This window comes from Apium graveolens, chromosome 6 (genome assembly GCF_009905375.1).
Source record: "Apium graveolens cultivar Ventura chromosome 6, ASM990537v1, whole genome shotgun sequence".
NCBI lineage: Eukaryota > Viridiplantae > Streptophyta > Magnoliopsida > Apiales > Apiaceae > Apium > Apium graveolens.
This window is the reverse complement of record NC_133652.1, coordinates 10,033,383-10,105,471: the sequence shown is the minus strand read 5'-3', so window position 1 is coordinate 10,105,471 and position 72,089 is coordinate 10,033,383. Positions and strand designations below refer to the sequence as shown.

Below are 72,089 nucleotides of genomic sequence, written 5' to 3'. Positions count from 1 at the left end.
TTTTATCATAAATATAAAAAGCTGTTATATTTTATTACTTGTTCGAAATATTTATACAATTGTATCCAAACCCCCCCCCCTTGAACAATTGTATCTTTACTGGGAAACAATTGGTATCAGAGCACACTGATAAATTTATAATCAGAAACAATCTAAACATGTCTCTGAACAAGTATGAAAGTATTAAAATTCCCATTCTGAAAAAGACTGAATATCCAACATGGAAGGTGAAGATGCTCTTGTACCTGGAAGCTACAGATCCAGATTATCTAGACATAATCAATGATGGACCCTTCATACCAACAAAACTGGTGCCTGCAACTCCTTCGGTTGCTGAACACTATCAACTGAAGGAGAAGACAGAATGGACACCATAAGAGAAAGTAGTTGTGCTGAAAGATGCAAAGGTAAGAAACATTTTGCATAACAGTCTTAATTCTGTTATGTCAAATAGGGTCATAGCCTAAAGACTGCCAAAGAAATATGGGATGCTCTTGAAACTCAATGTCAAGGAACCATGGCCATCAAGAAGAACAAAAGGGATGTTCTGATTCAAGAATATGAACACTTTGAGGCCAAGCCTGATGAAAGTCTCACTGATATCTATGACAGATTTCTGACTCTACTCAACAATCTGTCTTTGGTAGGAAAGGTGTATGATCGAGAGGATTCAAACACCAAGTTTTTAAGAGCATTAAGTGAAGAATGGGAGACTCAGACTTCAATCATACGATATCAGTATGATTTGGACGTAATTACTCTGGATGAAGTCTATGGCATGCTAAGAACTCATAATTTGGAGGTTCAGCAAAGGAGAGAGAGGAAAAGCAGCAAAGGGAAATCTGTTGCTTTGAAAGTTAATGATAAAGCTTCAAAAGAAAAGTCTGTTGGAGCTGTACGAAAGAAGAACAAATTGCCAGAATTAGATACTGATGATTCATCATCATATCCTGATGATGATACTGATTCTGAAACTGATGAGAATATGACAAATTCTGATGCCATGCAAATGGCTGCATTACTGGTTAAGGGCTTGAGGAGAATGCAATTCAGGAAGTCTAGGAACAACAGAAGCTTCAGGAAGAAGTTCATTAGAGGTGAAAAGAAGTCAATTGGGAGAAAAGATGGAAAGGACTCTAAAGCTGGGAAGCTAGACAGGACAAAGATCAAGTGCTACAACTGTGATGAACCTGGTCACTTTGCCTTAGAGTGCAAGAAAACAAAGCATGATCATGGGAAGAGCAAAGCCCTGATCACTTCAAGCAAGAATTGGGTGGACTCCTCTGACTCTGAAGATGAAAATACATGATATGCACTGATGGACAGTCTTGATGATCCTGCTGCTTCTGAGCCTAAGGTATAAACTCCTTTCTTCACTTTTGATACTGAAAATATATCTGAATTGAAATCTATTCTTAAATCTTTGCATGGTAGTTTTAAGAATAAGACTTTAGAAAATGATAGACTTATAACTGAAATTAAGACATTGAAATCTAGGAATGATCAGTTAGAGTCTGACTTGATACATCAGATAGATTTGAAGAAAGAATGTAAGAGAGCTAAACATACAGTTAAGATTCTTGAGGCTAGATACAGTATGTTAGAAAAGAATCTAGAGAATGAGAGAAAAACCCTTAAAGCCTGGACTGATTCAGGAAAAAAGGTTCATGAGATGATCTCAAAGAAAAACTGGAAAGGATGCCTAGGCTATAAAGATGGAATTAAGGATGTTGACACTGAAAATAAAATTTCCCTTAAAACTCCTGTTAAGTTTATTTCATCAGAAGCTGATGAACCCAAATCTACTTTTGAAAAGGGTTCAACATCAGTATCACAAGAAGAGAACTGGTAAATGATAAAACTCAAAGAAAGAAAAGCAAGGAAACCATTAAGTCTGTTAAGAAAAAAAAGAACATAGGACTTTTATCAGCAAATTAATTGAAAAAGAAAATATCTGAGGTTATTGACATAGGACATTTTTACATCAATAATAAATTGAATTTAAAGTGCTTATGTTTATGTATTATCTAAGATTTAAAATCTTATATCACTCGGTACCCTTTCTCCTAGTACAAAATTTGTGCAACAATTAAAAAATATTGACTAACTAAAATTTATTAAAATTAACAATATTTTTTAAGATAGAAAAACTGGTAAAAAATAACTATCCACACATGTTTTATTTTAAATTTATCCATATTAAACATGTACACGACCAAGCACATTTAAAAGTCCAGTAACTATATGTATGTAAATTTGGCATCAAGTATATAACCGTTTGTGAAATTTTGTATTTTTATATGATTATAATTAAAATTTCACTGCTCACTGGTATTGGTAAGTGGTTGATTGTTAAGTAAACATTTAGGTGTGGAAGACAGTTCACCATAATTCATAAATACATAACTGATATTGTATAAATATGGTCTTAGTGATCCTCTGTAGTCCATCACTTTACTCTGAACACCAAGTCCGTTAAAAATAATCAAAGATGGTTAAGAATTCTGGGAACAAAAAGGTGTATGGCCGAGAACCCAGAGTCAGACTTCCAATAATAACAGCTGCAAGAATTTTTCAATTGACACAGGAACTAGGTAACAACAATGATGGGCAAACCATTGAATGGCTTCTCCGTGAAGCTGAGCCTGCTATCAGGCGTTATACAGGTACCGGATCAATGCCTGATGTCCCTGAATCAACTCGGTCCCTGAGTCTCCCCATGTCTCCACCATCCTCCTTTGCACCTGTAAGTGCTACTTCAACCATGAGTATCCCCCTGTCTCCGTTGTCCTCCTTTGCTACTTCAACCATGAGTCTCCCCCTATCTCCCCTGTGCTCCTTTGATACTTCGACCATGAATCTCCCCATGTCTCCACCATCCTCCTTTGCACCCGTATATGCTACTTGGAAGCCGAGTCTCCCCGTGTCTCTACCATCCTCCTTTTCAACTATGAGTCTACCCATGTCTTCACCATCCTCCTTTGCATCCAATAAGTGCTACTTCAACCCTCACTGTGACACCTCCTGGTCCTGTCTTGGTGCAAACATTAATGTGTGGCTTGGCATCTTCACATGAATCTTTTGTGGGACCTGCACTGAACCGTCCTATACCTACCATGCTAACGGGGTCAACAATGCGGGTTCCGTCCACAAGGGGAATGGTTGCTCCTACAATGGTTGATCTTGTGCCAGCATATGGATCATACATGGTGCCTCAGCAAAATATTGGAATGGCTCAGTCTGGCATGGGGGTAGTACCCACAACTGTTGTTCCTGAATCTTATATAATGCCACAAGAAAATGCTGGGCTTCCTGAGCTACCTGGCATTGAGTTTGATAATTCAGAGTTCTTTATGTCACTGCTGCAGGGAAATGACGTAGCAAATGAGGGTGGATGGTTCAATGATCAGAATGATCTTCATAATCATTAGATAAGTGAACCTTGAGATGTTATAATTATTTATCTCCTAAAAAGATGGTTATGTCACATGTAGAATTTAATCTCTTTTAATTTTTTTTCATTTTTAGTTATCACCCACAAAGGTGATTATGTCATATCTTAAATTTAGTCTTTTACATTTTATTTTATTTTCTCTTTCTTATTTAAGATAATTAATTAAACAACTTTTCAAATTTAATCTTTTAAGATCGGGATAATGATGATCTTGACTTAGGATTTGTTATCATTTCAAACGAGAAAGTTTGTAGCTAATTTTTACAATATTCATGCTTCTTACGTTCTATCTTAATAATCTTGTTAACTTTGCATCTAAATTAATGAGATAATTTGACTTTAGAATTACAAGAAGTAAAGGTAATTCTATTTCTCTGAAAGTGAACTTTAGCATAAAAAAAATTAATTTTGGGCATTGTCCAAGTAGTAATTTTAGGTATTTAACTATAAATTTATAATGTATGTTACCAAAGTCATTGTTAGAGTAATTTAACAATTAAATCCAAAATTTTATTAAATGGGTTATTATTGGGGTAAAAAAATAAAGGGATTCAATATATTACAAATTAAATATAATGTAAAAATATTTTCTCTTAGAGTATAGAAAAATGTTCCAACCTATACCAAAAGTTCACCTACAAGCAAATTGTTAGATGGGAAAAATCTTATAGAACATATGGTTAAATTAAATTTGAGTATCTTGTTTACTTATTTTGAAACAATAGACATTTTATTATTGATATTTGATAAGAAAAGATGCAATATATTTTATTTAAAGTTCTATTTAAAGTGAATTACAATTTAATTATCAAAAAATTATTGGAATGTGAAATATGAAATAAGAAAGTATATAATATATTAAATTAAATTTACTAAAATAATATATATCAATAAGTATGGTCAATGCCTTCCTCGGTCCAAAAAAAAATATCAGTTCCAATAAATAATTTAATTTGTTAAATTTTCAAACCAAAAAAATAGAAATAATTTAAATTTAGTTACTTGTGATTTGTAAAAATCGGGAATTGGGGAAGATCGGTGGTGCTACCAATTTGGGATTAATTGAAACAGGAGATTAATCGTAGTAAAAAACGGATGTATTATAATATTAAATTATATTTAATATATTATTATGATTATATTAGTTATTTATTAACAAATATATATTTATTATATCTTAATTTTTATATTTATTCATATTTAAAGGAATATAATAATTTTAATTTTATTAAATAATTATATATACTCCAATACAGAAAAATTCCTAAGGACTAATCGGATTTCAAAAATTAAGGACTAATCGGATTTCAAAAATTGAATCTGTTGGATACCTTGCGGGGGATTAATCGCGAATTAATTGGTTAAATTGGAGATTTTTAGAACACTTCTTGTGATTATTATTTGCTTTTAGTTGAAGAATACTTGAAATATACCTTACACATTATTACACTTTAGTTGTCTTTATAATTATTTACATTTTAACATAAATAAAAAAAATTGTAACATATGATCTCATCAAGAAATAGTGATTGTAATTTTATTACAAAAACAATTAATTTAATGCTTGAGTTTGAAACCTAGCAACCATATGATCTGATTTTATGGGAAAAATTATAAGAGAAGAAATGATAACCAAAATATATAATTAATTTTGGTAACCTTATATACAAAAGGAACCACGTTTAAGGTTTGATGAAGTCAGTGGTCTCTATTTAAGGAATAGTACATAGATAGATATAACAAAAGTAAAGTGTTCACTAATAACTGCTATGAAATCTGACAAATGAGATTAGATAGTAGAAACCACAACTACATAGTGCACAGCACTCAAATTTCCGAGCCCCTAAAAATTAATGAGAGCCATTAATTGGAACATTAATCGAACTGATTAATCGGACTGATTAATCGGAACATTAATAGGGAGAATATAAATATTATTTTTAACTTTTATTATTATAAAATGATAAATATGTCAGATATTTATTTGACAAAAGAAATTAGAATGGTATTAAACAATATCTACACATTTGACATTCGTTATTTACTAATTATTGAGTTTACAATATTAACTAATATTTTAATTCACACTTCTAAACTAATTACAATATCTCATTTTATATTTCAAGTGGGAAATAAATATGTTAGATTACTTATTACTTTTTACCAATACTTTATATTAGAAATTGGCATGATATTGTGTAAAATTATCAAATTAATGAATTAAAATCATAAAAAGGTAAAAAACAATGATTTTTAATTATTTTTCGACCATATCGCCTATGACCGCTTAGCCCGCCTAATTCTGATTTTGACCCGATTTTCAGCAAAAAGGCATAAATCACCACCTAGGTCCGAGTCAGGGCGTTTTACCACCGCCTATGGCATAAGAACAGCCTAGACGGTCACCTAGACCGATTTTTAGAACATTGGAAGAGACTATCAAACTCCTAAAGCATGATTAAAATTTACATACAATAAAAGCAGATTTAACTTTCAATAAACAAAATGAATTAAGAATAAAATCCAAATTATTATTATTTTTGTAGCAATTAATTATACATAATCATAACAAAATTCTTATAGTAATGACTATAACTAAAAAAATAACATGACAGTATTAGTTTTTATTTTTATTTGTCACCACTATTTAGAAACTTTTATGTTAAATCATTAAATTGTATTTTAGAAAACTAGATTTTTTAAAAAATACTTTATATTTTTAATCCTCTAAATATTTTTGAAATATTAGCCGGGTGAAAAACCAAAATACCCACCATTTGGGGGCTTAGTACCCAAAATACCATTTGGCGGGACGGAGTGTCCAAATTACCTGTTGAATACGCATGTCCAAATGCGAATTTCGTTTTTTTAAAATTTATAAAGGATACACATATGTGAAATGCGTATTCATTTTTTTGTTTTTAGGGAATACGCATGTGTGAAATGTGTATTTCTTATTTTTCAAAAAAGTGAGTACGCATGGCCCACATGCGTGTCCTTTACAAAAAAACTGAAGGTTGTATACGCAGTAATGTAAAGCGTAATCTGTCGGTATTTTGGGCAGTCCGCGCGCATCTGGGTATTTTTGGCAGTTGGGGCTGGAAAATGGGGTATTTTGGACATTCTTTCAAATTAGCCTACAAGCATAAATAATATTGAATTAATTAAACCTAATATGTTACATTTGTAGCCAAGGCCCTGAGAAACTTCTCTAACATTTGTTGCCAATGGCTAACTAATGTTGTGCTTATCTTGGAGCAGAAAAATGACTAGTAATCCTATAATATATGAAGTTTAGAATTAAGTAAACTTCCACTATTATTATTATTATTATTATTATTATAATTATTATCATTATCATTATCATTATAATTCTTGTTGTTGTTGTTGTTTTTATTATTGTTGTTATTATTAATAAATTTTATTATTATTATTATTATTATTATTATTATTATTATTATTATTGTTATTCTTATATGAGTATATGTGATTAATTTCAAACTTATATTGATCTTAAATGTACATTGTATTTTTTTATCATGTTCGTATTTATAAAATAAAAATATCAACATAAGTTAATTAAAAAATAAGTGAAAAAATAATTCATATATATAATCATGTGAAATAAGAAGTAAAAATTCATATTTACGCACAATTTTATAGAAATCTGTATATATATTATGCTTTTTGTACATATATATTCGAATTCACACACATACACTAAATACAATATTTACCCATAAATATATTATTCTATACATTTTGTATGGTGTAATCAAAGTGAAAAGAGCAATATTCAGCTAAATTTTCATATTTCCTATATTAACACTCAAGAAAAGTTATCAATTAATCATATAGTGTCATTAAGATAAAAATAAAAAGTACTACTATTTTTAAATAGGCTTAATAAAGCTAAAATAATAGCGTTGTATCTTTAAACTTCCTTTAACTTTTATATTGTTACGGAGAAACATTGGCTAAATTTGATCAAAATGTTTTGGTCATATTTAAGCAAAAATGACCGTCAATGGTCAAATTAAGTTAAATATGACTGAATTGCATCGGTCATTATTAGGATGGTCAAATTTAGCTAAAAATGTCAAATTTAATTAAATTTGACGTACTAGGCCGGTCAAATTTAGCTAAATAGGTCAAATTTAGTTAAATTTGACGGACTAAATATGATTGCTCAATTTTTCAATTTTGATAGACTAAAATTGACTTCGAACAGTCAATTTTATATTTTGACTTTTGTCATCAAAAATTTCGATAAAAATTGAATTTCCCGCCTGTTGTTACAAATGTGTCGGCTAACGAGTTAAAATCAATCAATTTTATAAATTTGACTAGGTTACTTTTGGTCAAAATTATAAATATGACTCCATTTGAGTTGGTCGAGTTTATAAAAGCGACAAATTTTGATCAAATTTAAAGTACGAAATATGATTACTATTAAAAAAATAAAAAGTTCCTTGCTTCTGAAAAATGTGCAAGTACTTTTTTTTAAATTCACTAAAAAAATTTCATACATAGTAGACACAAAGGTTCTCTAGCATATTGTAAAATTTTACTCTTAACTAATTATTTGTTTATCAGGTGTTCTACAAAGATAAACCATAGTAAATTTTTATTGAATAATTATTTGTGTTAAATTTGTGACGTAGCTTTGAAGCTAATTTACTAAGTCTATATCTTCAAGGCAATAAACAACTTTCCTAGTGTTCTATTAGGTGTTTTACAGAGATAGACATATAAATGTGTCACACCATAGTTCTTCCATTTTCTTTGAGACCTCTTTCCTGAAGGAGGAAACTGCATATCCTCACAAAGACTCCATACTAGCGATCCTAAATAACAACATGTAACTGAATATGCTTCAGTTCTTCCAAACTTTATAATCATTCTCAACGGTTTATCTGGTTCCAAGAAATACCGATAAGTGCCATAAAAACTAGTTTTACCACCATGCTTTAGTTGATTGGCTTTTTACTTGTCCCATACAAATATGACATTCATCAAACTAAGTCATCACAGCTCTCACAAGTCGCATATATATGGCCATGGTCTCATCTCTCGCCTCAAATTCTCCGTTGACCTGGGACACCATAAGTTTCGAGTCTCCACAGACCTTCAAGTTTTTAACCCTCAAGGTTCCAGCTAAGCCAAGTCCTGTAATGTGGACTTCATATTCCGCCTCATTATTTGTGGAAGGAAAATCTTACTTTATATTATACTCAATCAAGACACCATCGAGGCTTTGTAAAATCATCCCAGCTCCACTTGAATTTTTTCAATGCCCCATTAAATAGAGCACTCAGAACTCTTTGTTCTCAACTATCTTTTCTCCATCTTGGCCATCCATGCCTTGAGTTATATCTTCTTGCCCCCGACTTCTTGGTTGTCGATAGTACATTCAACCACGAAGTCAGTCAAGACCTGAGCTATGATCGATGTTCTAGGCTTATACTTAATGTCAAATTCTTCAAGCTCTATGGCCCATTTGATCAGCCTTCCACTGACCTTAGAACTATGGATGATGTTTCTCAAAGGCTTATTTTTTAACACTTCAATTTTATGTGCTTGGAAGTAGGGACGTAACTTTCTTAAAGTCATGACCAAGGCCAAAGCAAACTTTACTATAGTTAAATAGTTCAACTCAGCTGCGTGTAGAATCTTATTGACATAATAGATATGTTTATGGGTTTTGGCTTCCTTTTTTACCAATACAACGCTCAAGGCTCTTTCAAAAACAACCAAGTACAAATACAGAGTTTCATTCTGAACTGGTTTGGCCAACAACGGGGCTTGAACCTTGTATTTCTTTAATTCCTTAAACGACATCTGACATTCATCGGTCCAGGAAAAATCTTTTACTTTCTTTAAAGATTTGAAGAATGGCTGGCACTTGTCTCCGGACTTGGAGATGAACCGTCCCAAAGCAGTAATCATTTCATTGTGTTTCTGAATGTCCTTTACAGAGCGTGGATGTTCCATATCCAGGATGGCCTTTATCATGTTAGGATTGGCCTCAATTCCCCTCTGGGAGACCATTAATCCTAAAAACTTTCCAGATCCTACACCAAAAGGACACCTGGCGAAATTCAACATCATCTTGTGATATCTCAAAACCTCAAAAGTTTTCCTCAAATGGGCTATATGATCAACCTTTAGAAGGCTCTTGACTAACATGTCATCTTCGTAGACCTCCATGATCTTTCCAATAAGATCCTTAAAAATCTTATTCACCAACCATTGGTAAGTGGCTCCTGCATTCTTGAGACCAAATGTCATAATCAAGATAATAAAAAAATACCAAAGTTGGTGATGAATAATACCTTTTGGATTGTCATTTTTATGCATTTTGATTTGATTATAGCCGCTCAATCCATCCATGAAACTCAGCATCTCATGCCCTCCAGTGGAATCTATCAAAGTGTCTATCTGTGGGAAAGGAAAATTATCCTTTGGACATGCATCGTTCAGGTTAGTGAAGTCAACATACATCCTCCACTTTCCATTAGCTTTTTTCACCATCACCAGATTAGCCAATCATTCCATGAATTGTATTTCCTCATTGAACCCAACCTCTAAGAGCTTTTTTACCTTATGTTTTATGGCCTCTTTTCTTTTCAAAGCAAAACTCATTTTCTTTTGCTTTACTGTATTTCGGTTAGGGTCGATATTTAGCTTATGAGTTATCAATTCAAAACAATACTCGGCATATCAACTGCTGACCACGCAAAAATGTCATTGTTCTCTTGTCAGAACTTTATCAACGTCAGGGGTTCCTTTAAAGAAGCTCCAATAAAAGTCATCTTTTTTGGGTCGCTGGGAGTCAATGGAATTGGGATTAAATCTTTTGTTGGCTTTGTTATATATTGAATTCTCAATGATTAGAAGAAGCTCAGGATCTGGCTGTTCAGATGTCATCGGGATCTGATGTACCGTCAGGATTTGGTATGTCATCAGGATTTGTATGACATCAGTATTTGAAGACAGTCGGCATTAGAGGATTTGTTTTGTTCCTTATAATGGGGAGCAGATATCTGTTACGTCTGAGAGATAGGACTTTATCTGTTTAGTTTAAGATATGTATCAGTTTCGGTTAGTTTTTGATAATGTATATCTTAGATTAATCTGTTGTAGCTGTGTAGTATATAAACACGGTTTAGGTCATCACATAGTGAACAACACTCGAGGATCATTCGACCTAGCAGCTCTCAAGAACATCGGTATTTCTTGAGAGAATTTTGTAACAGTTTTTATCATAAATATAAAAAGCTGTTATATTTTATTACTTGTTCGAAATATTTATACAATTGTATCCAACCCCCCTGAACAATTGTATCTTTACTGAGAAACAATTGGTATCAGAGCACACTGATAAATTTATAATCAGAAACGATCTAAATATGTCTCTGAACAAGTATGAAAGTATTAAAATTCCCATTCTGAAAAAGACTGAATATCCAACATGGAAGGTGAAGATGCTCATGTACCTGGAAGCTACAGATCCAGATTATCTAGACGTAATCAATGATTGACCCTTCATGCCAACAAAACTGGTGCTTGCAACTCCTTCGGTTGCTGAACACTATCAACTGAAGGAGAAGATAGAATGGACACCAGAAGAGAAAGTAGTTGTGTTGAAAGATGCAAAGGTAATAAACATTTTGCATAACAGTTTTAATTCTGTGATGTCAAATAGGATCATAGCCTACAAGACTGCCAAAGAAATATGGGATGCTTTTGAAACTCAATGTCAAGGAACCATGGCCATCAAGAAGAACAGAAGGGATATTCTGATTCAAGAATATGAACACTTTGAGGCCAAGCCTGATGAAAGTCTCACTGATATCTATGACAGATTTCTGACTCTACTCAATAATCTGTCTTTGGTAGGAAAGGTGTATGATCGAGAGGATTTAAACACCAATTTTTTAAGAGCATTAAGTGAAGAATGGGAGACTCAGACTTCAATCATACGATATCAGTATGATTTGGACGTAATTACTCTGGATGAAGTCTATGGCATGGTAAGAACTCATAATTTGGAGGTTCGGCAAAGGATAGAGAGGAAAAGCAGCAAAGGGAAATCTGTTGCTTTGAAAGTTAATGATAAAGCTTCAAAAGAAAAGTCTGTTGGAGCTGTACGAAAGAAGAACAAATTGCCAGAATTAGATACTGATGATTCATCATCATTTCCAGATGATGATACTGATTTTGAAACTGATGAGAACATGACAAATTCTGATGTCATGCAAATGGCTGCATTACTGGTTAAGGGCTTCAGGAGAATGCAATTCAGGAAGTCTAGGAACAACAGAAGCTTCAGGAAGAAGTTCATTGGAGGTGAAAAGAAGTCAATTGGGAGAAAAGATGGAAAGGACTCTAAAGCTGGGAAGCTAGACAGGACAAAGATCAAGTGTTACAACTGTGCTGAACCTGGTCACTTTGCCTCAGAGTGCAAGAAAATAAAAAATGATCAAGGGAAGAGCAAAGCCCTGATCACTTCAAGCAAGAATTGGGTGGACTCCTCTGACTCTGAAGATGAAAATACATGATATGCACTGATGGACAGTCTTGATGATCCTGCTGCTTCTGAGCCTAAGGTACAAACTCCTTTCTTCACTTTTGATACTGAAAATATATCTGAATTGAAATCTATTCTTAAATCTTTGCATGGTAGTTTTAAGAATAAGACTTTAGAAAATGATAGACTTATAACTGAAATTAAGACATTGAAATCTAGGAATGATCAGTTAGAGTCTGACTTGATACATACAGTTAAGATTCTTGAGGCTAGATACAGTATGTTAGAAAAGAATCTGGAGAATGAGAGAAAAACCCTTAAAGCCTGGACTGATTCAGGAAAAAAGGTTCATGAGATGATCTCAAAGAAAAACTGGAAAGGATGCCTAGGCTATAAAGATGGAATTAAGGATGTTGACACTGAAAATAAAATTTCCCTTAAAACTCCTGTTAAGTTTATTTAATCAGAAGCTGATGAACCCAAATCTACTTTTGAAAAGGGTTCAACATCAGTATCACAAGAAGAACTGGTAAATGATAAAACTCAAAGAAAGAAAAGCAAGGAAACCATTAAGTCTGTTAAGAAAAAAAAGAACATAGGACTTTTGTCAGCAAATTAATTGAAAAAAAGAACAAACCTCAAGCAAAAAGTCCTAAGAGAAACAGGAATGGTAAGCAAGGTATTTCTAAGGATTCAATTTACAAGGTTGTTCCCAATACTCCTAGGAAAACTTGTTTTAACTGTGGAGATACTAATTATCTTGCTATTGATTACAGGAGGAATAAGAAAAGGAAAACTGCTATTCCTGAGTCTGATGTTAGGGGTAGATCAGTATTTTATAAACCACAAAATCCTTGTTTTCATTGTGGTAGTAGTTGGCATTTGATTTATACTTGTAGTTCTTATCACAAGTTCTATCACAATTACTATGAACATTTGCCTAAGTTTAATAAAGTTGCTTGTGTGATTAATTCTGTTGGTTTTACTAAACTTGCTTCTGACAAGACAAATCCTGACAAAGGAAAGACTGTCAAAAGTACTCCTGACACACAAAGGCTTAAGTTGTCCAAAAAGAGGGCCCAACAAGTGTGGGTCCTTAAAAGTCCTTCTAATTGATTATTCTTTTGATTACAGGGTAACAAGAAAAATACACTTATCTTGGATAGTGGATTTTCAGGACACATGACTGGAAATAAATCCCTGCTGTCAGAATTTGAGAAGAAGGCTGGCCCAGATGTATCTTATAGAGATGGAAATGTAGGACATACTCTGGGATATGGCAACTTGATAATTGGAAAGGTAGCAATAGAGAATGTAGTTCTAGTGGAAGGACTGAAGCATAATCTTCTGAGCATCAGTCAAATCACTAACAAAGGTTATCATGTTATATACTAAGACTCACACTACGAAGTTGTTCATAACAAGTCAAAGAAAATTGTCTTGATAGGATACAGACATGGTAATATTTATGAAGCAAGGCTACATGAAAGTCTTGAAAAGGAAGTTACTTGCCTTATCTCTAAGGCATCAGTAGATCAGAGCTGGAACTAGCATAAGAAGCTCTCACATCTCAATTTCAACTCAATCAATGAACTTGCCAAGAAGGAGCTTGTAAGAGGATTGCCAAACATGCTATACTCAAGTGATGGTCTTTGTGATGCTTGCCAAAAGTCTAAACAAAGAAGAGTATCTTTCAAAACCAAAACAGAATTCTCTATCTCTGAGCTATATCACATGTTGCACCTGGACCTTTTTGGACTAGTAAATATAATGTCCATCAACAAGAAAAGGTACACACTTGTAATTGTTGATGATTTCACTAGATATATATGGGTCTATTTTCTACATAGGAAAGATGAAGCTCCAGAAATTCTTCTGGATCACATAAGGCAAATTGAAAATGGATCTACCCACAAAGTGAAAATCCTGAGAAGTGAGAATGGCACTGAATTCAAAAACTCAAAGATAAAGGAATTCTGTAAGTACAAATGTATAGAGCAACAATTGTCAACTCCCGGTACACCTCAACAAAATGGTGTTGTTGAGAGGAAAAACAGAACCTAATTGAAGCTGGTAGAACTCTGCTAGAAGAAGCAAAACTACCCACTTACTTCTGGGCTGAAGCAGTAAACACAGCATGTTATACTCAGAATGTCACTCTGATAAATAGACATGGTGTTAATCCTTATCAAATGCTAAAAGAAAAGAAGCTCAGCCTCAAACATTTTCATTTATTTGGATGTAAGTGCTTTATTTTAAGAACTCATATTGATCAGCTTGGAAAGTTTGAATCAAAGGCTGATGAAGGAATCTTTATTGGATACTCACCATCAAAAGCTTACAGAGTGTTCAATCTAAGAACACACACTGTTGTAATCTCCATCAATATATCTTTTGATGATAAGAAGATTCCTGGTTTTGAAGAAGACACTCATGAAAGTCTAATATTTGCAAATGAAAAAGCATTGTTGGAATCTGGATCAAACTCTAATGAACTGTCAAATCCTGATGATCTAAATCCTGACACTCCTTCAGATTCTGAAGATAATCATTGTGCTAATGAGCCTACACAAGTTGAGGGGGAGCAACAGCGAAGGTCAGCTGATGATACTAACACTGAAGAATCATCTTAAAGTTCTTCTCAATATAATGTTGATTCAATATCAGAAGAACATGAGTCAAGTCCCAATAATTCATCAGGAAATAACCCAACAGATTTAGGGGGAGCCTCAAATGGATTTGATGAGGCATACAATTTAGGGGGAGCATCTAGTTCCAGAAGGATACTTCCCAGTGCCATAAAATGGACTAAGAATCATACTCCTGATCTGATCATTGGAAATCCTGATGATGGTATAAAGACAATAAGTGCAACTCAGAATGAATGTTTATATCATAATCTACTTTCAAAAGAAGAGCCAAAGAAAGTAGAAGATGCACTGAAGAATGCAGATTGGGTCATGGCCATATAAGAAGAATTGAATGAGTTCGAAAGAAATGAAGTGTGGAATCTGGTACCTAGACCTAAGAACATGTCAATTTTGGGCACAAAGTGGGTCTTTAGAAATAAGACTGATCTCGATGGAACAATCATCAGAAACAAGGAAAGATTGGTGGAAAAAGGATATTCTCAACAGGAAGGTATTGACTATGATGAGACATTTGCTCCTGTTGATTAGGTTGGAAGCAATCAGAATCTTCTTGGCATATGTTACTCACAAGAAGTTCAAAGTCTTCCAGATGGATATCAAGAGTGCATTTCTCAATGGAGAACTTGAAGAAGAAGTCTATGTTGAACAACCACTAGGATTTGTCGATCCTAAACATCCTGATTATGTTTATAGACTTGATAAAGCACTCTATGGACTGAAGCAAGCACCTAGAGCATGGTATGAAACCCTTGCTCAGTTTCTACTTGAAAGTGCATTCAAAAGAGATACAATAGATAAATCCCTGTTTTATCTAAATAAAAGTAAAGATTTGCTTTTACACTACTAAAAATATGGGATCAGACATCGGTTCTGAACCGATGTTAAAAAAAACTGAGCCGATGTCTTCGCGTGTGATGTTAAATGTCATCAGGCTTTGACATCGGTTCACAGCCGATGTCTATTACAGTGCTATACATCGGTTTTAAGAATAATTCTGATGTCTTTGCAACAAATTTCAGCTTATATTACAGTATTTCTAGGTGAATATGAGTATATTATGGGGTAATTATCCATTAAAACATGAAACCTACAAGCTCTAAAAGATATTTTTTTAAAAATCTTTCAAACAAACCGATGTGAAAATCTAGATCAAACATCGGTTATGTTGTCTGACCGATGTGAAATGGTCCATCAGACATCGGGTACTTTTATCAACCGATGTAAAATAATGGGTTAGACATCGGTTTCGTTCATTTGGTGATGTTAAATCCTTTTGTTTAACATCAGTGTTTTTTTCTAACCGATGTTTAATCTTTAATATTGTAAAATTTAAGACATCAGCTATTGAAAATTCGATGTTATTTGGCTTAAAATACATTGATTTTTTTACAGAACCGATGTCAAATGACTATTTGACATTGGTTTTTGTAGTTCTTTTTCTTTTAATATTGTTTCACCTGATGTCTTTTGTTCATTTTTACATCGGTTTTAAATTACCATTCTGATGTTAATATATATACTGTAAATTGCATATGCCATCCTGGTACTATTAATAGCCCAGGGAACCAATTGCATTTTCAACCAGAAAAATACCAACAATATGCAATACATCCAACCAAATTTGTAAAAATATAGAGGTATACATTGATACCAAATTTACTAACATTCAATCCAACAAGAGCTCAATTCGGACATTACATTCCAAGTCTAAAATAAACATCCCAACTAAAAATAATAAAACCCAAATTCTCTAGTTATTACATCCAACATTCTAAACATGTTTGACTAGTTAATATGTACCACTTGTCAAATTTCGACAATTCCAAACATAAATCAGAATGATGGATGTAATTGTCACCAAACATCCCTTAATTAACCACCAACCACCAGCAAACACAATATCAATTCACATAGTTCAGAGGAAAGCTATATATATAGATACTTATCATTTTTACATTTTGTCTTGGATAAATTCAAGCACCTCCATCCGCACCTCATCCAGCTCCTGCCTTGTGTAGGACTTTCGAGTTTTGGCTGCCCACTATAAAACACACGTAAAAATTAGCAACCAGAATATTATTAACCAGAATTGCCATATGTATAATTAAAAATAAACAGAACCAACTATTTATAATTTAACCAGAAGAGGACATTTTCTATATTTAACCGTAATTTTCTTCGTTAATCCAAAACTATATACCAGATAGTTCCTTATCACTAATAAAAACAAGATCCATCTGGAAATCACTAATAATAAAAACTGATAATAAAAATGGCACTCATATTTATCTGTCCTGAAAAACTACACAAAAAAATTCTACATGCCATCTATCGGAAATGATTTGCATATATACCTTGGTAGTAAAAGATAGCTCCTTATCAGCAATGATATCTTTCATGTATCGCATTATAACATAGCCACATTCAACCCCTCCTGGTTGTTTGGGAGATCCCTGTTACAATATAAAATCTGAATTAGCACCAGAAATTAATTAAAATTATAAAGTGATAAAAAAATACAAAAAACTTACAAGAAGATTCTTTATCTGAGGAGCTTTATTTCCCCTTCCAGTTTGAGCATTGTAGGATTTCATCGCTCTACATTGCAGAACAACAATAATATACATGATTATTTTTCAAAAGGGAGAATATTTACTATATATATATATTTATATATAGTAATTAACAGAAATATATTACTCTGTTAATGATTTTTCCAACTCATCAAAATGTGTTGGATGTGGCAGAGGGTTCAGAATTTAAATGTCGCCATCCCAAATTACAACCAAAATCCAGTGGCAACTATGTTTATAAAAAAGAAAAAAGAAAAACACAAGTCAGAAATTTTAAAAAAACTACCTAAATATATTAATTTGTAAAAGCATGTCTAAATTAAAAATACTTACTTATGATTATGTGGCATGAAGTACATGCGATAGGGACTACTCTCTTTCAACCGATTAACAAAATAAGAATGAAAAGATTTGTTCAACGTAAATGTAGCTCCTGGATCGAAAAATCCATATAAGACCACATCATCATTCTTCCTCTCAATCTTAATCAGTCTTTGCAAGAGCCTACCAGGGAGTGAATTACATTACTTATAATATCCGTATAAAACATGAATATTGAATATGTAACGATAAAAAATTAACTTACGCCATATAAGCAGATATTGCAGCTTGGCCAATCATATCGAACTCCAACAATGCTTTCACATTTTCATGCAATATATAAATTATTTTCTCAGTCCCAAACACGTCCGAATCACACGGAATTGGTATTGACTCCCCAGTGGCTTTCATGAAGACTGCAGCATGTTTGTATAACACCTTGTACTGCTTTGGCACATTCTTGTTTAGCTTCATTTTTCTATAATCATCTTGAAGTTTCTGCAACTCATCTTTCCGCTTAGACTGCCCCTGCAACACTTCCTTTTTCTTTTTCTACACAGAATTAAATAAAACAAGAATAATCGGTTATTATTGACATAACTACTATAGAATGCAACAATCAATTCAGAGTATATTGACATAATTTTTATATAACATACCGCCACAGTTGGGTAGATGATCAATTCACGAGGCCATGCTACGTGAGAGCCAACTGCTTGGCGTACAACCTCAATTTCACCAGGTATGGGCACTGAAACCGACGCCTCTGGCTGGATGTGTCCGTCAACCGACACACGAACATGTCCGGGCTTTAGAGGCACTCCGTGTACTGAAACATTCATCTCTTCGTGATCATCAAAAACTGTTCCAAAAGCAACCTTGTTCTCTATGCAATCCAGTGCAAGCTCACATGACTGTGGACCCTACATTATAGTGAGGGATCAATTTAATTTTATTGCATAAATCCCAAGTCTGTAGGCATATATCTAGTAGATCTTAATAATATTTTACCTTCTTTCCGCTCGGAGGAGAGGGGTCAAAACCAACAAAGTCTTCATCATTTACCAACAACTGTTTGGCACTCAGCGGTTTAATAGCAACTCCAACATTCCGCTTATCAGCAGCTCCCTCTTTATTAACAGGTACTTGATAACTTGATTTGTCAGAGAACATAGGAGAGTGACCATTCGAAGCATTAACCAAGGCCTTAAGTTCAGCCATCTCCCGCTAATTTCTTTCCAACTGATCCAACAACTCTGCCTTGGTAATTTTAGTCTTTTTCACTTTCGGCAAATTGAAGAATGCTGTTGGAGTGACAAAGCCGCCAACCCCTCGAACCCTTCCTGCGTGCTCAGGAGTCTGAAGTGCCGTAGTCAACACATCTTCTGTTCCATGTGGAACAAATTCACCCTTCTCCTTCATTTCAAGTAACTCAGCCTGTAAAATAAATACAAACAATTAGTGCATTATTTATGACGCAATTATCTTTGAAGGGAATGCAGTATTAAAAATATCACTTACAATTCTCGCATTTATTTCCGCTTGCTCTTCAGTAAGCTCATCAGGATTCTTTGGCATCCTAGCCTTCCACCAAAAAATTGCACGATCAGGTTTCTCTTTCCGCTTTAAGTTCCCTTTCTTTATCTGTTAAAAAAGAGAAAATGTTTAAACTCCCTTAAAACATAGAATTGCAAAGCCAAATAGATATGGTTCTTACTTCTTCTTCTCGCAAACCAATATACCCCTTCCTTGACAAGCGGTGATGATATTTCCGTTTACCCACTCTATTACTCTGTAACTTACGTTGTTCCTGCACCAAAATAAATTAGTAAAAATTAATAAATATTATTTAACCAAAATCTATTTAATCATTTAGCAAGTAAAATGGCAATCATGTATATTTTATTAGTAGAATATATTCATACCAGCCATTTGGGGCTCGTCCTCTCTGCAACAAATTTCTTCCAAGGTTCTTTACCAACAAACGCATACTTCTTCGGAGGCTTCATCAATTTCTTCTTTTTTCTAATAAATGGCATCACATATTTTGCAGTTAAATCAGCTTTAAACTGCCTCCATTTTTCACCTGCCGATTGTAGCACAAGCTTCTCACTTTCTGGGGCAATTTTGAATGTGTCCTAAAGAGCCACATAATATAAATTAGCCACATAATTTACAGTCATAATTTAAATAAAATGAAGAAGTCAACAAGGGATATAATTTACCTGGACATCATCCCATAATTTTGCTTTTAGATCACAATCCACTTTTGGCCAGTTTTCAGTGTCGATTGGAATCATTGTCCTTGCGAGCATTCCTATGTAAGACTGTAAAGTAGGCCTGGTATTTCCGATGGGAACTCCAAAATCATTGTATCTAACTTTAAATTTCTTTCCCCGAGCTTTCTTCACCACTACTTTGTGAAGAGCTGAAACACCACGCGCACCTCCTAGCCTTTTTTTTGCAGATTCAGAAGTGGTCATCGTTTCTTCACAACTACTTTGAGTTTGATATTGTGGAGGGACTTGAACCAACTTTTCATTACAAGTCTCTGAAGTTTTGACATCAGGAACAATCTCATCATCAACCTTTTCAGAGTTATTCTTCCTATCATTTTCTTCGAAAATTACTTTCTTGGCTTTTTGCTTCTTTGCCATTTTGCTCCCTTAGTCTGCATTAAATTGAATAATAAAGTCATCAGTTGAACAATATATTTTCAGTCCGTCATTAATTACAGTCAAGCATAAATAATAAATTATAAAATCAGCAAGTACGAATACAACTATACAAGAACAATAATTTACCTAAACTGCAATCAGTAATTAATCACATCCGAAATAACTCTAAAGTATTTTATAGAAGTACAATTAAATAATGCAAAATAATTAAAGAAAAAATAATGCCATCAATCAGTAATTATGGATGAACTACTTATATGATTATAACAATGCAAAACAAAAGAAAAAAAAATTAACAATATATTTTACACATTATAACACAATTAAAGGCAAATATATATGGTTCATTCAGTCATTCAAATTCCCATTTAGATATATATTTTACATAAAGCTACATCATCAGTCAGTAACGACATTAGGTGCAGGAGTTTTAGTAGCAGTATTTTTAATCCAAATTCCCTCAACATTAGGTCTAGCAGTATGAGCGACATCATCAGTAGTGACATCAGTTGCGGGGATTTCAGTGCAGAATGGGGGATGTTCCATGATCGTGTCTCCTAAGTCATCTTCATTATACAATTCTTGGTAGTCTCGAGTTGTGGAGGACAGAACAATAGAACGGGATCTTCAAGGTAAAACACTTGCTTGACTTGGTCAACAGAAACATATTTATCTTTTTTGTGACCTTGTCGACTAAAATCCACAAGTGTGAACCCAAGATCATCAACCCTTATTCCTTTATCATTACTTGCCCATTTACACAGGAACAAGGGAGCTTTGAATGCATGGTAGTCTAATTCCCATATCTCTTGTATGATACCGTAAAATGTCAAATCACTTTCTACGGGGTTCAAGTCCTTGGCACTAGAAACCTGGACCGCTTTAGCAATGACAGACACCCCGCTATTTTGAACAACGCGTATGTCATCTCGTTCCTTTGTAAAATATCGCACTCCATTCACTAGATAACCTTGATAAGTTAGTACTGAAAATGATGGCTTGGCAGCGAGCCATCTTATCGTATCTGAAACACCTTTGTTGTTCTCCCTTAGTTCATCATTCACCTACAGATATGATAAGAAATTTTAAATCCTAAATAGCTAATAGTCGTCATTACACTACAGATCAAAGAACCTAATACAACACTGACTTTGTTTTGAAACCAATCAGCAAAGAGCCGATTGTGCTCTCTCATGAGCCAATGTAAGCTTTTCCTTTTCCCTCGGTGAATTTCTTCAAGATATTCCTTATGCATTCTGAAAAATGCATATGGAATGATATATTAAAGACACATTACAAGACTAATTACTGGATAATGAGGAATTGAAAACAACAAACTGTATAAACTCATTGAATATATGGAAACACTTCAGCGTTGTTTAGAAGGACATGTAGATGTGCTTCATCTCGCTCCTTCTCTTCCACTGATTTTATTATCACAGCGGATAATGGACCTGATATCTTATTATCTTGGTCCTTTGGAAGACCGGCAGTGGAGTAATTCTGACTAAGAAACTCGGTGCAGAATTCTACGGACTCTTCTCCAAGGTAACTCTCTGCCATACAACCTTCGGGATAATAACGGTTTCGAATATAACTCTTTAGTACTTTATTAAACCGTTCAAACGCATACATCCACCTATAAAATACTGGTCCACATAAGCGTAGTTCCTGGACCAAGTGGACTACTATATGTACCATTACATCAAAAAATGACGCATGGAAAACCTTTTCTAGATCGCACAAGGTTAGTATAATATCTGACTGCAGCTTATCCAGTTTTGACATGTCTACTACTTTGTTGCACAAAGCATTAAAAAAGAAAACAATCTAATAATTGTGACCCTAACATGCTTCGGAAGAACGGAGCGTATTACAACCGAGAGTAATTGTTGGAGAAGAATGTGGCAATCATGTGATTTCAGCCCGTAAATATTCAAATCAGGCATGGAAACACAATTTTTTATGTTCGATGCATGTCCGTATGGAAGTTTCATCGACATTAATGATGACAAGAAAGTCCTTTTTTCTGCCTTTGACAAAGTAAAGGGAGAAGGAGGCAAATAGGTTTTCTTTACTCCTACTTGGGGAGCCAAATCAGATCTAACGCCCATTTCCATCATATCACGACGGGCTGCCGCACTATCCTTTATCTTATGGCGCATATTTAGTAATGTGCCAATCAGACTATCACATACATTCTTCTCGACATGCATGACATCAATATAGTGCCTAACATGGTGAAATTTCCAGTATTCTAACTCGAAAAATACTGACTTTTTCTTCCATGGACTTTCAACCTTCTTTGCCTTCTTCATTTTCTTCCCAAATTCAAATTTGATTTGTTCTTGCTCTGCTAACACTTCTTCTCCGGATAGGGTTCGACGCGGCTGCCCAAACTCTTGTTGTCCATTAAAAGCAGCCTTCTGCCTTCTATAAGGATGATGTAGAGGCAAATATCGACGATGCCCTTGGTAGCACATTTTCCTACTATGAGTCAAAAATTTAGCTACGGTGTCATCTCCACAAACTGGACAACACTTATAACCCTTATTAACGCAGCCAGATAAATTTGCGTAAGCAGGGAAGTCATTTATCGTCCACATTAAAACTGCTTTTAAAGTGAAAAATGATTTGTTATACGCGTCATACATATTTGGTTCCCCTTCCTTCCAAAGCTTTTTTAAATCATCAATCATCGGTTGTAAGTAGATGTCGATGTTATTACCAGGCTCATGCGGGCCAGGGACCAATATCGACAACATCATAAATTTTCTTTTCATACATAACCAGGGAGGAAGATTGTAAGTCACCAATATGACTGGCCAGCAACTATATCTATTAGATAGGCCATTATTGTGCGGGTTTACACCATCCGCCGATAAAGCCAAGCGAAGGTTTCTCGGTTCACTACCAAAGGATGGCCACCTATAATCTATATTTTTCCAAGATGGAGAGTCGGCTGGATGTCGCATTTTACCATCTTGTATCCGCTGTTGCGCATGCCAACACATTAGTTTAGCGGTGGAAGGAGATTTAAACATACGTTTAAATCTAGGAATTATTAGAAAATACCACATGACTTTGGCTGGAAGATTAATCCTCTCTTCACCTTTCTTTGTCAACTTCCACCGAGAAAGTCGACACTTAGGACACTTGGTTGCATCAGCATGTACACCCCTGTACAGTACACAGTCATTCGGACATGAATGGAACTTTATATACTCTAGACCTAAATTGGAGAGGGTTTTTTTTGCTTCATATGCATTACTAGGTAACACATTATCTTTGGGAAGTAGAGACCCAACAGAAGAAAGGAGGTCAGTGAAGGCACTATCGGTAATACCAAACCTAGATTTCCAGTTATGCAACTTCAACATCGACTCTAACTTAGTACAGTCACTACCCTCATATAGAGGTTGCTCAGCATCGGCTACGAACCTACTAAACTGATATGAATCATTATCATATTGACTCGAGTTATATGCCGCTTCACAAACATCAACAGTTTCCGAAGCAGCGACATGCTCCTGATCTTGCTCTGACGCTTCATCAGAGGCTTGCTCAGGAGGTGGGTCTGGAGCTTGCTCTTCAGGTGGACAACTAGCACTTGAAGATTTAGGACCCGTAGAAGCAGTCTCCCCGTGCCAAACCCAATGCACATAACCTAGACAAAAGCCATTGTCATAGATATGGCCCCTGATTGTTTTTATAGAGAATTTTTTAAAATTGGCGCATCGTCCACAAGGGCAAGGAATTTTGTTACGATCTTCAGAATTTTCTTCAGCATATATCAAGAAGTTTTCCACCCCCATTTCAAATGCTAAAGAATCCCTATCTTGCAAAATCCATGTCTTATCCATCAAATTTCCCTACCTGATAGCCACTATAAATATTAAAAATCCAACACATACCTATTTATAATTATTTAATAAAAGGCATATCAAATTTGTGTTGGTTACTGTAGGGATTAATTATATAAACTTAGAAAGGAGTAAATACCTTGATATCCTAATAATTTATAGTACTAATTCATTACTCTAAGATCCTATACATATACCCAATTAATTACAAAACTAGACTAAATTTATAAACTAGACTAAATTAAACCAAGATAATTAAAACAAATTAAACCAAGATATTTGAAAATATCACATAATTAAAAACCAATAATTCCAACATTCACAGCCCAGACAATTGTTAAATTTCCTTCACATAAATAAAACTCAGTGAGAACTTGAGTATTGAAACAAATTCAGCCCATAAATAAATAAATTAAAATTATCTGTTACTTGTATCTGTGAGAAGGATAATTATACAAAACAATTACTATAATACAACACAAGTAACAGATAGTTCATATCAGGAATGCAGAGACTTGTTCATATCAGAGAAATGACTACTATACAAAACAAGAAATGCAGAGACTTGTTCATATCTGAGACCTGTTCAAATGCAGCCCCAAAAACCCCCCCAAAACACACTAATATGTATGAACAACCCCCAGAAAACACATAATTAAAAACAGAACAGAAACATTTACATTTACATCAATGTACCTAAAACATTGATTTACATCAGTGTACCTAAAATATTTAACATGACATAAAATTCCCAAAAATAGGACACAAAACCCCCAAAAAGAAACAAACATAAAACCCCCAAAAACATAAAACATTTACATGCACAAAGAAGAAAAACAGTAAAGAAGAAAAGAAGATAAACATAAAACATTTACATGCACAAAGAAGATATTAAACATAAAAATGAGGGAGATAAACAGTAAAGAAGTAAAGAAGAATATACCTCCGGATGCTTTCAATGTTCCGAAACCCCAATGTTCTAAACCCTCAGTGCTCCAACCTCCAAATGCTGTCTACCTCCAGATACTAGCTCCAACCTCCAGATACTAGCTCAATTTCAAGTTTAATTTGCTCTAATTTGAAGCTCCAAATCTTGAATTAGAATTGGGGCTAAAATTAGGGTTTCAGAGAAAAGAGAGAAGAGACGGTTAACAGAGACTAAGGTAAGAAGAGAGAAGAAAGGTAAGAAGACTAAGAGAGAAGGAGGGGAGAGATGAGAGAGACGAGAGAGGCGAGGCGAGGGGAGAGATGAGAGGCTCGCGGGAGGTTTTTTGGAAAGGGGGGAAAATATGTTAAAGTGAATTTTTTGTTAAAATTAAAGGGGGGAAAGTGTACTGAAAAGCGGGGGGGGAGTTAAGTAATTTTTATTTTTTTTAAAAGGCCATAGACAACGGTTAACAAAATGAACTGATGTCAAAGTTAAAAACAAATTTGTGGCCTTTTTAATTTCTGAAGATAGACAACGGCTACTAAGTGAAACCGATGTCAATATGCGTATTCAACATCGCTTTTTACAAAACCGATGTTAAACTGCATTTTAACATCGGGTGCATTACATGCCGATGTCTAAGGACCGATGTCGTATCTACTATTTCTAGTAGTGTTAGTTCAAATTTATGTTGATGATATCATTTTTTGATCAACTAATCAAACACTGTATAATAAGTTTTCAAAGTTGATGCAATCAAGATATCAAATGAGTATGATTGGAGAGATGAGTTACTTCCTAGGCTTGTAGATTAAACAAACTGATAATGGCATATATATCAATCAGTTCAAGTACACAAGAAATCTACTGAAGAGGTTTAATATGCAAGAAAGTGCAACTGCAAGTACTCCTATGGCAATTACTACAAAACTTGATCCAAATGAAGGTACAGCAGTTGATGTGACAAGCTACAGAGGTATGATTGGATCTCTGTTATATCTAACTGCTAGCAGGCCAGACATTATGTTTGCCACTTGTTTGTGTGCAAGATTTCAGGCAAATCCAAGGGAGCCACATCTTATTGCAGTAAAGAGAATTTTCAGATACCTCAAGGGTACTATGTCTCTTGGACTTTGGTATGCAAGAGAAGCTAATTTTGCATTATGTGGTTATTCAGATGCTGATTTTGCTAGATGCAAAATAGACAGGAAAAGTATATCAGGAAGCTGTCAGTTCTTGGGAGGCAGATTAGTCTCAAGGTTCAGTAAGAAGCAGAAATCTATTTCTACTTCAACTGTTGAGGCTGAATATATAGCAGCTGGGAGTTGATGTGCTCAATTGTTAAGGATGAGAAATCAACTCATGGACTATGGATTATCATTCTCAAAAATTTCTATTTATTGTGATAATCAAAGTGCTATTTCTATGACAGGAAATCCAGTGCAACATTCTCTTACAAAGCACATCAGTATCAGATATCACTTCATAAGAGAGCATGTCATGGAAGGAACCATAGAGCTTTATTTTGTTCCTACTGAACAGCAGCTGGCTGATATCTTCACAAAGCCATTACCTGAAGCAACATTTACAAAGCTTGTGAATGAACTTGGTATGGTTAACTGGGATAAGTAAATTTTTATTTTATCTATTTGATCAAATCCTGATGTATATTGATCAAATCCTGATATGTCTTAAATGCTGTGATATTAATCCAGAAATATTTGATGTATTCTATTTTATATGCATGAAAAATTAAGTGATTTTATTTGCTAATTGTGTATGTCCGAATAAATTTATCACTGTCATCATTACACATCGGTCTAGGGAGACGCGCCTTAAAAAGATATTCTTTGGTAAAGTTTTAAGCTAACTCTAGAGTTAATTTTCTTTACCGAACCCTAGAGTCCCTCTCTATTACCAACTATTGGGATATTTAAACCAACACTCATCAGACTTCTCAATATTCTGAAACACAAACTCTCTAAATCTCTATCCCTTATCATATTTTTTCTATCAAAAACATGAGCTTCTTCAACATGTTCTTTGATTATCCGACATTTACAGTCGAGTTTTGTTGCGATGAGTGGGAACAGGAGTGGCACATCTCTGCCATTCCTGATGAGATTTGGAGTTGGGTTCCACAAGATATCTACACTGATCTCTTGATTTTCCGGAGGGATTACTATCGTCATCTGGTTCGTATGGAAGAAGATCGTTTGGAAGCCATCCGTCAGCAAGAACAAATTATTCGTCTTGTTGTGCTCTTTGTTGAAGACAGGAAGAAAAGACCCTGAACATCCATCCATTCTTTTGTCTTCCTGACTTATCTCCCTTTCCCCCTTTCTCATTATCATCAGCTTTGTCAGGCTTCTTAGACCAAGGATGTTGATGTTTATCATCTTAGACTAGGATTATCTTGTAATCTTTTGCATGTAATCTACAAATTTCATAAAATGTACTCTTTTGATATATTAATAAAATTTCTTTTGATTGCAAGATTTAGTCTTTGTTTATCTCGTATTATGTGCATGTGAATGTTCTCATTGAAGCTTGTTAATCTTTACTTCATCTACTTGAACTGTAATTCTTGATGAATGTTTTGATTAGCATTGTGGTTACTAATAATTTGTGATGCTTTGACAAACAAATGTTGAATTTGAATCGACATATCATGAGTTAGTCAAATCCTGACAGAAGAAAGGTCTCAAATCCTGATAACAGGTCAGCACGTTCTAATTTGGATTATTAGTGTTAATCAATCTCTGAGTAAGCTTTATTGTTGCAATTAAGTGTCCCACTTAATTAATGATAATTGGTGGATTATCAGATAAACAAATTTCTACAGTTGTGTCTTGATATAACTGTATGTATTTTGTATTTACTTCCGCAATTTCCTCCAACATTAAAATCAATTACTCAGATATTGTTTCATGTTCGAAGTCAAATTCACTAGGTTACCTTCTTCATACAAGTGTATTAAACATATTTCTGAATAGTGAAGCTATAAAACCAGTAGAAATTCTGTGACACAATTCATCATACACATAGTTTCACTGAACACATCTCACACTTACTCTCTCGCACAAGCTATTCACATCATGACAACTTTTGAAGTTTCATCAATCTTCAGTCAAACCACAATCATTCATGGAAACACATTTGGCACTAACAATTACTTAGCTCTGCTCACACATCAGCAGCTACCATCATCTTTTCATGATATTCGGGATTTTCTCTTTCTATGTCCAATTGGATATGCTCTCACAAATCCTGTTAAGGTGTCATACAGGGCTGTCATGCAGGTCTGGAATATAGCAGTGGTAAATTCAACACATACTGGTTTTTCTTTTGAGTATAAGGACCAAAGATATAAAGTTGATGCTGACATTCTGCTTCAAGCCTTGAGATTGCCTGCTCTTGATGGTGCTCCTAATACTCACACCAATGAGCATCTGTTTGATATGCTAAGGACTTTAGGCTATCAAGGAGAAATCACAACCATTGGAAAACTAGTCAAAACCAAACTGAAAAGAGAGTGGAACTTTTTCTTTAACTGCATCAGTAGATGTTTCTTGAATAAGACAACAAACTTTGATGCACTTCCATCCACCTCCCTGAGAATTGGGTACTCTCTTCTTAACTCTGGTAATTTTGATTATGGTAATACTATATTACAGTTCATAATTGCTAGGATAGCAGATGCTTCAGGAGTAATAGGGTATACTAGATTTTTACAACTGATTTTCACTTATCTATGCCCCTAATGATATTTTTGATGATGATGAATTACTCCCTGTTTTTCAAATTTCTGAAAAAGCGATCACTGATCATATCAAAAGGGATGAAAAGAATAATTTTCAGGACCACCCTTTCTTCTTAGAGAGGTCAGGAAATTTCTGTTGAGAAATAGACCTACTCCTACACAAGTGCCTGTAAATCCTGATGATGGCACCTCTGTCACAGTTCCTGATGCTTAGACTCAAGAAATCACCCATCTTGTTTCTAACCCAAGCATTTCTTCTTCCAAACAGCAAACACAACAAGCCTCTAAATTAGCCTCCTCTGCTGTCTCTCAAAAGACATCAGTTGTAACAAAGAAAAGGTTGTTTAAGAAATCTATCACATTTGGACAGAAAGATAAACAAGTCTCACTGAGTGAGAGTGAGAAGAAAGAAGACTGCTTTCCAATCAAGAAAAGAAGACTGATCATTTAAGAAGATTCTGAATCAGATGATCAGATGCCAATAGGGTGGGTCCCTGTCAAAAATCAAGAAGTCCATTAATCAAAATCCTAATGACTTGATTGACACTACTGGAATCAAGGAGCCAACTACTGGTGCTAGTGCTCTGCTTGACAAGTTTCCAGTAATTGAAGCAACTGTTGAACTGCAAAGAGTCAGTTGAAAAGAAGAAGTGAAGAAATAGTTGGATATATCAGAAAGAAGAAGAAGACTCAGCCTCTTGACAAGGATGTTAGTACACAAGAACCTAGGTCTCAAAGAGATTTAACAACTGCAACACATCCAGTCACATAAGAACCATCTTCTCAAAGGGAAGATACAGACATTGAGGCTGCACAAATCATTGTTAATATTGCTCAAAGTGATCTTCTTACAGATTTTGTTCACCTATTTCAGGAAAAGCAAACTCATCAGGAGATACTATCATGAGTTGATGCAATCATTGATGATCCTATTTTTGAGAAGAGCATAAAAGAACCTTCACCAAGCATTGTCGAAGCAGCTCACATGCCTCAGACTCCACAAGAACCATCAGTTCAAAGTACTGATGCTGGTCTTTCAACTTCTCCTGACAGATCAAATCCTGATGATGCATCAGCTCCTACTGAGAATCATCATTCAACTGAGCTAGCTACAATTGATGATCTATTACTAGTTGCTAGTTTGAAAAAGCATTCTGATGTACTGTTTGTTCCTCCACTTTCATCACTTCCACTTGAGGAATCACCTTCATGTATTGTTAATTTCTCATATATTCTCATGTTTGTATGATTATAAATAGTCTCTTATTTGAGGTTACCTCTATTTATATGACAAGCATACAATCTTCTCAGCCATCTCTTATTTCTTTGCTATATGTGTGATGGAGCCTTTCTGTGAGACTGTGTGAAAATAATAATAAAAAAAAGAGAAAAATAATTTGAGTGGCAGTCTCCTGTACTGGAAAAAGGAGAGGTAGTTTTGAGACAAGAATCTTATAAGTTTTTCTTTACTTATAAAGTTTCTTCTATGAGAATAATATTACTTTTAAAAGTAATATATTGTGTGAGAAGTGATGAGATCACTTGAAAAGAACATAGAGATTTAGGTGTTACTATGTTTCTGTTTCAGGATCACATCAGCCACAGGCATCTCTTGCAAAGAATCTGGATAAAGGCAAGGAAATTCTGTTTGATTCTGCACATTCTCCTGATGGCTTGTCTGACTCTGAAAATGATAGTGATGCATCTAAGAAGTCAAATGTTGGTTCTTCTTCGCACTTCACTGAAAATCCTTCTTATTACAATCCTGATGCTGAGTATTTTAGACAGACAGAATGGAATTACAAATGGAGACTTGCAAATTCTTCTATCTCATCTGCTATTAGCCTGCAACATATTCATCGTGCTTATGATGAAATTCAAACTCCTGATCTGAAGTTGCATCTTAAGGCCACAACTATTTCTGTTAAAGGAATTCACTCTGAACTTGATGAAATGAAGAAGTCTCATGCTGGTGTCAAAGAGAAAAATTGATGGATTTTTGCTTCACACACCTAACTCAGCAGAAATCAAAAGTGTGAAAAATACCATCAAAGATGTTAAATCTCCAGACAGCATGGCCTCTAGATTTTCCTCCTTGGAAGACAAGGTTTCTTCTATAAGTGACAAATTGGATGCTCTGTTTTCTCTTCTTTCAAATACTGATGCCAAAAAGGGGGAGAAGATAGTTGCTACAAAATGTACACCATATTCTATTCAGATAAAGGATAAAGATATTGATGGTGATGGTGATAAGAATAATCCAGTTACAGATGTTCAAATTGCTTATACTGCTCAACAAGTTCAACATTCCAAGAAGAATGATTCTTCAGGACAAAGGAAGTCTACTTGAAGACGGGACAGTTTAAGGGTTAAAGCGTTCTACAGAAACTAAGTCAAAGTGATCACTACCTTGTAGTAGGAGTCACTGAGATCATTTTACTGCTTAGCAGGAGCAAGAACATTGAAGTACAGCTCATAACCTAAGTACAGGAATTGGTTTTGACCTAGTAGGAGCAACAGGGAAAAAATGAGAAAAGAAACTAATTAAGAAATGTTTATTCTACACTCTAGTCGCAAGTCAGAGATTTTTCTAAGGCAAAATACCTTACTAGGATGAAGGGGTCACAAGTAAAGGTCCCTAGGCTTCCTTGGTCGCAACTTGGGATTTAAACTAAGTCAAAAGTGCATACTACTGAACCTTGGTCGCAAGTAAAATCTATACTAGGGAGATGGATCGCAACGTAGGATTTTTTCTAAGGCAACTACTTCCCCTAGGTGGTGTGGTCGCCATTTAGGTTTTTCCGGAATGTAACTAAGGCAAATTCACTCCCTAGAGCATGAAGAGGTCGCAAGTAAGCCCTACAAGGGACTAGAGATCGCAACTCATGAATTTAGCTAAGGGAGAGTTCACTCCAAGGCTCCCTGGTCGCAAGTTAGAATGCTTGAAAATAATTCTACGTGCTAAACCTTCTTGTAGTCGTCAGTAAGGAGTTGTGTTGTTAATTCAAATGCTAGACTTTCTCCTTGTATACGCAAGTAAGCAAATGTGGTCCCAGGAACAAGTTTTCTCAGCCACACTTTATTGATTCATTCATTTAATTTATGTGGTAAACAAATGACCACGTATTTTTATTAAATATAAATCCTATACTGCAGCAGCAGATCGAAACAACAATCAAGAACATATGATCTCATCAAGAAATAGTGATTGTAATTTTATTACAAAAACAATTAATTTAATGCTTGAGTTTGAAACCTAGCAACCATATGATCTGATTTTATGGGAAAAATTATAAGAGAAGAAATGATAACCAAAATATATAATTAATTTTGGTAACCTTATATACAAAAGGAACCACGTTTAAGGTTTGATGAAGTCAGTGGTCTCTATTTAAGGAATAGTACATAGATAGATATAACAAAAGTAAAGTGTTCACTAATAACTGCTATGAAATCTGACAAATGAGATTAGATAGTAGAAACCACAACTACATAGTGCACAGCACTCAAATTTCCGAGCCCCTAAAAATTAATGAGAGCCATTAATTGGAACATTAATCGAACTGATTAATCGGACTGATTAATCGGAACATTAATAGGGAGAATATAAATATTATTTTTAACTTTTATTATTATAAAATGATAAATATGTCAGATATTTATTTGACAAAAGAAATTAGAATGGTATTAAACAATATCTACACATTTGACATTCGTTATTTACTAATTATTGAGTTTACAATATTAACTAATATTTTAATTCACACTTCTAAACTAATTACAATATCTCATTTTATATTTCAAGTGGGAAATAAATATGTTAGATTACTTATTACTTTTTACCAATACTTTATATTAGAAATTGGCATGATATTGTGTAAAATTATCAAATTAATGAATTAAAATCATAAAAAGGTAAAAAACAATGATTTTTAATTATTTTTCGACCAGATCGCCTATGACCGCTTAGCCCGCCTAATTCTGATTTTGACCCGATTTTCAGCAAAAAGGCATAAATCACCACCTAGGTCCGAGTCAGGGCGTTTTACCACCGCCTATGGCATAAGAACCGCCTAGACGGTCACCTAGACCGATTTTTAGAACATTGGAAGAGACTATCAAACTCCTAAAGCATGATTAAAATTTACATACAATAAAAGCAGATTTAACTTTCAATAAACAAAATGAATTAAGAATAAAATCCAAATTATTATTATTTTTGTAGCAATTAATTATACATAATCATAACAAAATTCTTATAGTAATGACTATAACTAAAAAAATAACATGACAGTATTAGTTTTTATTTTATTTGTCACCACTATTTAGAAACTTTTATGTTAAATCATTAAATTGTATTTTAGAAAACTAGATTTTTTAAAAAATACTTTATATTTTTAATCCTCTAAATATTTTTGAAATATTAGCCGGGTGAAAAACCAAAATACCCACCATTTGGGGGCTTAGTACCCAAAATACCATTTGGCGGGACGGAGTGTCCAAATTACCTGTTGAATACGCATGTCCAAATGCGAATTTCGTTTTTTTAAAATTTATAAAGGATACACATATGTGAAATGCGTATTCATTTTTTTGTTTTTAGGGAATACGCATGTGTGAAATGTGTATTTCTTATTTTTCAAAAAAGTGAGTACGCATGGCCCACATGCGTGTCCTTTACAAAAAAACTGAAGGTTGTATACGCAGTAATGTAAAGCGTAATCTGTCGGTATTTTGGGCAGTCCGCGCGCATCTGGGTATTTTTGGCAGTTGGGGCTGGAAAATGGGGTATTTTGGACATTCTTTCAAATTAGCCTACAAGCATAAATAATATTGAATTAATTAAACCTAATATGTTACATTTGTAGCCAAGGCCCTGAGAAACTTCTCTAACATTTGTTGCCAATGGCTAACTAATGTTGTGCTTATCTTGGAGCAGAAAAATGACTAGTAATCCTATAATATATGAAGTTTAGAATTAAGTAAACTTCCACTATTATTATTATTATTATTATTATTATAATTATTATCATTATCATTATCATTATAATTCTTGTTGTTGTTGTTGTTTTTATTATTGTTGTTATTATTAATAAATTTTATTATTATTATTATTATTATTATTATTATTATTATTATTATTGTTATTCTTATATGAGTATATGTGATTAATTTCAAACTTATATTGATCTTAAATGTACATTGTATTTTTTTATCATGTTCGTATTTATAAAATAAAAATATCAACATAAGTTAATTAAAAAATAAGTGAAAAAATAATTCATATATATAATCATGTGAAATAAGAAGTAAAAATTCATATTTACGCACAATTTTATAGAAATCTGTATATATATTATGCTTTTTGTACATATATATTCGAATTCACACACATACACTAAATACAATATTTACCCATAAATATATTATTCTATACATTTTGTATGGTGTAATCAAAGTGAAAAGAGCAATATTCAGCTAAATTTTCATATTTCCTATATTAACACTCAAGAAAAGTTATCAATTAATCATATAGTGTCATTAAGATAAAAATAAAAAGTACTACTATTTTTAAATAGGCTTAATAAAGCTAAAATAATAGCGTTGTATCTTTAAACTTCCTTTAACTTTTATATTGTTACGGAGAAACATTGGCTAAATTTGATCAAAATGTTTTGGTCATATTTAAGCAAAAATGACCGTCAATGGTCAAATTAAGTTAAATATGACTGAATTGCATCGGTCATTATTAGGATGGTCAAATTTAGCTAAAAATGTCAAATTTAATTAAATTTGACGTACTAGGCCGGTCAAATTTAGCTAAATAGGTCAAATTTAGTTAAATTTGACGGACTAAATATGATTGCTCAATTTTTCAATTTTGATAGACTAAAATTGACTTCGAACAGTCAATTTTATATTTTGACTTTTGTCATCAAAAATTTCGATAAAAATTGAATTTCCCGCCTGTTGTTACAAATGTGTCGGCTAACGAGTTAAAATCAATCAATTTTATAAATTTGACTAGGTTACTTTTGGTCAAAATTATAAATATGACTCCATTTGAGTTGGTCGAGTTTATAAAAGCGACAAATTTTGATCAAATTTAAAGTACGAAATATGATTACTATTAAAAAAATAAAAAGTTCCTTGCTTCTGAAAAATGTGCAAGTACTTTTTTTTAAATTCACTAAAAAAATTTCATACATAGTAGACACAAAGGTTCTCTAGCATATTGTAAAATTTTACTCTTAACTAATTATTTGTTTATCAGGTGTTCTACAAAGATAAACCATAGTAAATTTTTATTGAATAATTATTTGTGTTAAATTTGTGACGTAGCTTTGAAGCTAATTTACTAAGTCTATATCTTCAAGGCAATAAACAACTTTCCTAGTGTTCTATTAGGTGTTTTACAGAGATAGACATATAAATGTGTCACACCATAGTTCTTCCATTTTCTTTGAGACCTCTTTCCTGAAGGAGGAAACTGCATATCCTCACAAAGACTCCATACTAGCGATCCTAAATAACAACATGTAACTGAATATGCTTCAGTTCTTCCAAACTTTATAATCATTCTCAACGGTTTATCTGGTTCCAAGAAATACCGATAAGTGCCATAAAAACTAGTTTTACCACCATGCTTTAGTTGATTGGCTTTTTACTTGTCCCATACAAATATGACATTCATCAAACTAAGTCATCACAGCTCTCACAAGTCGCATATATATGGCCATGGTCTCATCTCTCGCCTCAAATTCTCCGTTGACCTGGGACACCATAAGTTTCGAGTCTCCACAGACCTTCAAGTTTTTAACCCTCAAGGTTCCAGCTAAGCCAAGTCCTGTAATGTGGACTTCATATTCCGCCTCATTATTTGTGGAAGGAAAATCTTACTTTATATTATACTCAATCAAGACACCATCGAGGCTTTGTAAAATCATCCCAGCTCCACTTGAATTTTTTCAATGCCCCATTAAATAGAGCACTCAGAACTCTTTGTTCTCAACTATCTTTTCTCCATCTTGGCCATCCATGCCTTGAGTTATATCTTCTTGCCCCCGACTTCTTGGTTGTGGATAGTACATTCAACCACGAAGTCAGTCAAGACCTGAGCTATGATCGATGTTCTAGGCTTATACTTAATGTCAAATTCTTCAAGCTCTATGGCCCATTTGATCAGCCTTCCACTGACCTTAGAACTATGGATGATGTTTCTCAAAGGCTTATTTTTTAACACTTCAATTTTATGTGCTTGGAAGTAGGGACGTAACTTTCTTAAAGTCATGACCAAGGCCAAAGCAAACTTTACTATAGTTAAATAGTTCAACTCAGCTGCGTGTAGAATCTTATTGACATAATAGATATGTTTATGGGTTTTGGCTTCCTTTTTTACCAATACAACGCTCAAGGCTCTTTCAAAAACAACCAAGTACAAATACAGAGTTTCATTCTGAACTGGTTTGGCCAACAACGGGGCTTGAACCTTGTATTTCTTTAATTCCTTAAACGACATCTGACATTCATCGGTCCAGGAAAAATCTTTTACTTTCTTTAAAGATTTGAAGAATGGCTGGCACTTGTCTCCGGACTTGGAGATGAACCGTCCCAAAGCAGTAATCATTTCATTGTGTTTCTGAATGTCCTTTACAGAGCGTGGATGTTCCATATCCAGGATGGCCTTTATCATGTTAGGATTGGCCTCAATTCCCCTCTGGGAGACCATTAATCCTAAAAACTTTCCAGATCCTACACCAAAAGGACACCTGGCGAAATTCAACATCATCTTGTGATATCTCAAAACCTCAAAAGTTTTCCTCAAATGGGCTATATGATCAACCTTTAGAAGGCTCTTGACTAACATGTCATCTTCGTAGACCTCCATGATCTTTCCAATAAGATCCTTAAAAATCTTATTCACCAACCATTGGTAAGTGGCTCCTGCATTCTTGAGACCAAATGTCATAATCAAGATAATAAAAAAATACCAAAGTTGGTGATGAATAATACCTTTTGGATTGTCATTTTTATGCATTTTGATTTGATTATAGCCGCTCAATCCATCCATGAAACTCAGCATCTCATGCCCTCCAGTGGAATCTATCAAAGTGTCTATCTGTGGGAAAGGAAAATTATCCTTTGGACATGCATCGTTCAGGTTAGTGAAGTCAACATACATCCTCCACTTTCCATTAGCTTTTTTCACCATCACCAGATTAGCCAATCATTCCATGAATTGTATTTCCTCATTGAACCCAACCTCTAAGAGCTTTTTTACCTTATGTTTTATGGCCTCTTTTCTTTTCAAAGCAAAACTCATTTTCTTTTGCTTTACTGTATTTCGGTTAGGGTCGATATTTAGCTTATGAGTTATCAATTCAAAACAATACTCGGCATATCAACTGCTGACCACGCAAAAATGTCATTGTTCTCTTGTCAGAACTTTATCAACGTCAGGGGTTCCTTTAAAGAAGCTCCAATAAAAGTCATCTTTTTTGGGTCGCTGGGAGTCAATGGAATTGGGATTAAATCTTTTGTTGGCTTTGTTATATATTGAATTCTCAATGATTAGAAGAAGCTCAGGATCTGGCTGTTCAGATGTCATCGGGATCTGATGTACCGTCAGGATTTGGTATGTCATCAGGATTTGTATGACATCAGTATTTGAAGACAGTCGGCATTAGAGGATTTGTTTTGTTCCTTATAATGGGGAGCAGATATCTGTTACGTCTGAGAGATAGGACTTTATCTGTTTAGTTTAAGATATGTATCAGTTTCGGTTAGTTTTTGATAATGTATATCTTAGATTAATCTGTTGTAGCTGTGTAGTATATAAACACGGTTTAGGTCATCACATAGTGAACAACACTCGAGGATCATTCGACCTAGCAGCTCTCAAGAACATCGGTATTTCTTGAGAGAATTTTGTAACAGTTTTTATCATAAATATAAAAAGCTGTTATATTTTATTACTTGTTCGAAATATTTATACAATTGTATCCAACCCCCCTGAACAATTGTATCTTTACTGAGAAACAATTGGTATCAGAGCACACTGATAAATTTATAATCAGAAACGATCTAAATATGTCTCTGAACAAGTATGAAAGTATTAAAATTCCCATTCTGAAAAAGACTGAATATCCAACATGGAAGGTGAAGATGCTCATGTACCTGGAAGCTACAGATCCAGATTATCTAGACGTAATCAATGATTGACCCTTCATGCCAACAAAACTGGTGCTTGCAACTCCTTCGGTTGCTGAACACTATCAACTGAAGGAGAAGATAGAATGGACACCAGAAGAGAAAGTAGTTGTGTTGAAAGATGCAAAGGTAATAAACATTTTGCATAACAGTTTTAATTCTGTGATGTCAAATAGGATCATAGCCTACAAGACTGCCAAAGAAATATGGGATGCTTTTGAAACTCAATGTCAAGGAACCATGGCCATCAAGAAGAACAGAAGGGATATTCTGATTCAAGAATATGAACACTTTGAGGCCAAGCCTGATGAAAGTCTCACTGATATCTATGACAGATTTCTGACTCTACTCAATAATCTGTCTTTGGTAGGAAAGGTGTATGATCGAGAGGATTTAAACACCAATTTTTAAGAGCATTAAGTGAAGAATGGGAGACTCAGACTTCAATCATACGATATCAGTATGATTTGGACGTAATTACTCTGGATGAAGTCTATGGCATGGTAAGAACTCATAATTTGGAGGTTCGGCAAAGGATAGAGAGGAAAAGCAGCAAAGGGAAATCTGTTGCTTTGAAAGTTAATGATAAAGCTTCAAAAGAAAAGTCTGTTGGAGCTGTACGAAAGAAGAACAAATTGCCAGAATTAGATACTGATGATTCATCATCATTTCCAGATGATGATACTGATTTTGAAACTGATGAGAACATGACAAATTCTGATGTCATGCAAATGGCTGCATTACTGGTTAAGGGCTTCAGGAGAATGCAATTCAGGAAGTCTAGGAACAACAGAAGCTTCAGGAAGAAGTTCATTGGAGGTGAAAAGAAGTCAATTGGGAGAAAAGATGGAAAGGACTCTAAAGCTGGGAAGCTAGACAGGACAAAGATCAAGTGTTACAACTGTGCTGAACCTGGTCACTTTGCCTCAGAGTGCAAGAAAATAAAAAATGATCAAGGGAAGAGCAAAGCCCTGATCACTTCAAGCAAGAATTGGGTGGACTCCTCTGACTCTGAAGATGAAAATACATGATATGCACTGATGGACAGTCTTGATGATCCTGCTGCTTCTGAGCCTAAGGTACAAACTCCTTTCTTCACTTTTGATACTGAAAATATATCTGAATTGAAATCTATTCTTAAATCTTTGCATGGTAGTTTTAAGAATAAGACTTTAGAAAATGATAGACTTATAACTGAAATTAAGACATTGAAATCTAGGAATGATCAGTTAGAGTCTGACTTGATACATACAGTTAAGATTCTTGAGGCTAGATACAGTATGTTAGAAAAGAATCTGGAGAATGAGAGAAAAACCCTTAAAGCCTGGACTGATTCAGGAAAAAAGGTTCATGAGATGATCTCAAAGAAAAACTGGAAAGGATGCCTAGGCTATAAAGATGGAATTAAGGATGTTGACACTGAAAATAAAATTTCCCTTAAAACTCCTGTTAAGTTTATTTAATCAGAAGCTGATGAACCCAAATCTACTTTTGAAAAGGGTTCAACATCAGTATCACAAGAAGAACTGGTAAATGATAAAACTCAAAGAAAGAAAAGCAAGGAAACCATTAAGTCTGTTAAGAAAAAAAAGAACATAGGACTTTTGTCAGCAAATTAATTGAAAAAAAGAACAAACCTCAAGCAAAAAGTCCTAAGAGAAACAGGAATGGTAAGCAAGGTATTTCTAAGGATTCAATTTACAAGGTTGTTCCCAATACTCCTAGGAAAACTTGTTTTAACTGTGGAGATACTAATTATCTTGCTATTGATTACAGGAGGAATAAGAAAAGGAAAACTGCTATTCCTGAGTCTGATGTTAGGGGTAGATCAGTATTTTATAAACCACAAAATCCTTGTTTTCATTGTGGTAGTAGTTGGCATTTGATTTATACTTGTAGTTCTTATCACAAGTTCTATCACAATTACTATGAACATTTGCCTAAGTTTAATAAAGTTGCTTGTGTGATTAATTCTGTTGGTTTTACTAAACTTGCTTCTGACAAGACAAATCCTGACAAAGGAAAGACTGTCAAAAGTACTCCTGACACACAAAGGCTTAAGTTGTCCAAAAAGAGGGCCCAACAAGTGTGGGTCCTTAAAAGTCCTTCTAATTGATTATTCTTTTGATTACAGGGTAACAAGAAAAATACACTTATCTTGGATAGTGGATTTTCAGGACACATGACTGGAAATAAATCCCTGCTGTCAGAATTTGAGAAGAAGGCTGGCCCAGATGTATCTTATAGAGATGGAAATGTAGGACATACTCTGGGATATGGCAACTTGATAATTGGAAAGGTAGCAATAGAGAATGTAGTTCTAGTGGAAGGACTGAAGCATAATCTTCTGAGCATCAGTCAAATCACTAACAAAGGTTATCATGTTATATACTAAGACTCACACTACGAAGTTGTTCATAACAAGTCAAAGAAAATTGTCTTGATAGGATACAGACATGGTAATATTTATGAAGCAAGGCTACATGAAAGTCTTGAAAAGGAAGTTACTTGCCTTATCTCTAAGGCATCAGTAGATCAGAGCTGGAACTAGCATAAGAAGCTCTCACATCTCAATTTCAACTCAATCAATGAACTTGCCAAGAAGGAGCTTGTAAGAGGATTGCCAAACATGCTATACTCAAGTGATGGTCTTTGTGATGCTTGCCAAAAATCTAAACAAAGAAGAGTATCTTTCAAAACCAAAACAGAATTCTCTATCTCTGAGCTATATCACATGTTGCACCTGGACCTTTTTGGACTAGTAAATATAATGTCCATCAACAAGAAAAGGTACACACTTGTAATTGTTGATGATTTCACTAGATATATATGGGTCTATTTTCTACATAGGAAAGATGAAGCTCCAGAAATTCTTCTGGATCACATAAGGCAAATTGAAAATGGATCTACCCACAAAGTGAAAATCCTGAGAAGTGAGAATGGCACTGAATTCAAAAACTCAAAGATAAAGGAATTCTGTAAGTACAAATGTATAGAGCAACAATTGTCAACTCCCGGTACACCTCAACAAAATGGTGTTGTTGAGAGGAAAAACAGAACCTAATTGAAGCTGGTAGAACTCTGCTAGAAGAAGCAAAACTACCCACTTACTTCTGGGCTGAAGCAGTAAACACAGCATGTTATACTCAGAATGTCACTCTGATAAATAGACATGGTGTTAATCCTTATCAAATGCTAAAAGAAAAGAAGCTCAGCCTCAAACATTTTCATTTATTTGGATGTAAGTGCTTTATTTTAAGAACTCATATTGATCAGCTTGGAAAGTTTGAATCAAAGGCTGATGAAGGAATCTTTATTGGATACTCACCATCAAAAGCTTACAGAGTGTTCAATCTAAGAACACACACTGTTGTAATCTCCATCAATATATCTTTTGATGATAAGAAGATTCCTGGTTTTGAAGAAGACACTCATGAAAGTCTAATATTTGCAAATGAAAAAGCATTGTTGGAATCTGGATCAAACTCTAATGAACTGTCAAATCCTGATGATCTAAATCCTGACACTCCTTCAGATTCTGAAGATAATCATTGTGCTAATGAGCCTACACAAGTTGAGGGGGAGCAACAGCGAAGGTCAGCTGCTGATACTAACACTGAAGAATCATCTTAAAGTTCTTCTCAATATAATGTTGATTCAATATCAGAAGAACATGAGTCAAGTCCCAATAATTCATCAGGAAATAACCCAACAGATTTAGGGGGAGCCTCAAATGGATTTGATGAGGCATACAATTTAGGGGGAGCATCTAGTTCCAGAAGGATACTTCCCAGTGCCATAAAATGGACTAAGAATCATACTCCTGATCTGATCATTGGAAATCCTGATGATGGTAATAAAGACAATAAGTGCAACTCAGAATGAATGTTTTATATCATAATCTACTTTCAAAAGAAGAGCCAAAGAAAGTAGAAGATGCACTGAAGAATGCAGATGGGTCATGGCCATATAAGAAGAATTGAATGAGTTCGAAAGAAATGAAGTGTGGAATCTGGTACCTAGACCTAAGAACATGTCAATTTTGGGCACAAAGTGGGTCTTTAGAAATAAGACTGATCTCGATGGAACAATCATCAGAAACAAGGAAAGATTGGTGGAAAAAGGATATTCTCAACAGGAAGGTATTGACTATGATGAGACATTTGCTCCTGTTGTTAGGTTGGAAGCAATTAGAATCTTCTTGGCATATGTTACTCACAAGAAGTTCAAAGTCTTCCAGATGGATATCAAGAGTGCATTTCTCAATGGAGAACTTGAAGAAGAAGTCTATGTTGAACAACCACTAGGATTTGTCGATCCTAAACATCCTGATTAGTTTTATAGACTTGATAAAGCACTTCTATGGACTGAAGCAAGCACCTAGAGCATGGTATGAACCCTTGCTCAGTTTCTACTTGAAAGTGCATTCAAAAGAGATACAATAGTATAATCCCTGTTTTATCTAAATAAAAGTAAAGATTTGTCTTTTACACTACTAAAAATATGGGATCAGAGCATCAGCGTTCTTGAACCGATGTTAAAAAAAACTGAGCCGATGTCTTCGCGTGTGATGTTAACATGTCATCAGGCTTGACATCGGTTTCACAAGCCGATGTCTATTACAGTGCTATACATCGGTTTTAAGATAATTCTGATGTCTTGCAAACAAATTTCAGCTATATTACAGTATTTCTAGGTGAATATGAGTATATTATGGGGTAAGTATCCATTAAAACATGAAACCTACAAGCTCTAAAAGATATTTTTTTAAAAATCTTTCAAACAAACCGATGTGAAAATCTAGATCAAACATCGGTTATGTTGTCTGACCGATGTGAAATGGTCCACTCAGACATCGGGTACTTTTATCAACCGATGTCAAATAATGGTTAGACATCGGTTTCGTTCATTGTTGGTGATGTTAAATCCTTTTGTTTAAATCAGTGTTTTTTTCTAACCGATGTTTAATCTTAATATTGTAAAATTTAAGACATCAGCTATTGAAAATTCGATGTTATTTGGCTTAAAATACATTGATTTTTTTACAGAACCGATGTCAAATGACTATTTGACATTGGTTTTTGTAGTTCTTTTTCTTTTAATATTGTTTCACCTGATGTCTTTTGTTCATTTTTACATCGGTTTTAAATTACCATTCTGATGTTAATATATGTACTGTAAATTGCATATGCCATCCTGGTACTATTAATAGCCCAGGGAACCAATTGCATTTTCAACCAGAAAAATACCAACAATATGCAATACATCCAACCAAATTTGTAAAAATATAGAGGTATACATTGATACCAAATTTACTAACATTCAATCCAACAAGAGCTCAATTCGGACATTACATTCCAAGTCTAAAATAAACATCCCAACTAAAAATAAAACCCAAATTCTCTAGTTATTACATCCAACATTCTAAACATGTTTGACTAGTTAATATGTACCACTTGTCAAATTTCGACAATTCCAAACATAAATCAGAATGATGGATGTAATTGTCACCAAACATCCCTTAATTAACCACCAACCACCAGCAAACACAATATCAATTCACATAGTTCAGAGGAAAGCTATATATATAGATACTTATCATTTTTACATCTTGTCTTGGATAAATTCAAGCACCTCCATCCGCACCTCATCCAGCTCCTGCCTTGTGTAGGACTTTCGAGTTTTGGCTGCCCACTATAAAACACACGTAAAAATTAGCAACCAGAATATTATTAACCAGAATTGCCATATGTATAATTAAAAATAAACAGAACCAACTATTTATAATTTAACCAGAAGACCTTTTCTATATTTAACCGTAATTTTCTTCGTTAATCCAAAACTATATACCAGATAGTTCCTTATCACTAATAAAAACAAGATCCATCTGGAAATCACTAATAAAAAAACTGATAATAAAAATGGCACTCATATTTATCTGTCCTGAAAAACTACACAAAAAAATTCTACATGCCATCTATCGGAAATGATTTGCATATATACCTTGGTAGTAAAAGATAGCTCCTTATCAGCAATGATATCTTTCATGTATCGCATTATAACATAGCCACATTCAACCCCTCCTGGTTGTTTGGGAGATCCCTGTTACAATATAAAATCTGAATTAGCACCAGAAATTAATTAAAATTACAAAGTGATAAAAAAATACAAAAAACTTACAAGAAGATTCTTTATCTGAGGAGCTTTATTTCCCCTTCCAGTTTGAGCATTGTAGGATTTCATCGCTCTACATTGCAGAACAACAATAATATACATGATTATTTTTCAAAAGGGAGAATATTTACTATATATATATATTTATATATAGTAATTAACAGAAATATATTACTCTGTTAATGATTTTTCCAACTCATCAAAATGTGTTGGATGTGGCAGAGGGTTCAGAATATAAATGTCGCCATCCCAAATTACAACCAAAATCCAGTGGCAACTATGTTTATAAAAAAGAAAAAGAAAAACACAAGTCAGAAATTTTAAAAAAACTACCTAAATATATTAATTTGTAAAAGCATGTCTAAATTAAAAATACTTACTTATGATTATGTGGCATGAAGTACATGCGATAGGGACTACTCTCTTTCAACCGATTAACAAAATAAGAATGAAAAGATTTGTTCAACGTAAATGTAGCTCCTGGATCGAAAAATCCATATAAGACCACATCATCATTCTTCCTCTCAATCTTAATCAGTCTTTGCAAGAGCCTACCAGGGAGTGAATTACATTACTTATAATATCCGTATAAAACATGAATATTGAATATGTAACGATAAAAAATTAACTTACGCCATATAAGCAGATATTGCAGCTTGGCCAATCATATCGAACTCCAACAATGCTTTCACATTTTCATGCAATATATAAATTATTTTCTCAGTCCCCACGTCCGAATCACACGGAATTGGTATTGACTCCCCAGTGGCTTTCATGAAGACTGCAGCATGTTTGTATAACACCTTGTACTGCTTTGGCACATTCTTGTTTAGCTTCATTTTTCTATAATCATCTTGAAGTTTCTGCAACTCATCTTTCCGCTTAGACTGCCCCTGCAACACTTCCTTTTTCTTTTTCTACACAGAATTAAATAAAACAAGAATAATCGGTTATTATTGACATAACTACTATAGAATGCAACAATCAATTCAGAGTATATTGACATAATTTTTATATAACATACCGCCACAGTTGGGTAGATGATCAATTCACGAGGCCATGCTACGTGAGAGCCAACTGCTTGGCGTACAACCTCAATTTCACCAGGTATGGGCACTGGAACCGACGCCTCTGGCTGGATGTGTCCGTCAACCGACACACGAACATGTCCGGGCTTTAGAGGCACTCCGTGTACTGAAACATTCATCTCTTCGTGATCATCAAAAACTGTTCCAAAAGCAACCTTGTTCTCTATGCAATCCAGTGCAAGCTCACATGACTGTGGACCCTACATTATAGTGAGGGATCAATTTAATTTTATTGCATAAATCCCAAGTCTGTAGGCATATATCTAGTAGATCTTAATAATATTTTACCTTCTTTCCGCTCGGAGGAGAGGGGTCAAAACCAACAAAGTCTTCATCATTTACCAACAACTGTTTGGCACTCAGCGGTTTAAGCAACTCCAACATTCCGCTTATCAGCAGCTCCCTCTTTATTAACAGGTACTTGATAACTTGATTTGTCAGAGAACATAGGAGAGTGACCATTCGAAGCATTAACCAAGGCCTTAAGTTCAGCCATCTCCCGCTGATTTCTTTCCAACTGATCCAACAACTCTGCCTTGGTAATTTTAGTCTTTTTCGCTTTCGGCAAATTGAAGAATGCTGTTGGAGTGACAAAGCCGCCAACCCCTCGAACCCTTCCTGCGTGCTCAGGAGTCTGAAGTGCCGTAGTCAACACATCTTCTGTTCCATGTGGAACAAATTCACCCTTCTCCTTCATTTCAAGTAACTCAGCCTGTAAAATAAATACAAACAATTAGTGCATTATTTATGACGCAATTATCTTTGAAGGGAATGCAGTATTAAAAATATCACTTACAATTCTCGCATTTATTTCCGCTTGCTCTTCAGTAAGCTCATCAGGATTCTTTGGCATCCTAGCCTTCCACCAAAAAATTGCACGATCAGGTTTCTCTTTCCGCTTTAAGTTCCCTTTCTTTATCTGTTAAAAAAGAGAAAATGTTTAAACTCCCTTAAAACTTAGAATTGCAAAGCCAAATAGATATGGTTCTTACTTCTTCTTCTCGCAAACCAATATACCCCTTCCTTGACAAGCGGTGATGATATTTCCGTTTACCCACTCTATTGCTCTGTAACTTACGTTGTTCCTGCACCAAAATAAATTAGTAAAAATTAATAAATATTATTTAACCAAAATCTATTTAATCATTTAGCAAGTAAAATGGCAATCATGTATATTTTATTAGTAGAATATATTCATACCAGCCATTTGGGGCTCGTCCTCTCTGCAACAAATTTCTTCCAAGGTTCTTTACCAACAAACGCATACTTCTTCGGAGGCTTCATCAATTTCTTCTTTTTTCCAATAAATGGCATCACATATTTTGCAGTTAAATCAGCTTTAAACTGCCTCCATTTTTCACCTGCCGATTGTAGCACAAGCTTCTCACTTTCTGGGGCAATTTTGAATGTGTCCTAAAGAGCCACATAATATAAATTAGCCACATAATTTACAGTCACAATTTAAATAAAATGAAGAAGTCAACAAGGGATATAATTTACCTGGACATCATCCCATAATTTTGCTTTTAGATCACAATCCACTTTTGGCCAGTTTTCAGTGTCGATTGGAATCATTGTCCTTGCGAGCATTCCTATGTAAGACTGTAAAGTAGGCCTGGTATTTCCGATGGGAACTCCAAAATCATTGTATCTAACTTTAAATTTCTTTCCCCGAGCTTTCTTCACCACTACTTTGTGAAGAGCTGAAACACCACGCGCACCTCCTAGCCTTTTTTTTGCAGATTCAGAAGTGGTCATCGTTTCTTCACACTACTTTGAGTTTGATATTGTGGAGGGACTTGAACCAACTTTTCATTACAAGTCTCTGAAGTTTTGACATCAGGAACAATCTCATCATCAACCTTTTCAGAGTTATTCTTCCTGTCATTTTCTTCGAAAATTACTTTCTTGGCTTTTTGCTTCTTTGCCATTTTGCTCCCTTAGTCTGCATTAAATTGAATAATAAAGCCATCAGTTGAACAATATTTTTCAGTCCGTCATTAATTACAGTCAAGCATAAATAATTTAAAATCAGCAAGTACGAATACAACTATACAAGAACAATAATTTACCTAAACTGCAATCAGTAATTAATCACATCCGAAATAACTCTAAAGTATTTTATAGAAGTACAATTAAATAATGCAAAATAATTAAAGAAAAATAATGCCATCAATCAGTAATTATGGATGAACTACTTATATGATTATCAATGCAAAACAAAAGAAAAAAAATTAACAATATATTTTACACATTATAACACAATTAAAGGCAAATATATATGGTTCATTCAGTCATTCAAATTCCCATTTAGATATATATTTTACATAAAGCTACATCATCAGTAACGACATTAGGTGCAGGAGTTTTAGTAGCAGTATTTTTAATCCAAATTCCCTCAACATTAGGTCTAGCAGTATGAGCGACATCATCAGTAGTGACATCAGTTGCGGGGATTTCAGTGCAGAATGGGGGATGTTCCATGATCGTGTCTCCTAAGTCATCTTCATTATACAATTCTTGGTAGTCTCGAGTTGTGGAGGACAGAACAATAGACCAGGGATCTCTTCAAGGTAAAACACTTGCTTGACTTGGTCAACAGAAACATATTTATCTTTTTTGTGACCTTGTCGACTAAAATCCACAAGTGTGAACCCAAGATCATCAACCCTTATTCCTTTATCATTACTTGCCCATTTACACAGGAACAAGGGAGCTTTGAATGCATGGTAGTCTAATTCCCATATCTCTTGTATGATACCGTAAAATGTCAAATCACTTTCTACGGGGTTCAAGTCCTTGGCACTAGAAACCTGGACCGCTTTAGCAATGACAGACACCCCGCTGTTTTGAACAACGCGTATGTCATCTCGTTCCTTTGTAAAATATCGCACTCCATTCACTAGATAACCTTGATAAGTTAGTACTGAAAATGATGGCTTGGCAGCGAGCCATCTTATCGTATCTGAAACACCTTTGTTGTTCTCCCTTAGTTCATCATTCACCTACAGATATGATAAGAAATTTTAAATCCTAAATAGCTAATAGTCGTCATTACACTACAGATCAAAGAACCTAATACAACACTGACTTTGTTTTGAAACCAATCAGCAAAGAGCCGATTGTGCTCTCTCATGAGCCAATGTAAGCTTTTCCTTTTCCCTCGGTGAATTTCTTCAAGATATTCCTTATGCATTCTGAAAAATGCATATGGAATGATATATTAAAGACACATTACAACTAATTACTGGATAATGAGGAATTGAAAACAACAAACTGCATAAACTCACAGAATATATGGAAACACTTCAGCGTTGTGAAGGACATGTAGATGTGCTTCATCTCGCTCCTTCTCTCCACTTTTTTATTATCCACATTTTATTATCACAGCGGATATGGACCCTGATATCTTATTATCTTGGTCCTTTGGAAGACCGGCAGTGGAGTAATTCTGACTAAGAAACTCGGTGCAGAATTCTACGGACTCTTCTCCAAGGTAACTCTCTGCCATACAACCTTCGGGATAATAACGGTTTCGAATATAACTCTTTAGTACTTTATTAAACCGTTCAAACGCATACATCCACCTATAAAATACTGGTCCACATAAGCGTAGTTCCTGGACCAAGTGGACTACTATATGTACCATTACATCAAAAAATGACGCATGGAAAACCTTTTCTAGATCGCACAAGGTTAGTATAATATCTGACTGCAGCTTATCCAGTTTTGACATGTCTACTACTTTGTTGCACAAAGCATTAAAAAAGAAAACAATCTAATAATTGTGACCCTAACATGCTTCGGAAGAACGGAGCGTATTACAACCGAGAGTAATTGTTGGAGAAGAATGTGGCAATCATGTGATTTCAGCCCGTAAATATTCAAATCAGGCATGGAAACACAATTTTTTTTATGTTCGATCATGTCCGTATGGAAGTTTCATCGACATTAATGATGACAAGAAATCCTTTTTTCTGCCTTTGACAAAGTAAGGGAGAAGGAGGCAAATAGGTTTTCTTTACTCCTACTTGGGGAGCCAAATCAGATCTAACGCCCATTTCCATCATATCACGACGGGCTGCCGCACTATCCTTTATCTTATGGCGCATATTTAGTAATGTGCCAATCAGACTATCACATACATTCTTCTCGACATGCATGACATCAATATAGTGCCTAACATGGTGAAATTTCCAGTATTCTAACTCGAAAAATACTGACTTTTCTTCCATGGACTTTCAACCTTCTTTGCCTTCTTCATTTTCTTCCCAATTCAAATTTGATTTGTTCTTGCTCTGCTAACACTTCTTCTCCGGATAGGGTTCGACGCGGCTGCCCAACTCTTGTTGTCCATTAAAAGCAGCCTTTCTGCCTTCTATAAGGATGATGTAGAGGCAAATATCGACGATGCCCTTGGTAGCACATTTTCCTACTATGAGTCAAAAATTTAGCTACGGTGTCATCTCCACAAACTGGACAACACTTATAACCCTTATTAACGCAGCCAGATAAATTTGCGTAAGCAGGGAAGTCATTTATCGTCCACATTAAAACTGCTTTTAAAGTGAAAAATGATTTGTTATACGCGTCATACATATTTGGTTCCCCTTCCTTCCAAAGCTTTTTTAAATCATCAATCATCGGTTGTAAGTAGATGTCGATGTTATTACCAGGCTCATGCGGGCCAGGGACCAATATCGACAACATCATAAATTTTCTTTTCATACATAACCAGGGAGGAAGATTGTAAGTCACCAATATGACTGGCCAGCAACTATATCTATTAGATAGGCCATTATTGTGCGGGTTTACACCATCCGCCGATAAAGCCAAGCGAAGGTTTCTCGGTTCACTACCAAAGGATGGCCACCTATAATCTATATTTTTCCAAGATGGAGAGTCGGCTGGATGTCGCATTTTACCATCTTGTATCCGCTGTTGCGCATGCCAACACATTAGTTTAGCGGTGGAAGGAGATTTAAACATACGTTTAAATCTAGGAATTATTAGAAAATACCACATGACTTTGGCTGGAAGATTAATCCTCTCTTCACCTTTCTTTGTCAACTTCCACCGAGAAAGTCGACACTTAGGACACTTGGTTGCATCAGCATGTACACCCCTGTACAGTACACAGTCATTCGGACATGAATGGAACTTTATATACTCTAGACCTAAATTGGAGAGGGTTTTTTTTTGCTTCATATGCATTACTAGGTAACACATTATCTTTGGGAAGTAGAGACCCAACAGAAGAAAGGAGGTCAGTGAAGGCACTATCGGTAATACCAAACCTAGATTTCCAGTTATGCAACTTCAACATCGACTCTAACTTAGTACAGTCACTACCCTCATATAGAGGTTGCTCAGCATCGGCTACGAACCTACTAAACTGATATGAATCATTATCATATTGACTCGAGTTATATGCCGCTTCACAAACATCAACAGTTTCCGAAGCAGCGACATGCTCCTGATCTTGCTCTGACGCTTCATCAGAGGCTTGCTCAGGAGGTGGGTCTGGAGCTTGCTCTTCAGGTGGACAACTAGCACTTGAAGATTTAGGACCCGTAGAAGCAGTCTCCCCGTGCCAAACCCAATGCACATAACCTAGACAAAAGCCATTGTCATAGATATGGCCCCTGATTGTTTTTATAGAGAATTTTTTAAAATTGGCGCATCGTCCACAAGGGCAAGGAATTTTGTTACGATCTTCAGAATTTTCTTCAGCATATATCAAGAAGTTTTCCACCCCCATTTCAAATGCTAAAGAATCCCTATCTTGCAAAATCCATGTCTTATCCATCAAATTTCCCTACCTGATAGCCACTATAAATATTAAAAATCCAACACATACCTATTTATAATTATTTAATAAAAGGCATATCAAATTTGTGTTGGTTACTGTAGGGATTAATTATATAAACTTAGAAAGGAGTAAATACCTTGATATCCTAATAATTTATAGTACTATTCATTACTCTAAGATCCTATACATATACCCAATTAATTACAAAACTAGACTAAATTTATAAACTAGACTAAATTAAACCAAGATAATTAAAACAAATTAACCAAGATATTTGAAAATATCACATAATTAAAAAACCAATAATTCCAACATTCACAGCCCAGACAATTGTTAAATTTCCTTCACATAAATAAAACTCAGTGAGAACTTGAGTATTGAAACAAATTCAGCCCATAAATAAATAAATTAAAATTATCTGTTACTTGTATCTGTGAGAAGGATAATTATACAAAACAATTACTATAATATAACACAAGTAACAGATAGTTCATATCAGGAATGCAGAGACTTGTTCATATCAGAGAAATGACTACTATACAAAACAAGAAATGCAGAGACTTGTTCATATCTGAGACCTGTTCAAATGCAGCCCCAAAAACCCCCCCCAAAACACACTAATATGTATGAACAACCCCCAGAAAACACATAATTAAAAACAGAACAGAAACATTTACATTTACATCAATGTACCTAAAACATTGATTTACATCAGTGTACCTAAAATATTTAACATGACATAAAATTCCCAAAAATAGGACACAAAACCCCCAAAAAGAAACAAACATAAAACCCCCAAAAACATAAACATTTACATGCACAAAGAAGAAAAACAGTAAAGAAGAAAAGAAGATAAACATAAAACATTTACATGCACAAAGAAGATATTAAACATAAAAATGAGGGAGATAAACAGTAAAGAAGTAAAGAAGAATATACCTCCGGATGCTTTCAATGTTCCGAAACCCCAATGTTCTAAACCCTCAGTGCTCCAACCTCCAAATGCTGTCTACCTCCAGATACTAGCTCCAACCTCCAGATACTAGCTCAATTTCAAGTTTAATTTGCTCTAATTTGAAGCTCCAAATCTTGAATTAGAATTGGGGCTAAAATTAGGGTTTCAGAGAAAAGAGAGAAGAGACGGTTAACAGAGACTAAGGTAAGAAGAGAGAAGAAAGGTAAGAAGACTAAGAGAGAAGGAGGGGAGAGATGAGAGAGACGAGAGAGGCGAGGCGAGGGGAGAGATGAGAGGCTCGCGGGAGGTTTTTTGGAAAGGGGGGAAAATATGTTAAAGTGAATTTTTTGTTAAAATTAAAGGGGGGAAAGTGTACTGAAAAGCGGGGGGGGAGTTAAGTAATTTTATTTTTTTTAAAAGGCCATAGACAACGGTTAACAAAATGAACTGATGTCAAAGTTAAAACAAATTTGTGGCCTTTTTAATTTCTGAAGATAGACAACGGCTACTAAGTGAAACCGATGTCAATATGCGTATTCAACATCGCTTTTTACAAAACCGATGTTAAACTGCATTTTAACATCGGGTGCATTACATGCCGATGTCTAAGGACCGATGTCGTATCTACTATTTCTAGTAGTGTTAGTTCAAATTTATGTTGATGATATCATTTTTTGATCAACTAATCAAACACTGTATAATAAGTTTTCAAAGTTGATGCAATCAAGATATCAAATGAGTATGATTGGAGAGATGAGTTACTTCCTAGGCTTGTAGATTAAACAAACTGATAATGGCATATATCAATCAGTTCAAGTACACAAGAAATCTACTGAAGAGGTTTAATATGCAAGAAAGTGCAACTGCAAGTACTCCTATGGCAATTACTACAAAACTTGATCCAAATGAAGGTACAGCAGTTGATGTGACAAGCTACAGAGGTATGATTGGATCTCTGTTATATCTAACTGCTAGCAGGCCAGACATTATGTTTGCCACTTGTTTGTGTGCAAGATTTCAGGCAAATCCAAGGGAGCCACATCTTATTGCAGTAAAGAGAATTTTCAGATACCTCAAGGGTACTATGTCTCTTGGACTTTGGTATGCAAGAGAAGCTAATTTTGCATTATGTGGTTATTCAGATGCTGATTTTGCTAGATGCAAAATAGACAGGAAAAGTATATCAGGAAGCTGTCAGTTCTTGGGAGGCAGATTAGTCTCAAGGTTCAGTAAGAAGCAGAAATCTATTTCTACTTCAACTGTTGAGGCTGAATATATAGCAGCTGGGAGTTGATGTGCTCAATTGTTAAGGATGAGAAATCAACTCATGGACTATGGATTATCATTCTCAAAAATTTCTATTTATTGTGATAATCAAAGTGCTATTTCTATGACAGGAAATCCAGTGCAACATTCTCTTACAAAGCACATCAGTATCAGATATCACTTCATAAGAGAGCATGTCATGGAAGGAACCATAGAGCTTTATTTTGTTCCTACTGAACAGCAGCTGGCTGATATCTTCACAAAGCCATTACCTGAAGCAACATTTACAAAGCTTGTGAATGAACTTGGTATGGTTAACTGGGATAAGTAAATTTTTATTTTATCTATTTGATCAAATCCTGATGTATATTGATCAAATCCTGATATGTCTTAAATGCTGTGATATTAATCCAGAAATATTGATGTATTCTATTTTATATGCATGAAAAATTAAGTGATTTTATTTGCTAATTGTGTATGTCCGAATAAATTTATCACTGTCATCATTACACATCGGTCTAGGGAGACGCGCCTTAAAAAGATATTCTTTGGTAAAGTTTTAAGCTAACTCTAGAGTTAATTTTCTTTACCGAACCCTAGAGTCCCTCTCTATTACCAACTATTGGGATATTTAAACCAACACTCATCAGACTTCTCAATATTCTGAAACACAAACTCTCTAAATCTCTATCCCTTATCATATTTTTTCTATCAAAAACATGAGCTTCTTCAACATGTTCTTTGATTATCCGACATTTACAGTCGAGTTTTGTTGCGATGAGTGGGAACAGGAGTGGCACATCTCTGCCATTCCTGATGAGATTTGGAGTTGGGTTCCACAAGATATCTACACTGATCTCTTGATTTTCCGGAGGGATTACTATCGTCATCTGGTTCGTATGGAAGAAGATCGTTTGGAAGCCATCCGTCAGCAAGAACAAATTATTCGTCTTGTTGTGCTCTTTGTTGAAGACAGGAAGAAAAGACCCTGAACATCCATCCATTCTTTTGTCTTCCTGACTTATCTCCCTTTCCCCCTTTCTCATTATCATCAGCTTTGTCAGGCTTCTTAGACCAAGGATGTTGATGTTTATCATCTTAGACTAGGATTATCTTGTAATCTTTTGCATGTAATCTACAAATTTCATAAAATGTACTCTTTTGATATATTAATAAAATTTCTTTTGATTGCAAGATTTAGTCTTTGTTTATCTCGTATTATGTGCATGTGAATGTTCTCATTGAAGCTTGTTAATCTTTACTTCATCTACTTGAACTGTAATTCTTGATGAATTGTTTTGATTAGCATTGTGGTTACTAATAATTTGTGATGCTTTGACAAACAAATGTTGAATTTGAATCGACATATCATGAGTTAGTCAAATCCTGACAGAAGAAAGGTCTCAAATCCTGATAACAGGTCAGCACGTTCTAATTTGGATTATTAGTGTTAATCAATCTCTGAGTAAGCTTTATTGTTGCAATTAAGTGTCCCACTTAATTAATGATAATTGGTGGATTATCAGATAAACAAATTTCTACAGTTGTGTCTTGATATAACTGTATGTATTTTGTATTTACTTCCGCAATTTCCTCCAACATTAAAATCAATTACTCAGATATTGTTTCATGTTCGAAGTCAAATTCACTAGGTTACCTTCTTCATACAAGTGTATTAAACATATTTCTGAATAGTGAAGCTATAAAACCAGTAGAAATTCTGTGACACAATTCATCATACACATAGTTTCACTGAACACATCTCACACTTACTCTCTCGCACAAGCTATTCACATCATGACAACTTTTGAAGTTTCATCAATCTTCAGTCAAACCACAATCATTCATGGAAACACATTTGGCACTAACAATTACTTAGCTCTGCTCACACATCAGCAGCTACCATCATCTTTTCATGATATTCGGGATTTTCTCTTTCTATGTCCAATTGGATATGCTCTCACAAATCCTGTTAAGGTGTCATACAGGGCTGTCATGCAGGTCTGGAATATAGCAGTGGTAAATTCAACACATACTGGTTTTTCTTTTGAGTATAAGGACCAAAGATATAAAGTTGATGCTGACATTCTGCTTCAAGCCTTGAGATTGCCTGCTCTTGATGGTGCTCCTAATACTCACACCAATGAGCATCTGTTTGATATGCTAAGGACTTTAGGCTATCAAGGAGAAATCACAACCATTGGAAAACTAGTCAAAACCAAACTGAAAAGAGAGTGGAACTTTTTCTTTAACTGCATCAGTAGATGTTTCTTGAATAAGACAACAAACTTTGATGCACTTCCATCCACCTCCCTGAGAATTGGGTACTCTCTTCTTAACTCTGGTAATTTTGATTATGGTAATACTATATTACAGTTCATAATTGCTAGGATAGCAGATGCTTCAGGAGTAATAGGGTATACTAGATTTTTACAACTGATTTTCACTTATCTATGCCCCTAATGATATTTTTGATGATGATGAATTACTCCCTGTTTTTCAAATTTCTGAAAAAGCGATCACTGATCATATCAAAAGGGATGAAAAGAATAATTTTTCAGGACCACCCTTTCTTCTTAGAGAGGTCAGGAAATTTCTGTTGAGAAATAGACCTACTCCTACACAAGTGCCTGTAAATCCTGATGATGGCACCATCTGTCACAGTTCCTGATGCTTAGACTCAAGAAATCACCCATCTTGTTTCTAACCCAAGCATTTCTTCTTCCAAACAGCAAACACAACAAGCCTCTAAATTAGCCTCCTCTGCTGTCTCTCAAAAGACATCAGTTGTAACAAAGAAAAGGTTGTTTAAGAAATCTATCACATTTGGACAGAAAGATAAACAAGTCTCACTGAGTGAGAGTGAGAAGAAAGAAGACTGCTTTCCAATCAAGAAAAGAAGACTGATCATTTAAGAAGATTCTGAATCAGATGATCAGATGCCAATAGGGTGGGTCCCTGTCAAAAATCAAGAAGTCCATTAATCAAAATCCTAATGACTTGATTGACACTACTGGAATCAAGGAGCCAACTACTGGTGCTAGTGCTCTGCTTGACAAGTTTCCAGTAATTGAAGCAACTGTTGAACTGCAAAGAGTCAGTTGAAAAGAAGAAGTGAAGAAATAGTTGGATATATCAGAAAGAAGAAGAAGACTCAGCCTCTTGACAAGGATGTTAGTACACAAGAACCTAGGTCTCAAAGAGATTTAACAACTGCAACACATCCAGTCACATAAGAACCATCTTCTCAAAGGGAAGATACAGACATTGAGGCTGCACAAATCATTGTTAATATTGCTCAAAGTGATCTTCTTACAGATTTTGTTCACCTATTTCAGGAAAAGCAAACTCATCAGGAGATACTATCATGAGTTGATGCAATCATTGATGATCCTATTTTGAGAAGAGCATAAAAGAACCTTCACCAGCATTGTCGAAGCAGCTCACATGCCTCAGACTCCACAAGAACCATCAGTTCAAAGTACTGATGCTGGTCTTTCAACTTCTCCTGACAGATCAAATCCTGATGATGCATCAGCTCCTACTGAGAATCATCATTCAACTGAGCTAGCTACAATTGATGATCTATTACTAGTTGCTAGTTTGAAAAAGCATTCTGATGTACTGTTTGTTTCCTCCACTTTCATCACTTCCACTTGAGGAATCACCTTCATGTATTGTTAATTTCTCATATATTCTCATGTTTGTATGATTATAAATAGTCTCTTATTTGAGGTTACCTCTATTTATATGACAAGCATACAATCTTCTCAGCCATCTCTTATTTCTTTGCTATATGTGTGATGGAGCCTTTCTGTGAGACTGTGTGAAAATAATAATAAAAAAAAGAGAAAAATAATTTGAGTGGCAGTCTCCTGTACTGGAAAAAGGAGAGGTAGTTTTGAGACAAGAATCTTATAAGTTTTTCTTTACTTATAAAGTTTCTTCTATGAGAATAATATTACTTTTAAAAGTAATATATTGTGTGAGAAGTGATGAGATCACTTGAAAAGAACATAGAGATTTAGGTGTTACTATGTTTCTGTTTCAGGATCACATCAGCCACAGGCATCTCTTGCAAAGAATCTGGATAAAGGCAAGGAAATTCTGTTTGATTCTGCACATTCTCCTGATGGCTTGTCTGACTCTGAAAATGATAGTGATGCATCTAAGAAGTCAAATGTTGGTTCTTCTTCGCACTTCACTGAAAATCCTTCTTATTACAATCCTGATGCTGAGTATTTTAGACAGACAGAATGGAATTACAAATGGAGACTTGCAAATTCTTCTATCTCATCTGCTATTAGCCTGCAACATATTCATCGTGCTTATGATGAAATTCAAACTCCTGATCTGAAGTTGCATCTTAAGGCCACAACTATTTCTGTTAAAGGAATTCACTCTGAACTTGATGAAATGAAGAAGTCTCATGCTGGTGTCAAAGAGAAAAATTGATGGATTTTTGCTTCACACACCTAACTCAGCAGAAATCAAAAGTGTGAAAAATACCATCAAAGATGTTAAATCTCCAGACAGCATGGCCTCTAGATTTTCCTCCTTGGAAGACAAGGTTTCTTCTATAAGTGACAAATTGGATGCTCTGTTTTCTCTTCTTTCAAATACTGATGCCAAAAAGGGGGAGAAGATAGTTGCTACAAAATGTACACCATATTCTATTCAGATAAAGGATAAAGATATTGATGGTGATGGTGATAAGAATAATCCAGTTACAGATGTTCAAATTGCTTATACTGCTCAACAAGTTCAACATTCCAAGAAGAATGATTCTTCAGGACAAAGGAAGTCTACTTGAAGACGGGACAGTTTAAGGGTTAAAGCGTTCTACAGAAACTAAGTCAAAGTGATCACTACCTTGTAGTAGGAGTCACTGAGATCATTTTACTGCTTAGCAGGAGCAAGAACATTGAAGTACAGCTCATAACCTAAGTACAGGAATTGGTTTTGACCTAGTAGGAGCAACAGGGAAAAAATGAGAAAAGAAACTAATTAAGAAATGTTTATTCTACACTCTAGTCGCAAGTCAGAGATTTTTCTAAGGCAAAATACCTTACTAGGATGAAGGGGTCACAAGTAAAGGTCCCTAGGCTTCCTTGGTCGCAACTTGGGATTTAAACTAAGTCAAAAGTGCATACTACTGAACCTTGGTCGCAAGTAAAATCTATACTAGGGAGATGGATCGCAACGTAGGATTTTTTCTAAGGCAACTACTTCCCCTAGGTGGTGTGGTCGCCATTTAGGTTTTTCCGGAATGTAACTAAGGCAAATTCACTCCCTAGAGCATGAAGAGGTCGCAAGTAAGCCCTACAAGGGACTAGAGATCGCAACTCATGAATTTAGCTAAGGGAGAGTTCACTCCAAGGCTCCCTGGTCGCAAGTTAGAATGCTTGAAAATAATTCTACGTGCTAAACCTTCTTGTAGTCGTCAGTAAGGAGTTGTGTTGTTAATTCAAATGCTAGACTTTCTCCTTGTATACGCAAGTAAGCAAATGTGGTCCCAGGAACAAGTTTTCTCAGCCACACTTTATTGATTCATTCATTTAATTTATGTGGTAAACAAATGACCACGTATTTTTATTAAATATAAATCCTATACTGCAGCAGCAGATCGAAACAACAATCAAGAACATATGATCTCATCAAGAAATAGTGATTGTAATTTTATTACAAAAACAATTAATTTAATGCTTGAGTTTGAAACCTAGCAACCATATGATCTGATTTTATGGGAAAAATTATAAGAGAAGAAATGATAACCAAAATATATAATTAATTTTGGTAACCTTATATACAAAAGGAACCACGTTTAAGGTTTGATGAAGTCAGTGGTCTCTATTTAAGGAATAGTACATAGATAGATATAACAAAAGTAAAGTGTTCACTAATAACTGCTATGAAATCTGACAAATGAGATTAGATAGTAGAAACCACAACTACATAGTGCACAGCACTCAAATTTCCGAGCCCCTAAAAATTAATGAGAGCCATTAATTGGAACATTAATCGAACTGATTAATCGGACTGATTAATCGGAACATTAATAGGGAGAATATAAATATTATTTTTAACTTTTATTATTATAAAATGATAAATATGTCAGATATTTATTTGACAAAAGAAATTAGAATGGTATTAAACAATATCTACACATTTGACATTCGTTATTTACTAATTATTGAGTTTACAATATTAACTAATATTTTAATTCACACTTCTAAACTAATTACAATATCTCATTTTATATTTCAAGTGGGAAATAAATATGTTAGATTACTTATTACTTTTTACCAATACTTTATATTAGAAATTGGCATGATATTGTGTAAAATTATCAAATTAATGAATTAAAATCATAAAAAGGTAAAAACAATGATTTTTAATTATTTTTCGACCAGATCGCCTATGACCGCTTAGCCCGCCTAATTCTGATTTTGACCCGATTTTCAGCAAAAAGGCATAAATCACCACCTAGGTCCGAGTCAGGGCGTTTTACCACCGCCTATGGCATAAGAACCGCCTAGACGGTCACCTAGACCGATTTTTAGAACATTGGAAGAGACTATCAAACTCCTAAAGCATGATTAAAATTTACATACAATAAAAGCAGATTTAACTTTCAATAAACAAAATGAATTAAGAATAAAATCCAAATTATTATTATTTTTGTAGCAATTAATTATACATAATCATAACAAATTCTTATAGTAATGACTATAACTAAAAAAATAACATGACAGTATTAGTTTTTATTTTATTTGTCACCACTATTTAGAAACTTTTATGTTAAATCATTAAATTGTATTTTAGAAAACTAGATTTTTTAAAAAATACTTTATATTTTTAATCCTCTAAATATTTTTGAAATATTAGCCGGGTGAAAAACCAAAATACCCACCATTTGGGGGCTTAGTACCCAAAATACCATTTGGCGGGACGGAGTGTCCAAATTACCTGTTGAATACGCATGTCCAAATGCGAATTTCGTTTTTTTAAAATTTATAAAGGATACACATATGTGAAATGCGTATTCATTTTTTTGTTTTTAGGGAATACGCATGTGTGAAATGTGTATTTCTTATTTTTCAAAAAAGTGAGTACGCATGGCCCACATGCGTGTCCTTTACAAAAAAACTGAAGGTTGTATACGCAGTAATGTAAAGCGTAATCTGTCGGTATTTTGGGCAGTCCGCGCGCATCTGGGTATTTTTGGCAGTTGGGGCTGGAAAATGGGGTATTTTGGACATTCTTTCAAATTAGCCTACAAGCATAAATAATATTGAATTAATTAAACCTAATATGTTACATTTGTAGCCAAGGCCCTGAGAAACTTCTCTAACATTTGTTGCCAATGGCTAACTAATGTTGTGCTTATCTTGGAGCAGAAAAATGACTAGTAATCCTATAATATATGAAGTTTAGAATTAAGTAAACTTCCACTATTATTATTATTATTATTATTATAATTATTATCATTATCATTATCATTATAATTCTTGTTGTTGTTGTTGTTTTTATTATTGTTGTTATTATTAATAAATTTTATTATTATTATTATTATTATTATTATTATTATTATTATTATTATTGTTATTCTTATATGAGTATATGTGATTAATTTCAAACTTATATTGATCTTAAATGTACATTGTATTTTTTATCATGTTCGTATTTATAAAATAAAAATATCAACATAAGTTAATTAAAAAATAAGTGAAAAAATAATTCATATATATAATCATGTGAAATAAGAAGTAAAAATTCATATTTACGCACAATTTTATAGAAATCTGTATATATATTATGCTTTTTGTACATATATATTCGAATTCACACACATACACTAAATACAATATTTACCCATAAATATATTATTCTATACATTTTGTATGGTGTAATCAAAGTGAAAAGAGCAATATTCAGCTAAATTTTCATATTTCCTATATTAACACTCAAGAAAAGTTATCAATTAATCATATAGTGTCATTAAGATAAAAATAAAAAGTACTACTATTTTTAAATAGGCTTAATAAAGCTAAAATAATAGCGTTGTATCTTTAAACTTCCTTTAACTTTTATATTGTTACGGAGAAACATTGGCTAAATTTGATCAAAATGTTTTGGTCATATTTAAGCAAAAATGACCGTCAATGGTCAAATTAAGTTAAATATGACTGAATTGCATCGGTCATTATTAGGATGGTCAAATTTAGCTAAAAATGTCAAATTTAATTAAATTTGACGTACTAGGCCGGTCAAATTTAGCTAAATAGGTCAAATTTAGTTAAATTTGACGGACTAAATATGATTGCTCAATTTTTCAATTTTGATAGACTAAAATTGACTTCGAACAGTCAATTTTATATTTTGACTTTTGTCATCAAAAATTTCGATAAAAATTGAATTTCCCGCCTGTTGTTACAAATGTGTCGGCTAACGAGTTAAAATCAATCAATTTTATAAATTTGACTAGGTTACTTTTGGTCAAAATTATAATATGACTCCATTTGAGTTGGTCGAGTTTATAAAAGCGACAAATTTTGATCAAATTTAAAGTACGAAATATGATTACTATTAAAAAAATAAAAAGTTCCTTGCTTCTGAAAAATGTGCAAGTACTTTTTTTAAATTCACTAAAAAAATTTCATACATAGTAGACACAAAGGTTCTCTAGCATATTGTAAAATTTTACTCTTAACTAATTATTTGTTTATCAGGTGTTCTACAAAGATAAACCATAGTAAATTTTTATTGAATAATTATTTGTGTTAAATTTGTGACGTAGCTTTGAAGCTAATTTACTAAGTCTATATCTTCAAGGCAATAAACAACTTTCCTAGTGTTCTATTAGGTGTTTTACAGAGATAGACATATAAATGTGTCACACCATAGTTCTTCCATTTTCTTTGAGACCTCTTTCCTGAAGGAGGAAACTGCATATCCTCACAAAGACTCCATACTAGCGATCCTAAATAACAACATGTAACTGAATATGCTTCAGTTCTTCCAAACTTTATAATCATTCTCAACGGTTTATCTGGTTCCAAGAAATACCGATAAGTGCCATAAAAACTAGTTTTACCACCATGCTTTAGTTGATTGGCTTTTTACTTGTCCCATACAAATATGACATTCATCAAACTAAGTCATCACAGCTCTCACAAGTCGCATATATATGGCCATGGTCTCATCTCTCGCCTCAAATTCTCCGTTGACCTGGGACACCATAAGTTTCGAGTCTCCACAGACCTTCAAGTTTTTAACCCTCAAGGTTCCAGCTAAGCCAAGTCCTGTAATGTGGACTTCATATTCCGCCTCATTATTGTGGAAGGAAAATCTTACTTTATATTATACTCAATCAAGACACCATCGAGGCTTTGTAAAATCATCCCAGCTCCACTTGAATTTTTTCAATGCCCCATTAAATAGAGCACTCAGAACTCTTTGTTCTCAACTATCTTTTCTCCATCTTGGCCATCCATGCCTTGAGTTATATCTTCTTGCCCCCGACTTCTTGGTTGTGGATAGTACATTCAACCACGAAGTCAGTCAAGACCTGAGCTATGATCGATGTTCTAGGCTTATACTTAATGTCAAATTCTTCAAGCTCTATGGCCCATTTGATCAGCCTTCCACTGACCTTAGAACTATGGATGATGTTTCTCAAAGGCTTATTTTTTAACACTTCAATTTTATGTGCTTGGAAGTAGGGACGTAACTTTCTTAAAGTCATGACCAAGGCCAAAGCAAACTTTACTATAGTTAAATAGTTCAACTCAGCTGCGTGTAGAATCTTATTGACATAATAGATATGTTTATGGGTTTGGCTTCCTTTTTTACCAATACAACGCTCAAGGCTCTTTCAAAAACAACCAAGTACAAATACAGAGTTTCATTCTGAACTGGTTTGGCCAACAACGGGGCTTGAACCTTGTATTTCTTTAATTCCTTAAACGACATCTGACATTCATCGGTCCAGGAAAAATCTTTTACTTTCTTTAAAGATTTGAAGAATGGCTGGCACTTGTCTCCGGACTTGGAGATGAACCGTCCCAAAGCAGTAATCATTTCATTGTGTTTCTGAATGTCCTTTACAGAGCGTGGATGTTCCATATCCAGGATGGCCTTTATCATGTTAGGATTGGCCTCAATTCCCCTCTGGGAGACCATTAATCCTAAAAACTTTCCAGATCCTACACCAAAAGGACACCTGGCGAAATTCAACATCATCTTGTGATATCTCAAAACCTCAAAAGTTTTCCTCAAATGGGCTATATGATCAACCTTTAGAAGGCTCTTGACTAACATGTCATCTTCGTAGACCTCCATGATCTTTCCAATAAGATCCTTAAAAATCTTATTCACCAACCATTGGTAAGTGGCTCCTGCATTCTTGAGACCAAATGTCATAATCAAGATAATAAAAAAATACCAAAGTTGGTGATGAATAATACCTTTTGGATTGTCATTTTTATGCATTTTGATTTGATTATAGCCGCTCAATCCATCCATGAACTCAGCATCTCATGCCCTCCAGTGGAATCTATCAAAGTGTCTATCTGTGGGAAAGGAAAATTATCCTTTGGACATGCATCGTTCAGGTTAGTGAAGTCAACATACATCCTCCACTTTCCATTAGCTTTTTTCACCATCACCCAGATTAGCCAATCATTCCATGAATTGTATTTCCTCATTGAACCCAACCTCTAAGAGCTTTTTTACCTTATGTTTTATGGCCTCTTTTCTTTTCAAAGCAAAACTCATTTTCTTTTGCTTTACTGTATTTCGGTTAGGGTCGATATTTAGCTTATGAGTTATCAATTCAAACAATACTCGGCATATCAACTGCTGACCACGCAAAAATGTCATTGTTCTCTTGTCAGAACTTTATCAACGTCAGGGGTTCCTTTAAAGAAGCTCCAATAAAAGTCATCTTTTTTGGGTCGCTGGGAGTCAATGGAATTGGGATTAAATCTTTTGTTGGCTTTGTTATATATTGAATTCTCAATGATTAGAAGAAGCTCAGGATCTGGCTGTTCAGATGTCATCGGGATCTGATGTACCGTCAGGATTTGGTATGTCATCAGGATTTGTATGACATCAGTATTTGAAGACAGTCGGCATTAGAGGATTTGTTTTGTTCCTTATAATGGGGAGCAGATATCTGTTACGTCTGAGAGATAGGACTTTATCTGTTTAGTTTAAGATATGTATCAGTTTCGGTTAGTTTTTGATAATGTATATCTTAGATTAATCTGTTGTAGCTGTGTAGTATATAAACACGGTTTAGGTCATCACATAGTGAACAACACTCGAGGATCATTCGACCTAGCAGCTCTCAAGAACATCGGTATTTCTTGAGAGAATTTTGTAACAGTTTTTATCATAAATATAAAAAGCTGTTATATTTTATTACTTGTTCGAAATATTTATACAATTGTATCCAACCCCCCTGAACAATTGTATCTTTACTGAGAAACAATTGGTATCAGAGCACACTGATAAATTTATAATCAGAAACGATCTAAATATGTCTCTGAACAAGTATGAAAGTATTAAAATTCCCATTCTGAAAAAGACTGAATATCCAACATGGAAGGTGAAGATGCTCATGTACCTGGAAGCTACAGATCCAGATTATCTAGACGTAATCAATGATTGACCCTTCATGCCAACAAAACTGGTGCTTGCAACTCCTTCGGTTGCTGAACACTATCAACTGAAGGAGAAGATAGAATGGACACCAGAAGAGAAAGTAGTTGTGTTGAAAGATGCAAAGGTAATAAACATTTTGCATAACAGTTTTAATTCTGTGATGTCAAATAGGATCATAGCCTACAAGACTGCCAAAGAAATATGGGATGCTTTTGAAACTCAATGTCAAGGAACCATGGCCATCAAGAAGAACAGAAGGGATATTCTGATTCAAGAATATGAACACTTTGAGGCCAAGCCTGATGAAAGTCTCACTGATATCTATGACAGATTTCTGACTCTACTCAATAATCTGTCTTTGGTAGGAAAGGTGTATGATCGAGAGGATTTAAACACCAATTTTTTAAGAGCATTAAGTGAAGAATGGGAGACTCAGACTTCAATCATACGATATCAGTATGATTTGGACGTAATTACTCTGGATGAAGTCTATGGCATGGTAAGAACTCATAATTTGGAGGTTCGGCAAAGGATAGAGAGGAAAAGCAGCAAAGGGAAATCTGTTGCTTTGAAAGTTAATGATAAAGCTTCAAAAGAAAAGTCTGTTGGAGCTGTACGAAAGAAGAACAAATTGCCAGAATTAGATACTGATGATTCATCATCATTTCCAGATGATGATACTGATTTTGAAACTGATGAGAACATGACAAATTCTGATGTCATGCAAATGGCTGCATTACTGGTTAAGGGCTTCAGGAGAATGCAATTCAGGAAGTCTAGGAACAACAGAAGCTTCAGGAAGAAGTTCATTGGAGGTGAAAAGAAGTCAATTGGGAGAAAAGATGGAAAGGACTCTAAAGCTGGGAAGCTAGACAGGACAAAGATCAAGTGTTACAACTGTGCTGAACCTGGTCACTTTGCCTCAGAGTGCAAGAAAATAAAAAATGATCAAGGGAAGAGCAAAGCCCTGATCACTTCAAGCAAGAATTGGGTGGACTCCTCTGACTCTGAAGATGAAAATACATGATATGCACTGATGGACAGTCTTGATGATCCTGCTGCTTCTGAGCCTAAGGTACAAACTCCTTTCTTCACTTTTGATACTGAAAATATATCTGAATTGAAATCTATTCTTAAATCTTTGCATGGTAGTTTTAAGAATAAGACTTTAGAAAATGATAGACTTATAACTGAAATTAAGACATTGAAATCTAGGAATGATCAGTTAGAGTCTGACTTGATACATACAGTTAAGATTCTTGAGGCTAGATACAGTATGTTAGAAAAGAATCTGGAGAATGAGAGAAAAACCCTTAAAGCCTGGACTGATTCAGGAAAAAAGGTTCATGAGATGATCTCAAAGAAAAACTGGAAAGGATGCCTAGGCTATAAAGATGGAATTAAGGATGTTGACACTGAAAATAAAATTTCCCTTAAAACTCCTGTTAAGTTTATTTAATCAGAAGCTGATGAACCCAAATCTACTTTTGAAAAGGGTTCAACATCAGTATCACAAGAAGAACTGGTAAATGATAAAACTCAAAGAAAGAAAAGCAAGGAAACCATTAAGTCTGTTAAGAAAAAAAAGAACATAGGACTTTTGTCAGCAAATTAATTGAAAAAAATATGAGGTTATGACAAACCTCAAGCAAAAAGTCCTAAGAGAAACAGGAATGGTAAGCAAGGTATTTCTAAGGATTCAATTTACAAGGTTGTTCCCAATACTCCTAGGAAAACTTGTTTTAACTGTGGAGATACTAATTATCTTGCTATTGATTACAGGAGGAATAAGAAAAGGAAAACTGCTATTCCTGAGTCTGATGTTAGGGGTAGATCAGTATTTTATAAACCACAAAATCCTTGTTTTCATTGTGGTAGTAGTTGGCATTTGATTTATACTTGTAGTTCTTATCACAAGTTCTATCACAATTACTATGAACATTTGCCTAAGTTTAATAAAGTTGCTTGTGTGATTAATTCTGTTGGTTTTACTAAACTTGCTTCTGACAAGACAAATCCTGACAAAGGAAAGACTGTCAAAAGTACTCCTGACACACAAAGGCTTAAGTTGTCCAAAAAGAGGGCCCAACAAGTGTGGGTCCTTAAAAGTCCTTCTAATTGATTATTCTTTTGATTACAGGGTAACAAGAAAAATACAGTTATTTTGGATAGTGGATTTTCAGGACACATGACTGGAAATAAATCCCTGCTGTCAGAATTTGAGAAGAAGGCTGGCCCAGATGTATCTTATAGAGATGGAAATGTAGGACATACTCTGGGATATGGCAACTTGATAATTGGAAAGGTAGCAATAGAGAATGTAGTTCTAGTGGAAGGACTGAAGCATAATCTTCTGAGCATCAGTCAAATCACTAACAAAGGTTATCATGTTATATACTAAGACTCACACTACGAAGTTGTTCATAACAAGTCAAAGAAAATTGTCTTGATAGGATACAGACATGGTAATATTTATGAAGCAAGGCTACATGAAAGTCTTGAAAAGGAAGTTACTTGCCTTATCTCTAAGGCATCAGTAGATCAGAGCTGGAACTAGCATAAGAAGCTCTCACATCTCAATTTCAACTCAATCAATGAACTTGCCAAGAAGGAGCTTGTAAGAGGATTGCCAAACATGCTATACTCAAGTGATGGTCTTTGTGATGCTTGCCAAAAGTCTAAACAAAGAAGAGTATCTTTCAAAACCAAAACAGAATTCTCTATCTCTGAGCTATATCACATGTTGCACCTGGACCTTTTTGGACTAGTAAATATAATGTCCATCAACAAGAAAAGGTACACACTTGTAATTGTTGATGATTTCACTAGATATATATGGGTCTATTTTCTACATAGGAAAGATGAAGCTCCAGAAATTCTTCTGGATCACATAAGGCAAATTGAAAATTGATCTACCCACAAAGTGAAAATCCTGAGAAGTGAGAATGGCACTGAATTCAAAAACTCAAAGATAAAGGAATTCTGTAAGTACAAATGTATAGAGCAACAATTGTCAACTCCCGGTACACCTCAACAAAATGGTGTTGTTGAGAGGAAAAACAGAACCTAATTGAAGCTGGTAGAACTCTGCTAGAAGAAGCAAAACTACCCACTTAATTCTGGGCTGAAGCAGTAAACACAGCATGTTATACTCAGAATGTCACTCTGATAAATAGACATGGTGTTAATCCTTATCAAATGCTAAAAGAAAAGAAGCTCAGCCTCAACATTTTCATTTATTTGGATGTAAGTGCTTTATTTTAAGAACTCATATTGATCAGCTTGGAAAGTTTGAATCAAAGGCTGATGAAGGAATCTTTATTGGATACTCACCATCAAAAGCTTACAGAGTGTTCAATCTAAGAACACACACTGTTGTAATCTCCATCAATATATCTTTTGATGATAAGAAGATTCCTGGTTTTGAAGAAGACACTCATGAAAGTCTAATATTTGCAAATGAAAAAGCATTGTTGGAATCTGGATCAAACTCTAATGAACTGTCAAATCCTGATGATCTAAATCCTGACACTCCTTCAGATTCTGAAGATAATCATTGTGCTAATGAGCCTACACAAGTTGAGGGGGAGCAACAGCGAAGGTCAGCTGATGATACTAACACTGAAGAATCATCTTAAAGTTCTTCTCAATATAATGCTGATTCAATATCAGAAGAACATGAGTCAAGTCCCAATAATTCATCAGGAAATAACCCAACAGATTTAGGGGGAGCCTCAAATGGATTTGATGAGGCATACAATTTAGGGGGAGCATCTAGTTCCAGAAGGATACTTCCCAGTGCCATAAAATGGACTAAGAATCATACTCCTGATCTGATCATTGGAAATCCTGATGATGGTGTAAAGACAATAAGTGCAACTCAGAATGAATGTTTATATCATAATCTACTTTCAAAAGAAGAGCCAAAGAAAGTAGAAGATGCACTGAAGAATGCAGATTGGGTCATGGCCATATAAGAAGAATTGAATGAGTTCGAAAGAAATGAAGTGTGGAATCTGGTACCTAGACCTAAGAACATGTCAATTTTGGGCACAAAGTGGGTCTTTAGAAATAAGACTGATCTCGATGGAACAATCATCAGAAACAAGGAAAGATTGGTGGAAAAAGGATATTCTCAACAGGAAGGTATTGACTATGATGAGACATTTGCTCCTGTTATTAGGTTGGAAGCAATCAGAATCTTCTTGGCATATGTTACTCACAAGAAGTTCAAAGTCTTCCAGATGGATATCAAGAGTGCATTTCTCAATGGAGAACTTGAAGAAGAAGTCTATGTTGAACAACCACTAGGATTTGTCGATCCTAAACATCCTGATTATGTTTATAGACTTGATAAAGCACTCTATGGACTGAAGCAAGCACCTAGAGCATGGTATGAAACCCTTGCTCAGTTTCTACTTGAAAGTGCATTCAAAAGAGATACAATAGATAAATCCCTGTTTTATCTAAATAAAAGTAAAGATTTGCTTTTACACTACTAAAAATATGGGATCAGACATCGGTTCTGAACCGATGTTAAAAAAAACTGAGCCGATGTCTTCGCGTGTGATGTTAAATGTCATCAGGCTTTGACATCGGTTCACAGCCGATGTCTATTACAGTGCTATACATCGGTTTTAAGAATAATTCTGATGTCTTTGCAACAAATTTTAGCTTATATTACAGTATTTCTAGGTGAATATGAGTATATTATGGGGTAATTATCCATTAAAACATGAAACCTACAAGCTCTAAAAGATATTTTTTTAAAAATCTTTCAAACAAACCGATGTGAAAATCTAGATCAAACATCGGTTATGTTGTCTGACCGATGTGAAATGGTCCATCAGACATCGGGTACTTTTATCAACCGATGTAAAATAATGGGTTAGACATCGGTTTCGTTCATTTGGTGATGTTAAATCCTTTTGTTTAACATCAGTGTTTTTTTCTAACCGATGTTTAATCTTTAATATTGTAAAATTTAAGACATCAGCTATTGAAAATTCGATGTTATTTGGCTTAAAATACATTGATTTTTTTACAGAACCGATGTCAAATGACTATTTGACATTGGTTTTTGTAGTTCTTTTTCTTTTAATATTGTTTCACCTGATGTCTTTTGTTCATTTTTACATCGGTTTTAAATTACCATTCTGATGTTAATATATATACTGTAAATTGCATATGCCATCCTGGTACTATTAATAGCCCAGGGAACCAATTGCATTTTCAACCAGAAAAATACCAACAATATGCAATACATCCAACCAAATTTGTAAAAATATAGAGGTATACATTGATACCAAATTTACTAACATTCAATCCAACAAGAGCTCAATTCGGACATTACATTCCAAGTCTAAAATAAACATCCCAACTAAAAATAATAAAACCCAAATTCTCTAGTTATTACATCCAACATTCTAAACGTGTTTGACTAGTTAATATGTACCACTTGTCAAATTTCGACAATTCCAAACATAAATCAGAATGATGGATGTAATTGTCACTAAACATCCCTTAATTAACCACCAACCACCAGCAAACACAATATCAATTCACATAGTTCAGAGGAAAGCTATATATATAGATACTTATCATTTTTACATTTTGTCTTGGATAAATTCAAGCACCTCCATCCGCACCTCATCCAGCTCCTGCCTTGTGTAGGACTTTCGAGTTTTGGCTGCCCACTATAAAACACACGTAAAAATTAGCAACCAGAATATTATTAACCAGAATTGCCATATGTATAATTAAAAATAAACAGAACCAACTATTTATAATTTAACTAGAAGAGGACATTTTCTATATTTAACCGTAATTTTCTTCGTTAATCCAAAACTATATACCAGATAGTTCCTTATCACTAATAAAAACAAGATCCATCTGGAAATCACTAATAATAAAAACTGATAATAAAAATGGCACTCATATTTATCTGTCCTGAAAAACTACACAAAAAAATTCTACATGCCATCTATCGGAAATGATTTGCATATATACCTTGGTAGTAAAAGATAGCTCCTTATCAGCAATGATATCTTTCATGTATCGCATTATAACATAGCCACATTCAACCCCTCCTGGTTGTTTGGGAGATCCCTGTTACAATATAAAATCTAAATTAGCACCAGAAATTAATTAAAATTATAAAGTGATAAAAAAATACAAAAAACTTACAAGAAGATTCTTTATCTGAGGAGCTTTATTTCCCATTCCAGTTTGAGCATTGTAGGATTTCATCGCTCTACATTGCAGAACAACAATAATATACATGATTATTTTTCAAAAGGGAGAATATTTACTATATATATATATTTATATATAGTAATTAACAGAAATATATTACTCTGTTAATGATTTTTCCAACTCATCAAAATGTGTTGGATGTGGCAGAGGGTTCAGAATTTAAATGTCGCCATCCCAAATTACAACCAAAATCCAGTGGCAACTATGTTTATAAAAAGAAAAAAGAAAAACACAAGTCAGAAATTTTAAAAAAACTACCTAAATATATTAATTTGTAAAAGCATGTCTAAATTAAAAATACTTACTTATGATTATGTGGCATGAAGTACATGCGATAGGGACTACTCTCTTTCAACCGATTAACAAAATAAGAATGAAAAGATTTGTTCAACGTAAATGTAGCTCCTGGATCGAAAAATCCATATAAGACCACATCATCATTCTTCCTCTCAATCTTAATCAGTCTTTGCAAGAGCCTACCAGGGAGTGAATTACATTACTTATAATATCCGTATAAAACATGAATATTGAATATGTAACGATAAAAAATTAACTTACGCCATATAAGCAGATATTGCAGCTTGGCCAATCATATCGAACTCCAACAATGCTTTCACATTTTCATGCAATATATAAATTATTTTCTCAGTCCCAAACACGTCCGAATCACACGGAATTGGTATTGACTCCCCAGTGGCTTTCATGAAGACTGCAGCATGTTTGTATAACACCTTGTACTGCTTTGGCACATTCTTGTTTAGCTTCATTTTTCTATAATCATCTTGAAGTTTCTGCAACTCATCTTTCCGCTTAGACTGCCCCTGCAACACTTCCTTTTTCTTTTTCTACACAGAATTAAATAAAACAAGAATAATCGGTTATTATTGACATAACT

The 72,089-nt window shown here is 34.4% G+C and overlaps 6 protein-coding genes and 1 long non-coding RNA gene across 7 annotated transcripts; all 7 read right to left on the bottom strand.

Annotated features, from left to right (window-relative positions):
- Positions 1-16,589: 16,589 nt before the first annotated feature.
- LOC141664561 (uncharacterized) lies at positions 16,590-18,753 on the bottom strand. Its single transcript, XM_074470514.1, has 6 exons — positions 18,544-18,753; positions 18,192-18,455; positions 17,798-18,084; positions 17,569-17,715; positions 17,170-17,236; positions 16,590-16,679 (listed from the first exon to the last, which is right to left on the bottom strand). Exons 1-6 carry the CDS (start codon positions 18,751-18,753, stop codon positions 16,590-16,592), a joined length of 1,065 nt encoding a protein of 354 aa, XP_074326615.1.
- A 109-nt stretch (positions 18,754-18,862) lies between these two features.
- Positions 18,863-19,315, bottom strand: LOC141666628 (uncharacterized). Its single transcript, XR_012552310.1, has 3 exons — positions 19,250-19,315; positions 19,054-19,176; positions 18,863-18,969 (listed from the first exon to the last, which is right to left on the bottom strand). It is a non-coding gene; the product is annotated as an uncharacterized LOC141666628 (long non-coding RNA).
- Positions 19,316-22,003: 2,688 nt separating this feature from the next.
- Positions 22,004-24,073, bottom strand: LOC141664560 (uncharacterized). Its single transcript, XM_074470513.1, has one exon. The coding sequence runs from the start codon at positions 24,071-24,073 to the stop codon at positions 22,004-22,006; it is 2,070 nt and encodes a 689-aa protein (XP_074326614.1).
- Positions 24,074-43,367: 19,294 nt separating this feature from the next.
- Positions 43,368-44,637, bottom strand: LOC141663903 (uncharacterized). Its single transcript, XM_074469750.1, has 5 exons — positions 44,529-44,637; positions 44,324-44,425; positions 44,155-44,221; positions 43,978-44,076; positions 43,368-43,668 (listed from the first exon to the last, which is right to left on the bottom strand). The coding sequence occupies exons 1-5, from the start codon at positions 44,552-44,554 to the stop codon at positions 43,579-43,581; spliced, it is 384 nt and encodes a 127-aa protein (XP_074325851.1). The 5' UTR covers positions 44,555-44,637; the 3' UTR covers positions 43,368-43,578.
- Positions 44,638-44,777: 140 nt separating this feature from the next.
- Positions 44,778-45,600, bottom strand: LOC141664558 (uncharacterized). Its single transcript, XM_074470512.1, has 3 exons — positions 45,525-45,600; positions 45,173-45,436; positions 44,778-45,065 (listed from the first exon to the last, which is right to left on the bottom strand). The coding sequence occupies exons 2-3, from the start codon at positions 45,353-45,355 to the stop codon at positions 44,778-44,780; spliced, it is 471 nt and encodes a 156-aa protein (XP_074326613.1). The 5' UTR covers positions 45,356-45,436; positions 45,525-45,600.
- A 3-nt stretch (positions 45,601-45,603) lies between these two features.
- LOC141664557 (uncharacterized) lies at positions 45,604-46,994 on the bottom strand. Its single transcript, XM_074470511.1, has 5 exons — positions 46,737-46,994; positions 46,437-46,649; positions 46,229-46,321; positions 46,033-46,155; positions 45,604-45,948 (listed from the first exon to the last, which is right to left on the bottom strand). The coding sequence occupies exons 1-5, from the start codon at positions 46,992-46,994 to the stop codon at positions 45,604-45,606; spliced, it is 1,032 nt and encodes a 343-aa protein (XP_074326612.1).
- Positions 46,995-49,592: 2,598 nt separating this feature from the next.
- Positions 49,593-51,045, bottom strand: LOC141664556 (uncharacterized). The gene is made up of 2 exons (XM_074470510.1): positions 50,414-51,045; positions 49,593-50,361 (listed from the first exon to the last, which is right to left on the bottom strand). The coding sequence occupies exons 1-2, from the start codon at positions 51,043-51,045 to the stop codon at positions 49,593-49,595; spliced, it is 1,401 nt and encodes a 466-aa protein (XP_074326611.1).
- Positions 51,046-72,089: the final 21,044 nt, after the last annotated feature.

Bases quoted from the DNA above. Each gene is read 5' to 3' on its own strand.
- LOC141663903 (XM_074469750.1), bottom strand. From the start codon at position 44,554: ATGTACTTCATGCCACATAATCATAA. The intron at 44,222-44,323 runs GTAATATATTTC...TCTGCAATGTAG, and splicing joins TTGGAAAAATCATTAACAGA to AGCGATGAAATCCTACAATG. The intron at 43,669-43,977 runs GTATATATGCAA...TGTGTTTTATAG, and splicing joins AGCTATCTTTTACTACCAAG to TGGGCAGCCAAAACTCGAAA.
- LOC141664556 (XM_074470510.1), bottom strand. From the start codon at position 51,045: ATGGATAAGACATGGATTTTGCAAGATAGGGATTCTTTAGCATTTGAA. The intron at 50,362-50,413 runs GTCTAGAGTATA...TGTACTGTACAG, and splicing joins AAAAACCCTCTCCAATTTAG to GGGTGTACATGCTGATGCAA.
- LOC141664560 (XM_074470513.1), bottom strand. From the start codon at position 24,073: ATGGATAAGACATGGATTTTGCAAGATAGGGATTCTTTAGCATTTGAA.
- LOC141664561 (XM_074470514.1), bottom strand. From the start codon at position 18,753: ATGGCTGAACTTAAGGCCTTGGTTAATGCTTCGAATGGTCACTCTCCT. The intron at 18,456-18,543 runs GTAAAATATTAT...ACTATAATGTAG, and splicing joins CTCCTCCGAGCGGAAAGAAG to GGTCCACAGTCATGTGAGCT. The intron at 18,085-18,191 runs GTATGTTATATA...AATTCTGTGTAG, and splicing joins TCATCTACCCAACTGTGGCG to AAAAAGAAAAAGGAAGTGTT.
- LOC141664557 (XM_074470511.1), bottom strand. From the start codon at position 46,994: ATGACCACTTCTGAATCTGCAAAAAAAAGGCTAGGAGGTGCGCGTGGT. The intron at 46,650-46,736 runs GTAAATTATATC...GTGGCTCTTTAG, and splicing joins AATTATGGGATGATGTCCAG to GACACATTCAAAATTGCCCC. The intron at 45,949-46,032 runs GTAAGTGATATT...TTTATTTTACAG, and splicing joins CGGAAATAAATGCGAGAATT to GCTGAGTTACTTGAAATGAA.
- LOC141664558 (XM_074470512.1), bottom strand. From the start codon at position 45,355: ATGAATGTTTCAGTACACGGAGTGCCTCTAAAGCCCGGACATGTTCGT. The intron at 45,066-45,172 runs GTATGTTATATA...AATTCTGTGTAG, and splicing joins TCATCTACCCAACTGTGGCG to AAAAAGAAAAAGGAAGTGTT.